Source organism: Meriones unguiculatus, chromosome 12 (assembly GCF_030254825.1).
Source record: "Meriones unguiculatus strain TT.TT164.6M chromosome 12, Bangor_MerUng_6.1, whole genome shotgun sequence".
In the NCBI taxonomy this organism is placed as follows: domain Eukaryota; kingdom Metazoa; phylum Chordata; class Mammalia; order Rodentia; family Muridae; genus Meriones; species Meriones unguiculatus.
The window spans coordinates 23,969,663-24,041,751 of record NC_083360.1 but is presented as its reverse complement, the minus strand read 5'-3'; positions in this window follow the sequence as shown (position 1 = coordinate 24,041,751).

Genomic DNA, 72,089 nt, shown 5'->3' with positions numbered 1-72,089 from the left:
ACAAGGGCTCATATCCAAAATATATAATGATCTCAATAAATCAAGCACCAATAAACAAAATAACCAAATTTAAAAATGGGGCAAATACCGAAAGAGAGAATTCTGAACAGTGAAATTTCAAATGGCCAAGAAGTGCTTAAAAAAATGTTCAATGTCCTAAGTAATCAGGGAAATACAAATGAGTACAGGTTCTTCTTCCAGATGCCAGGTTCATTTCCCATCACCCACGTGGAGGCTCAACATCAACTGTTAATCCAGTCCCTGGAGATCTAACACCCTCTTCTGATCTATTTTGGCACTAAGGAGACACATGCTACAAAACATACATTCAGGAAAACATATAATAAAATAAAATCTTTACAGAAAGAGAAAGCCTCCAAGTAACTTTACCCCATCGAACAACCAACCACGCCTCTTTATCTTGTTTTCTCAAGTCTATTTGGACACAGTTTTACCCTTCCTAGAAACTCTTATTACATTTAAACTCTTTCCATGCCCCACTATTTCCCATACAAAGGAATTATTCCAAAAGTAGAAAAGATAAGCTATGGATGGTGAACTACCATTACTCTAAAGTATGACAATAAACAAACTATTTAAAACCTTATAAAATACTCAAAAACTAATTTATAATGGAATGACAAATCCACGTATGTGTATTCTACAATAATTTAAAACCATCAAAAAAACATAAATGTAAAGATACATTAAAATAATATTTATTCTGAAGGGCAGAGGCTTTCAGAGGCCCTCTGTGGTAGGTTCCTAGGTTGTTTCCTGTTTTCTTCTTCTTCTGATGTCCATCCTCTTTGCCTTTCCGGATGGGGATTGGACATTTTAGTTAGGGTCCTCTCTCTTGCTTAGTTTCTTTAGATGCACAGGTTTTAGTGGGTTTGTCCTATGTTGTATGTCTATATGAGTGAGTATATACCATGTGTGTCTTTTTGCTTCTGGGACAACTCACTCAGGATGATCCTTTCCAGATCCCACCATTTACCTGCAAATTTCATGATTTCCTTATTTTTCATTGCTGAGTAATATTCCATTGTGTAGATGTACCACAATTTCTGCATCCATTCTTCAGTTGAGGGGCATCTGGGTTGTTTCCAGCTTCTGGCTATTACAAATAAAGCTGCTACAAACATGGTTGAGCAAAGCAGATGCTGAGCCTGATGGGCAACTGTTGGGCAGAGTGAATGGAATTTTAGGTAAGAACTGGGAAATAGTAAGAGCTGGAGAGGACAGGGTCTCCACAAGGAGAGCAACAGAACAAGAAAATTTGAACACAGGGGTCTTCCCAGAGACTCATACTCCAACCAAGGACTATTCATGGAAATAACCCAGAACCCCTGCACAGATGTAGCCCAGGGCAGTTCAGAGTCCAATTGGGTTACATAGTAATGTGAAGAGGGACTGCCTCTGACATAATCTGATTGGCCTGCTCTTTGATCAACTCCCCCTGGGGGGGGGGGAGCAGCCTTACCAGGCCATAGTAGAGGACAATGCAGCCATTTTTGATGTGAACTGACAGACTAAGATCAGAAAGGAGAGGAGAACCTCCCCTATTAGTGGACTTGGGGAGTGTCATGCAAGCAGAGGGAGGAGGGAGGGTGGGATTGGGAGGGGAGGAGGGAGGGGCTTATGGGGGGATGCAGAATGAATAAAGTGTAATTGATGAAAAAAAATAATAATATTTATTTTCATAACCAATTTAAGAAAAGTTAAAAGTAAAAATCCAAATGTGCTCTATAGGGCAACTTGACACTCATGTAGTGTTGATAAATGTAAGAATTCAGAAATCTGTTTAGTGATTGTATTATTTTTTTATTGCTGTGAATGATGTCTTGACTAAGGCAGTTACCGGAAGTAAGAGTTAATTTCGGGCCTTTACGTCAAGAAGATAAGGGTTCCAGCTGCCATCTCAGTGGCAAAGCATAGCAGCAGGAAGAGCTGAGAGCTCACAACATGAGGAGGTAGCTGGAAAAAATGGGGGTCTTTGATTTCTTAAAGCTTGCCTCAAGTGACATTCTTCGAAAAGTGCTATGTCTCCTAAGCCTCCCCAAACATTATCACCAGCAGAAAAGCAGACATTAAAATCCCCAGTGCTTACAGTGGACACATTGTTCAAACCACTATGGTAGATTCTTGCAAAGCTTTACCTACATCCTTCTTATGACCCTAAAAGTTTACCATTATGTCATTTCATGAGAATAATGAAAACATGAAACCACAAAAATATTCATCCAAGAATATTTTACAGCTGTGTTATTCATAACAGCTCTGGGTTAGAAATAACATAAACTGTTGTATATTCATGTAATTACATCTTATTCATCAATAAGCAGAAACAACTATTGAAACATGGAATAGCAGAGAGGAATCATAAATACATTGAATATATATATATATATATATATATATATATATATGTGACATGCGTACTAAAAATTCTGGTTCAGCTTAGTTTACACTCATGAATTCTAACCCTAGATTCTGCCTTTGTAGTCTACATCATGTTTGTACCCAGACAAAAGATGCTTCTATCCATGAGCATTGCTCCAAGCCAAGGACTAAGCAAAGGGGTCTTCCAGTGATAGACAAACTTCTGAAGATAGAACTACTTTAGGAAGTAACTTTGCCATAAGACAGACATTTCATCTATCTAAAACGGTGCACTTATAAAACTGCATTAGAGTTCACTTTCTGCCCAATGTTTCTTTTCCTCTTTTCACTAGCATGAGATTCACGTCATGCTGGAAGCTCTCCATACCTGTTCTTCATCTTTCTCCATACATTACCATGACCATTTCATGACCATTCTTAAAAATACAAAACGATGGAAATTATTTCAAATCACTAGTAGGAATGTACATTATTCCTGTAGCACATATAATAAATAATGAAAATGGTTTTCCAAAATTAAAAATAGAACTATCTTATGCTTCAGCAATCCCACTATGGAGTCAGACATCTGGCCTCTCAAAATGATAGCAACATTATTCAAACTAACTAAGATATTGTATCAACTAGTTCACATAAAGATGTTTAATATTGCCCAGTGGAATAACGCATTCTCTAGGAAGAAGAAAATCCTTTCACATTTCAAGAAAGAATAAACTTTAAGGTCATTAACTGAATCTAGCCAAGCTCAAGAGAAAAATACCACACAATTTAAGTTAGAACAATTGAAACAGAGAGTAGAATTACAGATATCATGGACTTTGCATATAGTATAAAATAAACAGGTACATACCTAATTTATTCTTGCTATCCCATCAGATAAATGAAATTTATGAAGATTAATGTTGACTAATTATATTAGCATGAAGTATTAAAGTAAAAATTATGCTTCCTGACTTTAAAAGCTGAAGTTATTAAAACATCATGGTATTGACATGAAAACATACCTGAGATCAATGGAAGAGACTAACAGTCTAGAGAAACATAGTCTATCCAAAGCCAGTTTATTTACTTTGTATCCCCCTGTACCTCCCTCCCTCCTGCCCTCCCAAAACCACCATCCCTCTCTTTTCCTCTCCTGTGCCCCTCCCCCATCCACTGATAATGGAGGTCCTCCTCCTCTTCCCTCTGATCCTAGTCTAACAGGTCTCAACAGGAGTGGCTGCATTGTCTTCCTCTGTGGCCTGATAAAGCTGCTCCCAACTCAGGGGGAGATGATCGGAGAGCAGGCCAATCAGTTCCTGTCAGAGAGAGTCCCTGCCCCCATTACTGTGAACCCACTGGGATACTGAACTGCCACGGGCTACCTCTGGGCAAGTGTTCTAGTCCATCTCCATGAGTGGTCTTTGGCTTGAGTTATCAGTTTCAGAAAAATCCCTGTGCCCAGACTTTTTGGATCTGTTGTTCTCCTGTGGAGCTCCCGTCCTTTCCAGGTCTTACTATCTCCCCCTTCATTCATAAGATTCCCTGAATTATGCCCAAAGCTTGGCTATGAGTCTCAGCATCTGCCTTGATCTGTAGGGTAGAGCCTTTCAGAAGCCCTCTATGGTAGGTTTTTGTCCTGTTCCCTGTTTTCTCCTTCCTCCAATATCCATCCTCTTTGCCTTTCTGAAATGGGATTGAGCATCTTAGCCAGAGTCCTCCTTTTTGAATGGTTTCTTTAAGTGTGCCAATTTTAGTATGTTTATCCTATATTATATGTCTAATATCCACCTATCAGTGAGTATATACCCTGCGTGTCTTTCTGCTTTTGAGATAACTCATTCAGGATGATCTTTTCCAGTTCCTTCCATTTACCTGAAAATTTCATTATTTCCCTGTGTTTTTCATTGCTAAGTAATATTCCATTGCATAGATGTACCACTTTGGAAATCAATCTGGAGCTTTCTCAGACAATTAGGAATAGCACTTCCTCAAGATCCAACTATACCACTCCTAGACATAAGACGTTCAAGTACACAATAAGGACATCTGCAAACCATGTTTGCAGCAGCTTTATTTGTAATAGTCAAAAGCTGGAAACAGCCCATATGTCCCTCAGTTAAGGAACGGATACAGAAATTGTGGTACATCTACACGATGGGATATTACTCAGCCAGTTGATTTTTAGCAAAGGTGCTAGACAGATGCATTCGAAAAATTATAACCTTTTAAATTGTCTTTGAAATTGGAGTACAATAGATTCATTTTCCTCTTTTCTTTCTTCATTTTTTCCTTTCTCATGTATCACTTCCTAAATTTCTCTCAAAATCAAGGTATTAATACATATACATACATATGTATGTGTATATATGTTCTTAACAAATATAAATACAATCAGTTTCGTCTTTATCATGTACTTCTACAACCACTTAGTAATGAATAAACTATTAGGTGATGTATCTCTAGGCAAGACCATTTCTCACATTCTTGTTATTCTTTAGCAGTCTATAGGTTTTGTCTAGGATTGAGATCCAATGGATTAACCCCTTCCATGTTAACAGGTCAATGGTAATCCTTTTGAATTATAGAACATTAGATGTATACATCCATAAAAACACTGTTAAATTCCTCTATTTGTGCAGTAAAAATGAAATCGAAGCATACTGAAGATTTTACTGTAAGACCTGAAAGTATATAAATACTAGAAGATATGAATAAAATGTGTCAAAACATCAAAATGGTCAAGAAAATTTTTATGAGATCATAAAACACAGGACACAAGACAAAAAAAAATCGATGGACTTAAATCTATCTAAAAGGCCTAAGGATCACAAATGAAACCATCACAAAGTGAAGAAAAATCTATAGAAAGAATAACATGCATGAAATATATACATATTTAATAATGAGATAATTTTGAAAACAATTAGATATCTCAATAGCAAAGATCAAAATAATCTGACTTTTAAAAGGCAATATTTCTGCATAGGCATTTCTCAAAAGAAGACACACTATACAAATAAATAACAGGCATTTATGAAAATATTCAACATCACTGATTATTAAAATATTTCAAAACAAAGCCATACTATTATCACATCTATTTGAAAATGGATGACTTCATGGTGCATTTACATAATGGAGTATTACTCAGTGGTTAAAACACACACACACACACACACACAACATCACAAAATTTGCAGGCAAATGGATACAACTAAAATAAGTCATCCTGAATGAGGTAACCAGGGCCAGAAAAAAAAATAAGGGGAGGGGGGACATAGGGAAATAGCATAGATCTCTTTGAGAATGGTTAAAAGAATAGATTATGTCAGTTGCCTGGATGATGAGAGTAGAAAGGATGAGGAAGGGAAAAGATGGAGGGAGTGAGTGCAGGAAGAGACAGCTGAAATTAGAGGGGCATTTGGGGAATGGGAAGTGTGGGAACCTCATGGAGTGGAAACTTCTTGGAATCTGTATGGATGACCGACCCTCGGTAATGGAGAATACAGAATTTGAACTGTTTATCCTTTGGAAGCAGACTTTCGTTCCATTGTATTGAGTTGTTGGCCAACGAGCTCCCTAAACAACCCAAGATGATGATAGAAAAGGAGGACACCCCTTTGAAAACTGACACTGTGCTCCCATTGCAGAGAACAAATTCCACTCTGCTCATTGAACATAGTGAGGTCACACAGGTCTTTTCTTGGAACCTTCACTTCTATGTTCTAGTCTCTCTGGAGCAAGAATGTACTTCACAAGCTTTGAAAAAAGAAACCCAGAATACAATCCAGGAACAAAACCCTCCATCTACAATCAGTCCTGCCTGCAAAATGTTCTGGGACAATGGTGGTCAGTCGATGTCTAATTTAACTTGAGGCTCGCTCCACAAGAGGAAGTTCATGCCCAACACTGCTAGGATGGCCAGAAACTGGAAACTGGATAGCTCAGAAATTTAAGGTAGAACAAAATATGACTTGGTCAAAAAAATTGATGAAATAATTCCTAATAATATTCTGCTGTGCTCATAGACTACTGCCTTATTATGTCATCATTATAGAAGCTTTCTCTGGCAGCAGATGGGAGCAAGTGCAAAGTCAAACTTTTTGCCGACAAAAAGTCTGAATTGGAGTTCTCAATGTGGGCCCCTCCTCTCCGAGATCAAAAAACCCCGTGGAGGCAGGGGAGAAAAGACTGTAGGAATCAAAGGGTATGGAGGACATCTAGAGAACATGGCCCCTGGAATCAGCTAAGCAGGGCTCACACACAGACACTGAAGTAGCAACCATGAGGCCTGCATGGGTCTCTACCAGGTCCTCTGTGTATATGTTACGACTGCTAGCTTAGTGTTTTAGTGAGACGCCAAACAGGGGGAGCAGGTGTGACTCTGACTCTTTTGCCTACTTTTGAGGCTCCTGTCTTCCTATTTTGCTGCCATCAAGCCTTGGTCTGAGGGCTGTCATCTTTTCTTTATTTTATCTTGTTTTGTCCAATTTGGCTGTCCTTTTTCAGGACACTGATATTTTCTGAAGAGGTAATGGTAAAGGAGCAAATCTATGTGACAGGAGAGATGGGGGTCTAGGAGGACTGCAGTGAGAGTTAGCTCTGGTCTCTAATGTCTGCTATGGAATCAATTTTCACTAAAAAGAAAGAAAGAAAAAGAAAAGGAAATGGATGCCTGGACATTGGATGTAGGAGAAAACAAGTAGCAGGACAGGAGCCTACCGCAGAGGGCCTCTGAAAGCCTCTACCTAGCAGTGTATCAAAGCAAACCTTTGAGAGACTCATAAGCAAACCTTTATGAGACTCATAAGCAAACCTTCAGCAGGGTGCAGGGAATCATATGAAAGAAGGAGGAGTAAGTATGACCTGGAGAGGACAGGAGCTCCACAAGGACCAAATATATCTGGGCACAGGGATTTTTGTGAGACTGTATCTCCAACCAAGACCATATATGGATATAACCTATGACCCCTGTTCAGATGTAGCCCATGGTAGCTCAATATCCAAATGGGTGCCCTAGTAAAGGGAACAGGGAGTATTTCTGACATGAACTCAATGGCTGGCTCTTTGACCTCCCCCCTATACATACACCCAAGGGAGGAGCAGCCCTGCTAGGCCACAGAGGAGGACTTTGCAGCCAGGCCTGAAGATAACTGATAAACTAGGGTCAGATGGAAGGGGAGGAGGTCCTTCAGTATCAGTGGACTTGGAAAGGGGTAGGGAGAAGATGAGGGAAAGAGGGAATGAGGGAGTGGGATACAGCTGGGATACAAAGTTAATAAACTTTAACAAATAAAAAAAAAAACTTAATGATAACAAGACTTGGCAAGAATGGGAAAAAAAGGATACTGTTGCACAGTCTTAGAAGATATTTAGGTAATTATGGCCATTATGAAAATTTCCCCCCAAAATATAAATAGAATTGCTTTATAGTCCAGAAGTTTGATTGTTGGTTGCATGTTCAAAAAATGAAATATCTATAAATTGAATAAATTGTAGTAAATGATAAAAATAAAAAAGAAAATGAAGAAACATTAAAAAAATGAAATATCTATGGAGATACACCTATATCTATAAGAGCACTGAAGCACAGATTACAATTCCTAAAAAAAAAGAAACAACCTAAGTCACCATAAACTGATTCTGAAGAAGAGGAGCATATATACAATGGAATACACTTCAGCTCTAAAAGGAATGAGCCTCTATCACTTGTGTAACTGAGAATAGGCAGATGTAACTGAAGATTATGCTATATGAAAAAAATCTCAGATCATAAATACAAATAAATTGTGATATCAGCCACATATGAATACTAAAAATGTTAACATAAAATTAGAGAAGAGAGCAATGGATACTAGAGGCTAAGGTGAGAAGTGTGTGGTGTGAGGAGATGCTGACCTATGCATATGAAATTGCTGTCAAAAGTTGTCACCATAAAGAAGGAAAGAATGTTTGATAGGTACATGTAATCTTCTATGAGTGTTATAAACTGCATCAAAAATCACATCACAAGATTAACATGTGTAACTTTGTCATAATGGCCCTCTTAAAAATGATGGAATATAGCACAGGAAGTGAAGAGAAGGAAATGGTGTGTGGATTTTATCAAATCACATTATTTGCATGCATAAAATTTCAGACAACAAATAATCCTGAAACTTCCTATAATCCAGGATTTTTAAAAAGATATAAATGGAACACACAAATTGTGTCATCATAAAAGAAATATTTTCTTCTCACACGAGAATGAGAGGAATATGGGATCAGAGCATTCTTGAAGGGGAGGATTTAAGCACTGGCCTATTTTTAAAATTAAAATAATTTTTAAAATATATTTCCTTTATGATATAAACATCATAAAATGTTCCTGTTAAAATATTGAACAAATAAAGCAGTTTTGAGATAAAACAAAAAAGAAAATTCATAAATATTACTGATGTTAATAGGGCACCATTGATAATAAAAATGAGAGATTTGTAGGAAATTATACACTTGTAGTGTCTGTTGTGTGCTGACTGTGTGTGCTTACACACAAAAAAAATGAAAACCTTTGAACTAAACACAGAAGAGCTGAGAGAATAAGTGAGCAGGTGAAGTGAAAAGGAAAGGATGAGAAGCAGAAGGCAGTGGGGAAAGGTGCCAACACAGGAAAAGAAAAGGCAGAGAGCAGAGGAGGACTAAAAAGAGAACAAATAGGAACAGAAAAATAATGGAAAAAAATTTAAAGTGAAAAAACTACCTTTACTCATATACTCAAAGTTATGTCCATTGACAGCCCTCAAGAATCTCTTTCTCTGTAAAACATCTTCAAAAGTTAATAAAATAAAACTTTAGGAAATGTCTATTTAAAACATAATTTCACTTTGTTTTACAGTGAAAATCGCAATTGAATGGACACCTTCCACTTTTAGGGTGCAATAATATGGATATACTTAAGGTGCTAGATGTTGCTATACTCTTTTGTTCTTGGGAAAAGACTCAAGTCAGTGATTTATCCAGATAATAATATAGGTATGAATGCATTGCCATCTGCTGTAGGATTTTGTGTTGGATAGTATTTTCTCTGGATGTCTTACTTAATACAGCATGCTATCTCTAGTAGTGGAGAAATGAGTTGCACCAGAGGATAGATTGCGTAGCTCATAGGTAAGTGACAGAATATAGAAAAATAGATAGCAGACAAACAAACAGATAGATGGACAGATTTTTGTTAGATAAATATATTGATGGTAAACAGACAGACAGATAAGTATTTTAATAGATAGAGATATAGATGGGAGAGAGAGAGAGAGAGATGTTAGGTGTTCTGTAAGATAAACGGAAACAGCCATTTTCCCACAAAAATAAAGAATAGATAACAAGGTTGAAATAATTTACCACAGTAAAAACTTCATGAGTAATTGTGATAGTCCTAGACCTGCCACTTATTGACTGCAGAACTGGCAACTGGCCTAGAAGAAAGAATTATAAAACATCAAAAGAAGTATGCATTGCTCTAAGTTCTTATTTCTCAAAGGAACTGTGTGTCTCCACTTACACAGTTGCATGTCAGACAGAATGCAATAGATATTTTAAGGACCAACAATGGCTGTCTGAAGGACATCCCAACAAACACCAAAGGCATCATTAAGACCTTTCTGTTAGAGCCATTCATTTGTAAATCCTAATATTGAATAGAGTCATCACTAAATTCAGTCTACTCTTGATCCAAAGGATGCTGTTACTTATTGATCATTTCCCAATGGGCCATTTCACACATTGATTTCTTAGTCTATAAAGTAAGATATATTATAGGAAGCCCATGAAGCTACTTATTTTCTTCATTGGAAAATAAGTAAACTAAAACATTACCATAACTCATGCTATGTGGGGACAAGGAGATGACACTGTGGTAAACGTGAGAGCCACTGACAGATATTAAGAAAAACCAGTGTGAGCTGGTCACACTTTTTAATTCTGTCCCTTATAGCAACAACAACAAAAAAAAAAGCATTTAAAAAATTTCACTGAAAGAATGGACTCACTTGTAACTGCCATGTTATGAGAATATAGCATTTGGTTATGTGTTGGGAAATTGCATTCTCTTCAATTCACAGATAAATAGTGGGAAAGAGTTTAGAAAGAATTTCTTTTGTGTAGTATGGATGTAACACCTGTCAATTAAAAAATCTATAGCCTACTGCTGAGAAAGGAAATAGGTAAGGCATCCAGCAGACAGAGGGATTCTGAGATAGATCCAGGCATATGAATTTCAGCTGACAATGTGTGAAGAGTATGCACACATGATACCTGAGCTCAGGTAATCAGCCATGTGGCAGAATGAAAGTTAATATAAATGAGTTATTTTAAGTTATGAGCTAGTCAGAGAAGAGTCTAGCTATATATCCTACGTATTGGTAAGTAATAATTTCATGTCATGGGTCGTTATTCAGGGAGGAAAGAAAAACACTTTTTACAAGATAGTAGAGATGCAATAGGCAGCTCAGTCCTGATACGCGTTCCCCAGTAAGGGGAATGGGGGCTGACTCTGACATGGACTCTTGCTTGCTTTTCAATTACTTTCCCTTGGTAGGCCTACCTCCCCAGGCTGCAGGAGAAGATAATGTGCTCAGTCCTGATGAAACATGATATGCCTGGGTAAGTAGATGGGATGGAAGGTGGTGGCTCCCCTCTGAGGAGTAGGAGAAGGAGGATAACAGAAACTGGGAGGGAGGGTGGGAGCAGGAGGAAAGAAGGGAGGGGCCTACAACCTGGTCTTAAATGAGTAAATAAAACTTAAAAGAAAAGAGGCCTGGTATATTTAAAAGAGAATGAAAGCAGAGGAAAGCAGCCCTTCAGGCACACAGTGAAGGTGGAAAGCTTTCTGGAACAGTGGTCTGAAGTGAGCCCAGGAAAAGCCACTGGGAAAGAGGTGTTTCTAGCTAAACAGTAGACACCAAAGAGAGACAGAACAGGACAAGTTCAAAATGTAGATTCCTACAATGGACCATTTTATATCACAGCAGCCATCTTTGACTTTGAATTTCACAAACACTGGAGAAAGAAACCAATAAGAGTCTTGTTCAGATAAAAATTATAGCCTACTCCTGGCATTTTGAACTCTTATTATTGTCAGATAGTCCAGAAGGGTCCATGTGACTGCATAGAAAGCTTGATTAGTAATGGGAACAATACCCATAGGCTTAGAGTCCTTCAGAAATGGGGTTTCAATTAACTCTACTGAATAATCCATGAAAGCAGAAATGGTGAGATTTTAGAGCAAGATACTCTATAAGGGCTATAGAAGAAGTTGATTAGTAACAATTGCAGCCCAGACTCAGTTGTAGAAACTACTGAGTATCACCTGTCTTACTTGCCATGGAGTTCTCCCTTCAGATAGTGGCAAACACTGCAAAAAGGGAGGAGTTTCTTTCCTAACCCAAAGCACAGACACACACTGTTCATGGAGTTGGCTGTGCTTGCACTGCCCAGAGCACCCTTTGAGTCTACTTGCTGATGAGAACAATAAAGGCAGTGAGTGAAAATTGAAGTAGGACCTGCATGCATGTCTTCACTGTGTAGCACCCATTTCTGTCTGCCTCTATTCTGAGGTACCCTTGTGATTAATTACAAAATGATTCCTTTTTTGTTATTCAGTAATACTCCTCAACAACTTTTTTGTTATAACTCTATTTTCATATTATCCTCTCCTCCATAAAAGTCTCAAAGGTCAAATAAATGTGCATGTATATGTATACAGTTTCTAAGAGACAGGGTTCTTTTTCTTTCACTTTCTTTTTATTCAGTGATTGTCTCTGTTCAGATGTATGTAGTTATCCATCTTGATATCTTCTATGAATTTGTCTGTCTATATATATCTATCATCTATCGTGTGTGTGCGTATGTATGTGTGTGGTTGTGAGGGTGTATATCACTATCCTTTTAATACTGTGAATCATAATGGATAGAAAGGTCTACTATTTGTTTCAAAAGACTGTGTATTAGATGGGAACAGGTAAAACAATGTGAGAAAATTCATTAGAAAATGAGCACCTAGGATACACAAGAAATTCCTACAAATCAACAATAATTAAAGTAAGCAGTATAAAACAAAGGGACTAAAATTCCACTGACTTCAATGCATAGGACACATGAAGGTTTATAAAATAGCACATAAAAATGGACCTGAGTGATTCATTTTTTATTTCTATTTATTAAAATTCATTCATTTGTATCCCAGCTGAAGCACCATCCCTCATCCCTTCCCAATCCCACCCTCATTCCTCTTCTCCTCGCATGCCCCTCCACCAGTCCACTCCACTGATAGCTGGGGTCTCCCTTCCATCTGACCCTAGTCTATCAGGTCTCATCAGAACTTGCTGTATTGTCTTCCTCTGTGGCCTGGTAAGGATGCCCACCTCTCAAGGGAAAATGATCAAAGAGCCAGCCACTGAGTTTATGTCAGAAATAGTTCCTGTTCCCTTTACTAGGGAACCCACTTGGAGACTTGCTGCCATGGACTACATCTTTTCAGGGGTTCTAGGTTTTCTCCATCTATGATCCTTGGTTTGAGTATCAGTCTCAGAAATGACCCCTGGGCCCAGATATTTTAGGTTCTGTTGCTCTCCTTGTGGAGTTCCTGTCCCCTACCAGACCTTTTTATCTCCCCCTTCTTTCATACTATTCCCAACACTCTTCTCAAAGTTTGGCTATGGGTCTCAGCATCTTCTTTAATACCCTGTTGGGTAGAGTCTTTCAAATTCCCTTTGTGGTAAGCTCCTGTCCTGTTTCCTGTTTTCTCCCTCTTCAGCATGACAACACATGCTGGAGAGGATGTGGAGAAAGGGGAACACCCTTCCATTGCTGGTGGGAATGTAAACTTGTACAACTACTTTGGAAATCAATCTGAGGCTTTCTCAGACAATTAGGAATAGTGATTCCTCAAGATCCAGCTACAGCGCTCCTAGGCATAGATCCAAAACATGACATTTGCTCAACCCTGTTCATAATAGCCAGAATCTGGCAATAACCCAGATGTCCTTCAATTGAGGAACTGATACAGAAATTGTGGTACATTTACACAATGGAATACTACTCAGCAATTAAAAACAAGGAAATCATGAAATTTACAGGCAAATTGTAGAAACTAGGAAAGATCATCCTGAGTGAGGTATCCCAGAAGCAGAAAGACACACATGGTATACATTCACTTATAAGTGGCTATTAGACATAAAATACAGGATAACCATACAAAAATCTTTAAGCCTAAAGAAGCTAAGCAAAAAGGAGGACCCTGGGTAAGATGCTCAATCCTCATTCAGAGAATGATTCAATTTTAATAAAAGTGCATTTTAAACTAAAATAACGTAACAATGTGTTCACTGAAATGTGAATTTAGAAAACCAGAAGTATTGGTGGGTGGTCCTTAAGTGGATGGACATATATGAAGTAATTGGAACTCTCATATGTAGCCAATAAATGTTAAAATGTTATAACACTTTAGATAATTTTTGATTGTCTTTCATTGTATTATTTATATACCTAACCTGGGATCTAGCACTATCTGTAAAGCTAGTAATCTTACCTTCAAAGGCATGTCTTAGTATTTAAAACAAAATTCTGGTGACAGTACTGCTCATGAACTCCACAAGCTGTAAACAAAAAAAATAACCCCAAATCCATACACAGAATATGTCAAAAATATGCTATGTCCTTAAATAATGTTTTATTAGCTATAAGAATAAAATGCTAAAAATCAATAAATAATCTCAAAATACTTTAAATTTTAAAAATCAGATACAAAATAATATATACTGTGTGATTCTTTACCTACAGTGGATTACAAGTAGTTTTGAAGAATAGACTAAACAAGAACCACAACCTGGCTCAAAGCATAAAGACACCTGATAACTTTTATTCAATGCCTGAGAGTCACCTACTTAAACAAGAGGATCAACTCCTGCAACCATGCCTTCTGACAACATAATAAATAAAAATGCACACAAATAAACATGTAATAAGGTGATAAGCTTTTCGAAATATACTCAACTCATCAGTATTGAGTTAAATAATGTAATACTTGTGTTGTAACACAGAAGCAACTAAAAAACAATGGGAGAAATGGTTTTGGCTTGGTGTACAGATTGTTGTTTGTAGTTAAAATGGTACCTGTATGGATGGATGGATTCACTTATTAGTATTCGTAAGACTGAAGTACTGAGATCTGAACTGGGACTGCCTCTGACCCCAAAACAAATATAGAAAGTAGAAACTGCCTCTGTTGCATAAAATTGCATTAACAGAAGAAAGATGACTTGAAAGAAAGAACAGTGAAGCTTTAATATAAAAGAGTAAAACTGAAACTCAAGTGTCTGAAAAGAAGGTGTAGGAAAATATGAAGTAAGAGTGACATTATAATGGATTTGAAAAGGATATTGAAAATGATAAACGAAAAACACAAAGCATATATGGCAAAGGATAAATGAAATGTTTAATAAGATGTTTTGAAATAATGTTGATTTTATTTAGCATCAAGAGAAGCCATGAATGCTTCTGGAGAATTAATGCCCTGTGGATGGACTGTTTTAGTCTGTGTATTGATCACGGCATGTATATTATTATTGCTCCTGAGACTTTTAAAAACATATTGGTATTCTATTCTAGTCATTGTGTGAGGTCTAAGGTACAACAGGAATGTGCTATAGTATATCAAAATGTGATTCTATGAAACATTCCGAATACAACATTTTTTGTGTCTTGTATAGTTTATAAATCTATTAAAAATAGTCCACCTTTTTTAGAAATGTCGACTAAAAAGGCACTTATGTTTGTAGGAAATTTATACTTCAACTGTAAAATTCTAATAGGTAATTCACACTTGTTCAATCTTTTTGAACATGGAAGTTACTAGAAAGGAAAATGCTCCATTGAACACTCATTGGAGGCTGAAATGAGCTTCTATTGGCTGAGAAGGACAGATCACCAAGACTCAGGCATTTGATAGGGAAGGTTGATGGGTTGAAATTAGATACTAGGGAGTGTTTGTATCACTGGAATCAGCAAACACTACCAAGTAAATTTTTTCTCTTCTTTTCAGGGAGTCGGCTTATTAACTCAGTGCTATTTGCATTCTTCTTCTTTAGAAACAAATTAATTTTGCTAAATTATGTGTCTTGCCTAAGAAATTGCTTCCTATGAGAACTCTAAGCAATATTTATTTTATTTTACTTTGTGCTGTATTTTGAATCCCATTGCTCGACAGTGAAATCATATGAATTCCTGTATCACAGGCGAAAACAATAGTACACTTAGGTTGAATAACAATACAGTTCACCCATCTAGGGAGTAATAGAGCCATCAGAAAGCATACCCCATTCCAAATTTCTACTCTACTCATTGAATGTCCCATTGCTGCTAGAGGGTAATAGTCAACAACTAACTTAAACAGAAATGAAGTAATCAACACTATGCTTTAATGAAAACCTTTGGGGCAAATATGGTGACTGATTTCCTGCCAGTACTAATGACACATTAATGCTTTATCTTGAATATAAAACATGACTATTTTATATGCAAGTTTATAGTTAAAGTACATTCTCATATATATTAACAAATGATACTGGTGTTTCATTTTATTTTTTTAAGCTTGAGGACAATTTTATTAGAGTTTAGAAGAAAAATGCCCAGGGCAGGCAAGATATAAAATCTCAGCAGTTACCCAGAGGAAGAGAATGAAGGAGTAAAGGGAAAAGACCAGGATGTGTGAGCAGGCATAAAGTTGAGACACACAGAAGATGTGCGGTCACATTGTGGGGAAACCCTTCCTTTAGAGAATGAGTAAAGAAACTCAGAACTTTAGGAAAACCACACTTTAAGGGAAATCATGCTTAGAAAAGGTACATCTTCCTGAATAATTAAAAAAGTAGAAAGACATATGAAGCTGTGGGGCTATGGACTGGAAAGCTGCTGCCCAAGGGAAGGGATTTCTGGGAAGAGAACATCATTATCATTTTAAAAAACTAATTATTCTTCCCAACTCTTTAATATGATCTTTGCTGAGCCAACCCACTTAAATGTGGGCTCTTAACCAGGTCATTGACTTCAGCCAAATAGAATGTTAGGTCTCCATCAAGGCCAGGGACTCCATTCTCTTGACCAAGAATGTTCTTCTAATAGGCCTTTATTACTGTTCTAATGTCAGTAGCTCTAAAGAAGTCTCTCTCAAAATCATTTAGTAATATCATGTGAGATTGGTGCTCCCAAACATGACTAGTATCTCTTCACAATGACAAGGGTGAAGCTCCCAAGAAATGCAGTGACATTTTTGGTTTTCAGCCAAAATCAAAACTAGAAACAAAACAAACAAACAAAAAGTGATTGCTTTGGGGTCTTTCTTACCCTAAACTGTCTGGCCAATATCTAACTCTTGTTCTCATCATTAGCATTTCTGAGTAGGTAACCTTAACAGTAACTAGGGAGTTGTGACAATGACCTATCTTGCTTTTTCCATCTTAATGGGAGCATTGGCTAATGCTGAAGAAGTCTTTTAATTTATCTAAGCTTTAGTTTCCTTCCCTGACAAAAGACAAAATAAAGAAATTGCATGAAGTGCTAATAAATTGTGGCAATAATGAAAATAAGTATAACTTTTTGAGTGTCAATTTATGTTAAAGCTATCTGTTTCCACATACTAGAAATAACTTAGCTTTCCCACTTCCCAAGTTAGCAACCTGGTGAATCATCTATGCATAATTTACTCTAAATATTGTCATCCACTAAAAGAGAGATGAACTTGAGAGGGGATTCATTCTGATTAATAGAGCTAGCACTATAAAAAAGGGTAAGTAATTATGTCAGGGATGGAGAGACTGCTCACCAGTTAATAATACTTGCTGCTGTTGGACAGGACCCAAGGTCAGTTTCTAGCATGCATTGGTGCCTCATAAGACATCTGCAACTCCAGTTCCTGGACATCTGACACTTTCTCCTGGCCTTTGTAGGCACTGTACATACATAGCACATATACATGCACTCAGGCACATATTCATACACATAAAATAGAATACATTTTAATACATAATGATAAGAAGAAGATGCAAGGTCTGATCAAGGTTTACATGAAAGTAAAGGTAGGACTTGGAGTTGACCAGGGCTGTACTTTTCTTTATGTTGGATCCACTAAGCCAATTTTATAGGCCTGAAAGCAAGACATTAGGCCATATGAGTATAATATGCATTGGTGGTATAATGCTCTTGTGGAATGTATGCAATTTACCCTTGTTCATTTAAATGATGACTTCTCTATTGAACTATCTGGTTTCAATCTGGACATTGCATTGGGATGCTTATTCTAATTATCACCTGTCTCACGTTTGTGTAAACATGCTGCCGTTTGTTCTCTGTATTTTCAATTAAACAACCAGACAATGCTGTGCAATGGAGAGAATAGGGTGGGACATCCTGATCCAGAAGGAGAGGAGAAAGAAGTGGAAGTAGTAAGAGAGGGGAGATCAGCAGGACAGGACTTAGAACCAAGAGGAAAGATAAGCCGGACCTGGACCTGAGATATAACTAAAAGCAAGTATAATGGGTGAAATATGAATGGGAGGAAACTATGCAGACTTGAAGGTTTAGGATGGAGTAACTATTGCCTAGCATTGTGCTCTAGGTTAATTAAAATAAGTCCTAGTCTCTGTGTGGTGATTTGGTATACAGCTGGTTTAGTAATATCTCCTGCTTAACTAAAAGATAAATCAATATTAAATATTAATATTCAACAACAATGAATCCTAAAGAGTATCTTATAGATGAACCTGAGTGCTCAGGACTTGACAGAATCTCTCAAAGAAACTTCTGTATAACTTTCTATGAATGCACAAAGACTTGAAATGTGAACGTTTCCTTTTCATAAAACCGCTGATCATCCTTGCCTCCTTTATTTATCAAAAGTATAAAAATTCCAGCTTGTCATACTACTAAAAATTTATATGTGATGAAACTGATGTCAATCATAAATGCCTTTACCATTATCAAGAGTCAAACTTGATACAAAAAGATAAGGACTTATCAATTCATAGTGGCTGCTGAGCCTATGTTACCTTCTATCTTTAAAGATGATAGTGACTATTCATTTATGCATTATGACACCCCTCAATTACTCCAGAACTTTAGAGGCAAAGATAAGAAAATCATAAGTTCAAGATGAGCCTTTTCTACTAAACAAAACCTTTATAGCAAAGGCAAGATTTAATCTCAGATGCCTAGTAAATTTTCCAGAGAAGAATACTACAGGAATTAATGAATTAATTCCTGCTTTGATAATGCTATTTAAAATGTCATCTAATTTAAGAAAATAAATACATTTCTTTTATTTTATCATGTTTATTCATTTAAAGTTACATCCTATAAGTACAAAACATTTAATAGTATTGAATAGTTAATGATTACCAACTTTGTTATTTACTATTTCAACAGTGCTTGCTTACTTCAATTGTATCACTTAATTAGTATAATTAATTGTTTCTAAATTGAGCCTTTCCAGGACTAGGAAAATAAATAAAATGATATTTATTAAAGTTTGTACCACAACCAGAGTCCATTAGAGAAACGTTTTCAGACTAAATTAGATGATATTGGTGTTTAGTTGTGGTTCATTTTTAATTGGGGTTGTTTATATTCTTTTTACATGTTAATATATTTAGAAAGAATTACATGAAAACAATATACTGAAACTCTACAAGTGTGAGTTCATTTATTAGATGCCAAATGCACTTTTCATTATTTTCTTACAAAGAATTTACATATTTTAGTCATCAATATCATTTTTTTAAATTAGTTATGTTTATACATTTATTAATTTTTCATACTTCTAACAGATAATAGGAGCTTATATGAGAAGTATAAGGTTGCAAGCATGATCATGATGCTTAACACTAATTAGCTGACTTAACCTTGACATTTGGCCAGGCCTAGCCCCTCCACAAGAATTAATGATGTTGCTTGTCTTACCAACATAATGATCTTATGATAACTAAAAGACTTTAAAATATACAATTATACTCAAAATTGTTGGAATGAGTCTCTTAATCATGAGTTTTTATTTAAATATTTATACATAGAGAACAGGGTAGAGATATGTAATAGAACAGCAACAGTTTTAAGCTTTTATCAATTGACCTACGAAATGGAATTGAAAGGGGAGTCCTACCTCAGGGCCTTCCAGAAGTGTTAGAGAGCCTTGTCACAGAGGCATGCCTAATGCCATCTAAGGAAATCATTAACTTGCTGATAAACACAGTGCTGTGTCAGGGAGTATAGCAATGAATAAAAATGATTCTTCCTGTCAAAGTAAACAGAGTAATGTACTCTCTTTTATGAATTGTTTTTTTTTTTTTTTCCTATTTCTAAAAAGCACTGTCATCTCTCCTGGTTGACATGCCCTGTGTATGCTAATAATTCCCATATCTATTATATATTATCTGTCATGTTCCTTTGAGGTAAAGGCTTTCACTGAAGCTGGTGGCCCTGGTGATCCTGCTGTCCCCATTCTGTATAGTGTTTGGTCTACAGGTGCATCAGCCTCTTTCCTTGGCTTTCTCTATATTTGTTACTTTTAAACACAGGTTCTCATATTTTCACAGCAAGCATTCTTACTCCCTTAGCATCTATGTGGTACTGCTTTAGATGTTTTTTTTTTTTTAATAAAAAAATATTGTTTTGATTTGCCTGACCCATCTGGGTCACAGATACAGAGCCTAGCAGAGCGGAGCTAGGTGTGGGACCCAAGCCCCGTTGTCCTCTATCCTGAGGAGGCCTCTGTGGCACCAGACCAACTTTCAGCTTGGAGTTCTCTCTGCATACTCCCCACATCCTGGCTTGCCAGCATCACAGACACCAAGCCCAGCAGGGACAGCAAACTTAATGGCGGTGAGCTGAGTATGGGATCCAAGACCCACTGAACTCCATCCCAGGGTGGGCTGTGTGGTGTCGGACCAGTTATTGGCTTGGAGATCTTTCTGCCTGATCCTCATCTACCTGGCCCAACTGGGTCACAAACATAGCCAAGCAGAGGTGAGCTGAGTGCAGGACCCAAGACCCCATTGTCCTCCTTCACAAAGAGGCCTATGTGGCACCAGACCAGCTTTCAGCTTGGAGATCTTTCTGTTTGCTCCCCATCTGTGTGACCTACCCAGGTCACAGACACATAGGCTGAGCTGGGCACAGGACCGAGACTCATTATCCCCCATCCTGAGGAGGCCTGTGGGGCACTGGATAAGCTTTCTTATTGGTGATCTTTTTTTCCTGCTCCCCATCTACCTGGCCCAACTGGGACAATGACAGTGAATCCAGGAGAGGGACCACAAGGCCAGCAAAACATCAGAGTCAACCAGATGGCTAAAGGCCAACATAAGAACACAAGCAACAAAACTGAGGGCCACATGTCACCAACACAAACCAGCCATTCTACCACAGTAAGCCCTGGAGGTACTATCATACCTGAAGAAAAAAAAAAGTTGAGGTTATGAAAATGATAGAGGCTGTAAAGAAGGAAAATAAAGCTCTCAAAGCAGCACAAGAAAACATAACCGAACAAGTGAAAGAATTGAACAAATCCTTTAAGTAAATTAAAGAAATACAGGAAATAACAAAAGGAGAAGGAAATGAATAGAACTGTTCAAGACCTAAAAAAGGAATTAGCACACTAAATAAAACACAATCTGAGGCAAACCTGTCGATGGAAAACTCAGGGAAGAGGACAGGAAATTCAGACACAAGAATCACCAACAGAATACAAGAGATGGAAGACAGAATCTCAGGGCTAGAAAATACGATTGAAGAAATTGATACATCAGTCAAAGAAAATGTTAAAACTAAAAAGCTTCTGAAATAGAACATCCAAGAAATCTGGGATGCTGTGAAAACACCGTAGCAGCTTCATTAACAAAAGCCAAAATTTGGAAACAACCTAGATGTTCCTCCACCAAAGAATGGATAAAGAACCTGTGACACATTTACATAACGGAATACTACTCAGCTATCAAAAACAAACAAAAAAAACATGAAATTTGCAGGCAAATGGATGGATCAACCTGACTGAGGTAATAGGGACCCAGAAAGACACACATGATATGTACATACTTATAAGTGGATTTTAGCCATGTGGTACAGGAGAAACATATTTTGAGGCACAGACAAAAAGAAGATAAGTAACTCAGAGGATCCAAGGGAAGATGCATTATTCTTACTCAGAGAGGCAGATACAATACACAGAGGTAGTGGTCAAAGAGAGGAAAAAAGGTAGGAGAAAGGGCACAGAGTTAAGAGGGTGGAGATCAGACCTGGGGAGATCAAGGGCTAGGGGACAGAAAAAGGGGAAAGTAATGATGGAGGTATCTCTGTGACAAGCTGGAAACCTAAGTCAGGGTAGGCTCCTGGGAGGATATGAAGGGGACTCAAGCAGAGACTCCTCGAAGCAGAGGCCATAGAGACTAAAGAGGACACCCACTAACTAGACTAGCCTCCTAGCAGAAGGAGGGGAACACCAACCAATCCACGAAAATATGGACCCAATTTACTCCGTGTAATCTTCTCATGATGCAAAATTTGTAGGAAGAACTGAATGATGTTTTTTAGTGCAATACCCAAAAATAAAATAAAATAAGTGTTTCTTCTTTGTCTCAATTATTTGCTCTTTTTTACCATCTTAATTTATCACCATTCATTTATTTATTCATTTTTATCTTGTTTTTTTAATGTTTATTTTTTTATTTTTTAAATATTATTTACATTTTGTTAACTTTGTATCCCTGCTGTACTACCCCCATCTCCTCCTTGCCCATTTCCAAGTCCACTGATAGGGAAGGATCTCCTCCCCTTTCATTTGACCCTGGTTTATCAGGTATCTTCAGGACAATAGCTTCTTTCTTGATCTCATTTTGAAAGAGATCATTGCACAATAACACGCAAATTTTTCACCAACTGTTAGCTTTTCACTTTTCATAGAATTTTACATTTGATTATGGGAAAGATTTTAAATATGTATCCTAAACTAACTACTTCTAAACCAAATTTAAGTTTCCTCTTCTGATATCTCACTTTTCATATCTAATACCTCTCCTGAGTCCTCTTTCCTAAACATCCACATCAGCAAGTTGTAATTGCCTCAACACCACCAATTTGTCCAATCATCATTTTTCCTGTAACACTTTCAGAAATTGCATCCTAACCTAAGCTCACAGTTCCTCAGATGTCCTAATGTCTTTCCCCACTGCATAAGTTAGGTTGAATTTAGGAAGCATACTGATATTTCCATCACTTTCTTGTTTAAAACCTTCTAATAGCTTCCCATTAAAATTTGAATAGCATCCAATTGCTTGCCATGCTTGATTGGCAGCTGTCTAGTTTTCTTTCTTTCTATGCAGCCAAACACCCACTGCTTAAAGGGACAGCAGCAAAAGACAGTTTTGGGCAATCTGCTTGGGTTTGAAACCCTGCTATGCCACTGACGTAGTAGCTCACTCACAACCTTTCTTCATCATTTTCCTACAATGTAAACTGGGAATAAAAGTAACAGTTCCTGGTTTGGGGAAATTGCTCCCATTACTAGCCATGCAAACATAAAGACCTGAGACCTGAGATTAGATTCCCAGCCACACAAATGCTAGGCTGTTATGGTAGCCTGTTTATAATCCCAGCCCTTGAGAGGTAAAAACAGGGTTTTCCTAAGGTGCTCTTGTGAACTAATCTAGTCAAACCTATGAGCTCTGAGCGAGACAACATGTCTTTCTATAGAAGGTGGAAAGCAATAAAAGGCACTTGACATCAAACCCTGACAACACACGCATGTGTACATGTGTATTCTCATACGTGTACACTTACACAAATGTGAACACACATACCATACTGGTACACCACACACAAAAAATAATATTTCTGTAATGCACAAGGTTATTCCTAAATTTTAAATAGTTAGTGTATATTATACATATGTCAGGAGCTGACACATGGTAAATAACTCACTAGTACTCACTGCTGGTATTTATCAGTGTGATAAGTAATGTTGTCTGCAATACAAAGGAAATTGTGAGAATGGGAAGTGTTTTATTCTCTAATGCTGTTTTTCTGGTGTCTAAACTGTGGTCTGTCACAAAAGAAAGTTTCATAAATATTAGAGAGATAAATGTAAATGAACAACGCATTAAATATGATGTGATGCCTGTGGTACGCATCCAGCACACGCTCACATCTGTATTAAATTATTCTCACCAATGTGAACCTAGGCCAAAAGAAAAGTAATCATTAATGTTAAAGGGCATACATTATGATGTAGAATCTTGATGAAACATCTTAAATGATAGTTGTGCTTCTTTCTCATAGCTGGTCTCTAAAGTTAGCTAAATAGTTTTTGATGCGTTAAGAATCTGAAATTGAAAAATGTTTGAAGACTTTTATTAACCTATAAAATTATTACTGGTACAACTGAGTCTTTTCCACATCAAAGGTATTTCCCCTCTGTTGCCCATGCCTTAATTTCAGTTTTGTCATCCCTGAATTCTCTATTCTGATGATCAAGGTATTTCACCATGTAGTCTTTCATGAGTTAATGATAAAGAAAAGACACATAGACAACACTGAGAAATGTCTTAGGAGAAAGAGGTTGTTTAATAAATGCAACAACATCCCTTCATGTGGTTGATAATTATTCCAAACAATGAAATTACTAAAGCTTTCTGCAGTCATTAAGAGGTTAAGAAACACATGCAGCATGTAGGTTTCACACATTTTTATTCTGGTTACTCTAGACACACATTGTTCCGATTCTATCTTTGTGGACCAATTATTGAAATGGTTGTTGTGAATTCAAGAAAATTCCATTTTAACTGATCAGGGGATTAGTGAATCTCTATTATAGTACCACAATCTTAGTCATTCAAATTCATTTTCTCTGGACAAACATGTTCAATTGCCCAACATGATTAGACCATTGTCAGAGGTACTTCAATTCTGATATACTTTTCCTCTGATTACATCTTTGCAGATAGTCTAACATGAGGCTTTAAGTACCAAAGAATTCTTTTCTTTACTTACTGTAAAAGCTTGCAGAGTGAATGATGAGAGAATGCTTCTGCTTACGTATTGTTAAGAATTTTCAGAGTGAATTATGAGTCTGACATGAATTCAACAAAGTAAACTCTTTTTTAAGAAAGATTCTTTAAATTTGTTAGAATTTACGTTATGTAAGGTATTTTACTCTCAAACATTCAAATCCATGCATTTACTAGGCAATTTACTGTGTAACTAAATAACTATGACCTAAATGGAAAAAAAGTTGTCTCCTCTACCAGAAATTTCACATAATATGATATCTACTTTAACACATGTTCTGTAATTGCTACAATGTATGGGAAAATTGCACTGTAATAATAAGAGAATTCTTAATATTGCTACTGATAAAAATTTCATGGAGCTCAGTCTCCAGGTGAATCTCTGTGTAAGGGGATCAAGGGTTGCCTCTATTATGAACTCAGTTGACTTCTCTCTGATTACTAGACCCTGATGATGCAGCCTTGCCAGGCCACACAGGAAGACGATCCAAGCAGTCCTGATGAGACTTAATAACCTATGGGCAGATGACAATATTAGAGAACTCCCCCTTTCATTGGACTAGCGGAAGGGGATGAAGGGAAGAAGGAGAGTGGGTGAGGCTGGGAGGAGTTGAGGGAGGGGGCTTCAATCAGAATATATAATGAATAAATTGTGAAGAAAAAAATTTAAAAATTCATGCATATTCAAAAAGACAACTTCTATGTGAGCCCTCAAAATAAAAAGCAAAATGTATTTAAACATCAAAATTGAGCAATGGAGTGTTAAATAGGCTTGAGTTATGAGGAAATATATTTCTTTTTTTAATTTTTTATTTAACTTTTATTAATTACACTTTATTCATTTTATATCCCCCATAAGCCCCTCCTTCCTCCCCTCCCGGTCATACCCTCCCTCCCCTTTCTGCATGCATGCCCCTCCCCAAGTCCACTGATAAGGGAGGTCCTCCTCTCCTTCTTTCTTTCTTTCTTTTTCTTTTTTTCTCAGTGCAGTTTATTCAGGAACCTTGAACAATCATCTGACCCTGGGGAAAGCCAGCCCACAGCTTAAAGAGCCTCTGGGTAGCCAACCCCAGCGTGCCACGTGGGCAATGCAGATAGGTCCACATACAGGGAAGCAAGCCAGATCCTCAGCCTTAGACAAATATGGAATTGTTTGTGACAGAGAGCACTCACCATCGGGAAGGTGGAAGGCAGAAATGTATTTCTTAATTTAGTTATAAAAATTCTTTCCCAGTTCAGCATTATCATGTACTTCAACTTTGGAATCTCAGCATTTCCAAACCTCAGTTTCTAAGTGTAGAGGAAATTCCATTCATTATGGTGACTGTCAGGGTTCAGTATGGAACTGTTTCCATGTTTGCTGTGTCCTCTAAGGCTCCTGCTCCCCTGTCAAATGTGTTTCATGCATTCATCCACAGATAATATTTTTTATGTTTTAAAAATTATGAAAATTTCTTCCTTTTTTAAAAAAAACTAAATTGCATGTATATTTCAATGTCACTGACTGCATCCACAGGGATTTAGAGCTATCAGCACCATTTCTAAAACTTTGTAATGTTCATAAATCAGGAAATTTCATATTCCCCTTGATGCCCTTCAATTTATTTCTCAACCACTTAAAATTCAATTAAGTCTTTCCATCATGGCTGTAATACAGAAAAACTGTTTTCTTCTTAAGTAGTCCTTCTTGAAATACTCCACATGATCCAGAGCATGTTCTATACCCATTCACATACAAACAGTGCTAAACAGACTCCATGAGTTTATAAAAGAATACATGGAGTTGGGAGAGAATAGTGGTGAGTGAATTAGAAGGAGCTAGAGAGAAGAAAATAGGAAGTAAATTTGTTCCTAATATTTACAGATGAAATTCTCAAACCAAAACCAACAAATTGTTATTTAAAATGGGAATAAGTGAAGATCCTTTCCCAATCTGTAGACTGTCATTTTGGTCTGATGACAGTGTCCTTTGCTTTACAGAAGCTTTTCAGTTTCATGAGGTCTCATTTATTGATTGTTGCTCTTAGAGCCTGTGCTGTTGGTGTTGTGTTCAGGAAGTTGTCTCCTGTGCCAATGAGTTCAAGGCTCTTCCACACTTTTTCTTCTAACAGGTTTAGTGTGTTTGGTTTTATGTTGAGGTCTTTGATCCACTTGGACTTTAGTTTTGTGCAGGGTGATAATATGGATCTATTTGCATTTTTCTACATGTATATATCTAGTTAGACCAGCATCATTTGTTGAAGATGCTATCTTTTTCCATTGTATGCTTTTGGCATCTTTGTCAAAATTCAGGTGTCCATAGTGTGTGGATTTATTTCTGGGTCTTCTATTTGATTCCATTGATCCACCATCCGGTTTCTATGCCAGTACCATGCAGTTTTTGTTACTGTTGCTGTATAGTACAGCTTGAGATCGGGATGGAGATACCTCCAGAAGAGCTTTTATTGTAGAGTATTGTTTTAGCAATTCTGGGTTTCTTGTTATTCCATATAAAGTTGAAATTTTTTCTTTCAAAAAATTTTTCTTTCTTTACACAATTCTGTAAAAAATTGTGTTGGTAAATTGGTAGGAATTGCAGTGATTCTGTAGATTGCTTTTGGTAAGATGGCCATTTTTAGTATGTTAATCCTGCCAAGCCATGAGCATGGGAGAGCTTTCCATCTTCTGGAAATAATTAACTGTGAATGTTCAGCTGTAGAAGAGATATCGTCTAAGGTTCATGGGACATCACAAAAGTGAGTAGATAGAAGATGAGAGAATAGAAATAGATGGACATGGACATGGATTCATGAGGATTCATTTTGGACATGGCACATGTGGACTCACTGAATCAGTAGTTTCCTGCACAAGACTTATTCAAGACCAATCCAGTTAAAATTTCAAGCATAGATCAGGTGAACTCAATGGCCCTACCTCTAGCTGAGTAAATACTGAGTAAAGCTGGTGGCTACATGAAAAAGGAAAGTTACTTTTGTTTAGAAGTTAATGATAGTGTATCCATGCTTGGGTAGATGACTCTATATCTCTAAACTTAGAAGTAGCACTAACTGAAATCAGATGGATACCTAAATAAATAACCTGGAGTCAGGAGAAAAATGAGGTAGAAGGCTCGGAAGTAGTTAGAGTAGGAGAATAAGGAACAGATTTGATAAAAATTCAGAGTGTACATGAATGAAATTGTTGAATAATAAAGTTAACAAAAGCTACCTAATTCTTTCAAGTCATGGTCACTTTTAACACAGAAACTTCTAGTGATGATTTAACAACAATCAAACACACGCACACACACACACACACACACACACAAAATCCTTCACAATCTATACATCATCATCTAATATTGAGTAGTACTTTCCTGTCTTAACAAAGGAGGTTTTCTACCTTATGGATAGTGTAGTCTTTATTTTGCTGCCTCCTAAAAGACTCTTTGGTTCCATTCAGCCAGATCTGAAATGTGTTTCTCGCTTCCTCCTCCATGATGGTTCTTTATGTCATTTTCCCTGAAGATTTCTTCTCTCTTCTGTGATTTTTTTTTACATCTTTTCTATGACTGTGTGGGTTTACTTTCCTCTTGGACCTCTCCACATTGCATTACAGTAGTCTGTAACAACCTGCACAAATTCTCTGCTTTAGGTTCATCATGTCAATACATGAACTAGATAGGGGGTAAACAGGCTCCACACTGTTGCCTAGCATTCTGTCCAGAAATTGTCCCAAAGACCTGGGCTTCAATTTGTGCTGCTCTGATTGCCTTAATTGCTTTTGCATGCTGTCATTGATTCAAATCCCTGCAGAAAAGATTTGTCCTCTGAGGTCACCACTGGTTATATTATACCTTACCATTTAAATAAAACTTGTATTTTAACATCTTATCCTTTAAATATACTTAAGTAAGCTTCCCTAGGGACAAAAATCCTGTCTCATTCAGTTATGTCCTGGGAAGATACTCAGTTCTATTTATTTTACCCACATGACATGCTGATAATCAACTAAAAACCCATCATTAAGACTGTCAACTGACCAAAATACATTTCTCTCTGTGTGTCTGTGGGACATAGGACACAGATCCTGACCAACCTACATAAGTACAAAAAGCCACAAATTCTCAAGTCCCTTGTATAAAATGTTCAACAAGTTCACATCATCCCAAATACTTTAAGTGATCTCTCTTATTTGAAATAAATGCTGTATGACTAGTCATCATTCAATGTTACTAAGGTAATAATATCAACAAAAAAGGTTATACAAATTCAGTAAAGTCATGTTTTCCCCAAATATGCATATCTATACTTAGAAACATGGATGCATGACTTACATGCATGAAAGTTTTAACTGTATATTTAACCAAATATTAATGAAACACTTCTCTGTGATTCACTCTATTAGTTTCTCCCTCTGTAGAAATCTTGGTTTCACCCCGAAACTACCAAATTCTCTGATAATCCAGTAATTGGGAATTCTATGCTTAGCACAGTAGAAGTCCACAGAACTCCATTCCAACTTATGGTTTTTATTAATTCCATTAAGCTTATCCTCTGACCAGCTACCGGTTATCAGATGCTGTCTATTTCATTCCTATTTATATATGTACAAAGCTTTTTTGCATGTAACTAAATGTACCTATTTATCCAAGTGATGAACATACTTATACACAGCAATCACTAGTTGAAAGTCAGTTTTTATTCTTTTTCATTTGTCCAGTTTCATTATCCTCAATTTTTAAACCTATATAAAAATCTTTCATGGAGATAACCAAGAACCCCTGCACAGAGGTAGCCCATGGCATTTCAGTGTCCAAGTGGGTTCCATAGTAATGGGAACAGGGACTGTCTCTGACATGAACTGATTGGCCTGCTCTTTGATCACCTCCCCCTGAGGGGAAAGCAGCATTACCAGGGCACAGAGAAAGACAATGCAGCCACTCCTGATGAGACCTGATAGACTAGGATCTGAAGGAAGGAGAGGAAGACCTCCCATATCAGTGGACTGGGGTAGGGGCATGGGTGAAAAAGGGGGAGAGAGGGTGAGATTGGGAGGGGAGAAGAGAGGGAGCTACAGGAGGGGATACAAAGTGAATAAACTGAAATTAATAAAAATTAAAAAATCTTTCAATAATATCTGCATTTGTGCATTGAAAGAACTTTTAAAAGGTTGTAAGAGCTACAAATGTCAGAATACAGGGGCATAATATTGCAATATAAAACATCCTGCCAGTCATGCTCCAAGGTATATCTCTCATCATAGGGAACACCTTGTAAGTTTTAATTTAAAGAAATTGATGTCAATGAAAATATGCTGGACTTTGAGTCACTAGCATATAACATGAAAATTTTTCCTGTGCTGCAAATCTGTCTAAACAATTGTCTAGCTATATTTTAGGTAATTGGACTGGAGAATTCGATACTACGATGGAGCAGCTGAGAGTGGCCATTGTCACAGTAAATTCTACCAGAGTGGACGCAGGACTAGCCACAGGATTATCATCATGGATTGCTGCAGCCATAAATCATCTGAAGGAATGGGCGGGCATGGGAGCGTTAGCAGGCCTTCTGGTGTTGGTCTCCTTGGTTTGCCTGTGGTATATATGCAAGATTAGAGTCTCACAACAGTGTGATGCAGCCTTGATCATTCAGGCCTTTACAGCCATTGAAGCAGGACATTCTCCCCAAGCATGGTTGGATACCATAAAAAGCTAAAATGTTATGCTCAGGATGCGAGGCTAAGCACTGCACTCAGGGTCAGCCGCTTTGGACCCAGAGAAGAGCATGTCTGGTTGCATGCGGGTTGATGCCCCAGGTCCCGCCTCTGAGAAAAAGGTATCGGACAGGTCTGATGCTCTTTGGGTGGATGACACCTAAATGAACATCGGTACAAAGTCCCATTTTATTTCTAATATCAGAAATCAGACCTCTACTCTTGCCTGATGCATCTAAAACAAAAAGGGGGAACTGTAGAGAGCTGCAGAATGCTATGCCTTAAAGATGGAGCTGGTTTCTGCCTTCCACCTTCCCGATGGTGAGTGCTCTCTGTCACGAACAATTCCACATTTGGCTAAGGCTGAGGATCTGGCTTGCTTCCATGTATGTGGACCTATCTGCATTGCCCACGTGGCATGCCTGGGTTGGCTACCCAGAGGCTATTTAAGCTGTGGGCTGGCTTTCCCCAGGGTCCGAGGATTGTTCAAGGTTTCTGAATAAACTGCATTGAAAAAAAATAAAAAATAAAAAACAATAAAAAAATAAAAATAAAAAAAAAGAAATTGATGGTTAGAAAAATTATATTACCACAATGGTTTGATATTTAGTTCCATGATTTGGCACCTGCTCAATAGTTTCAAGCCATACAAAACAAACAGTATAAATAAATAATCTTGCCACAATGTTTATGACTTTCAGATTGTAGCTCTTTGTCCAAAGTTACATACCAATCTGTGGTACTTTGGAGAGTGGAGTTATCTTTAATATGCAAGGTCTTTTGGGATACCAGAGTTTAATAGGAAAATGCTTTATAAGGACCTAGAGTCCCTTCTAATATCTCCTTTCTTCCTACCACTGTGGAATGAGCAGTGTCTTTGACTATATGTTCTCCAATATGTTGCAATGCCTCCCATCAGATCTCAAAAAACAAAGGCCAAGAAGCCATGGAGTAAAATGTGAAATTGAGAGCAGAGAAATCTTCTCCTATATGTATATTATGTCGACTATTTGTCACAGTGATGGGAAACGGCATCATACCATTCTGTGACTAAGACAAATACTGTCAGATTGAACTTGAAGAAGCTGAGGGTTCGAGGAATTCAAGCTACTTACTTGAATTTACAATTCCAAGGCCAGTGCATTGTTTACTCAGTTTGCAAATTTTCAATAAGAAAATTTGTCAGAAATATCAATTCACTTCACCACCACCATCCTTATCATAATTGTATGTGGATATGCCCAAACTCATAGATTTTTGTATCATTAGTTCAATTTAGAAGAAAGCAACATTTTAATTATACACGAGTATTTTTCTTTAATGCCCTCACCTTAGTAAGTGATGAGGACCGTGTGTCTTCCCTTCACTCATATTCCCTAAATATGTGTGAATGCTATTCAAGCCTTTCTTGTTGTTCTTGTTTGTATGTGTGAGTAAAAAAGATAAAATAAAATTTTTACAGCCCCAGTAACTTTCATAAGCATTTATATTATTCATTTTCCATTGATTTTAAGTGGTTTTTGGGACCCTTCTCAACTTTGTTCTAAAGATATTTGTATTAGAATATCTAAACTGGAAGGTTAGAGAAACACATTTTCTCATGAATGCAATTAGTTTTCAATTAGACCATATTGTATTGGACTATAAGCCTCTGGCTGCCGTCACATTTTTTTAATAAGCATAACTCTTCTTACAGTTAGTTCTCTAAGGCAAGAAGAAAATTATTCTTTTTTTTTTGCATACATGAATTCAAAGCTGAAAATAAGATTACCCTAAGAATTTGAAGGCAAAACTGAAAAATGTGGTGTTAATACCTATTATGAGTGCTTAATTCTATGTAGGTCACAGTAAACCCCTGGAAAAAACCGGCCTATTTATAGGAACATAAGCTTTGAAGATCTAAAGTGATAAGAAAAGAAATTAGAAACTAAAATTATCTGGTATGAAATTACTGAGAAAGAAAACTAGATTAAAAATTCAAATAGAAGGATAAGCAACTAAAAATGGGTAGGTAGTTTGAATGGACACTTGTCCAAAGATATACAAGTAGTCAATACACATGAAAAGTTCTCAAAATAATCAAAGAACAATGAGTCACAGTTAAGACAGCAAATTTATTATAGGCTGGTACGACGTATTTAGCAAAAAAGAGATTTGAAGTGGATAGTTACATGTGCTGTTGTTTTGCAAAATGTTAAAGTGTAAGATTATGTGAGCCGGAAGTTTCAGTCTTAGTCTTATATTCAGAGTAATATAAATGGATGGTAAAAATACATAATTCTTAGTGATCCTGACATGAAAATAATGCAAATGTTTATCAACTGATGAAAGGTAAGTAAAAGTGTGAGAAACATATAATGAACTAAAAGTTTTCCACAATAAAGTGACTTTTACTTAAAAGACATATTTATGAAAGAACAAGATGTATCTTGCAAACAAATATTTAGTAAAATAATTTAAGTACAAAAGACATGTGATTCACTTTATATAAAATGCCCACAACAGATATGTCTTTTTAGATAGCAAGTATACCAATGGTTGCATGGTCTTGATGATTGGAGAGCTGTTGTTATATGACCATTCCAAATTTATACACTGTGAGAAGTTGCACACCTACCTGAAGATAATTTAAAAATCAAATGTTAAAATTTAATGGTAAGTTTTATTCCACCTCAATTACATCTCTATTAAAATTAGTGTCTGGAGTCACAGTGATAAACAGCTGATTTTTTTTAAAAGCTAAAGTCTCCTAGAATAAAGTATAAAATATGCAAAGATGTAAGAAATATTCTATGTCAAGTACACAAAAGCAATTCCGTGGTAAGTGAAGAGTTACTATATTTTCATAGCAAAAGTATGGTCACTTGATCTGTGCTAAACAATTTAATAAGTTATTTTCTTACTTTGTATATTAAAAATGCATTAGTGGTTGCCAAGGAAAGAATGGTAGTACCAAGAAGGTAGCAATTGGAAAACTACATTAACAAATATGTATTACAGTGAGTGGTTTAAATAATATAACATTATATAAAAATTACACAAAGATTACTTGACTCAATAGTTTTTTAGATCATACTATACAGCATGAATGTCATCTTATAAAAATAAAAACTATGAAATTTTGGTAAAAAAAAGTTTTATCTAGATTTAAGAAAATTCAGATTCTCTGCAGTTGTAGAAGATGTGAATGCTACTTTGAGGGGTTCATTATACCTAGCCATCCGATGATCACATAAGGCAGATGCTGGTGTTAAAATCCTTATTGGTAGGTGGATGAGAAAACAATGACATTTGGCTCATATCATTCATGAGGATCAATAGCTTTAAAATGCTGCTACCAACTCCATATCCTAGCTCTTGAAGTCTGGAATTTAGTCCCTGTCAAGCTTGGACTCTCTAAACCACATCTGTTCATTAAAAGTGTCTTGCTTTTGGTAGTATAATGTCATCTTAATATATTTGTTTTACAGTGCTATGACAAGCTGGTTAGTATTTCTCTGCAATGTCCACCTACCTTTCCTTGCCCTCAGCACAAAATAATAACAGCCTTCCTGGGAACTCAATTATTGAGTCCATTTCCTATGCTTTTTCAAGAAGTCTAGTTTTCCATGAAGCCATGAAGCATGGCTTTATAGGTTGGCCTTTCCTATGATAGAAATCTGTAGACAGAATGATAGAGAAGCCATTTGAATGAGTTCAGGGAAATGGATACCAAATTTTCGGCACTTCTCAAGGGTGAAACTCTTTTATGAATCCTTATTTGATACTATATTTGTTGTTAGTGGTGGGGGTAATGGTGATAGGGTTGAATCTAGGGCCTCACATGTGGTAAGCAAGAGCTCTAGTCCTGACACACATGTATGTCCAGCTTTCTAGTCACGAGAATGTAAGTCATTTGTCTGGGCTGCAGAGAAAATTCCTCTCTTGTTCTGCTTGTTCACCTGTAGGCACACAAAGCAAGTGACATTTTTGACTGCCTTTTTCAGATCAGTCATTTATTTCCAGCTGAATTATCTGATTCATTACTTGAAACTAGATTTTAGTGGTGTTAATTTTGAAGGAGCATCCCAATTCCACTCAGTGCTCCTTGGGGAAGAGAAATATTAAGAGGACCAATTATCAGACTGAAGTAAAAAATAAAAAGCCCTTTGATTTGTATAATGGTTGTGAAATGGAAAAGTGAAGATCCTTGAAATATGAAGCACTAAAAATAAGTCCATAATTCAACTGAGACAATTGCTTTTCCCTTCAGAAGTTACATAACATTTTACTGCAATTTTAGAAGGGGAAAAGTATGCCTTTGAAGCTAGTTGAAGTGTGGAAATTAAGTTGTGGTGCTTCCCTTTTTTTCTTACACACTCAAGTCTGACACTGTGAGATTCTGTATGCTAATCTTTGAGGTCAGCATATGACTTTTTAACTCACTTTAATACCAGTACTGCATTTTTCAAGCAGTCACTGTATTCATGGAATATTGCTGAATATATTAAAGGTTCTTTACCTACGTTGAACTGATTCGATTCCTAATGTGTGAAAATGAAACTGGTCTCACTTATTCCAGGCCATTCTCTTCTCAGCCACAGTGAGTGAACACCTGCCACTCCTAGTCATACCATGAGGGGAATGTTTAAAGACATCTCTGGGCTCAAAATGAAAGCCAGCTTTTCAAGTTAAACAAGAAAGACCTCCATTATCATTCCTTGCTTGTTCTGTGTTATCATCCATCAATAACCGTGTGATGCTACCTTACTCTTGCTCATTGGCCACAGAGGAATGCACTATAGTATCTTGTTGAGTAGTCCCTTTTATGCTAGAGATCTTGTCCCTTAACATATCCATAGATTACTATACCCAGAACAAATATTTCCTTTTATACTTTTCTATCACTAAAACTTACTAACTCTCCCTCCTCCATACCAATACCAACACGAAAGCTCAGATGCTGCCAAAAGCCCTTGCGGTGACTTACTAGCTGTGCCTAGCCTTACTAGCATATTGCCTAGCCTCCTTGAGGTTCTGTTGTGCTAGCTATGACTCAAGAAGGATAATAAAAATCATTGCCTTCATTCAGTGTCAGGAGGACTGAGTGATGTCATACAGACCAATCGCTTTATCACTCCCTGTGCCAAGAGGCTAAGGAAGCCAATAAAGCTGATGTCATCATTACACTCATCACTGTTGTTTTATTATGTTTCTTCCACCCTCCCCTAAGAATTGCTTGACATGTTTGGTCAAGGGAACAGCCAAACTAAAGGTCACTAGCTTTCCGTGGCTCCATGCTACAAAAATAATTAAGGAAATGAGCCTTTAGTGTAATTTGGTTCCAGACAGTTCTCAGGAAACTGAGGCATTCAATACCTGCTGCCTGCTTAGCAGGTGTGTGACTTCATGTTTACATAGACCTTGCTTAAAATCAGGGAAAGGTATAACATATGATAATGTTCACCTAAAGATAAAATCCACAGAAATAAGAGATAGGGTGCTGAGCGAGCTGAGGAACTCTTCCTCAGGTAAGCAGTAAAGGGTTTGAGGGAGGCACGTGTACGATTCATATCATGTGGATGTGTAAAACAGCAAGAACAACAATAAAAATCACAGACTGAGAAGTTCATATAGAAATTTATTATTGAACAAATTCACAGAGATCGAATTTCAGAATGAAAACATTGACAAATTAATTTTTTTAAACTTCTACTCTGGACCCTTTTAGTTGAGACTCCTGTTTGTATATAGGAACACTAGTGCTTCTTAAAAAATCTCTTTATTGATTCTTTGTGAATTTCGTATCATGCACTCCAATCCCACTCATCTCCCAAACCCTTCATACTCACCTTCTACCCCTGTAACTTACCTGCCTTCAGAAAAGAAAATGATAAATAGAAAAATACATGATAGGCAGATAACATTGTGGAAGCTCTAGAGTATGGCAGTAGGTTCAGCTCTAGTGTATGACAGTATGTCCTTTTCTCCACACTTCTTTGCTTGCAAATGTTCATTGCAGTGACTTCTTGGACTGGTTTGGGTTCTCTGGCTCCTGCTACACTGCCAATACTACATCCTCCAGAGACTCTTCTCATATATTCTGCTATTGCCCTTTGTCATGGCGATTCCACAGCTTTGGATCCGTAGGACCAGTTCCTTTGTGTGTTCCAACAGTCCATGGATGGAGTAGATGTTGTGGTGGGCACACTCAGAGCCCTGGATTTGGGCTTGGGAGCTAGATAGCTGAGTTGGTCAACCCACCCGCTCTCCTGCACCTAAACCACAAGGTTAAGCACTGCAGCATTGCCAAGGCTAACTCAAAGTTGCACAAAGCAAGTGGCAGAGCCAGTTGTCCTGCCCTCACACCCTTGGAGCATGTTCACCACTGCCCACTCCAGGAAGACCATCTCTACAGTGTTGCCCTGGCAAGGTACATGCCTTGGTCTTCCACTCTCATGATCTTGGGCCAGCTCTCCTGCCTGCTGCAGGTTGCAATGGGAGAGGGGAAGAAGGGCATCTCTCCCTGGCCCACACCACCACTAGACAGACAGAAGAGGTGGGGTGGGGCAGCGTACCATGCTCATGACTTGGGGCTGGCTCATCCATAACCCTGCCACCAGGGTTTACTCTAAAATGCTGCCCAGGCAAGGCATAGGGCCTGCTCTCTGGAATGCTACAGCTAGTGAGGTACAGGGCCTCCTCACTCACTCTTATGACCCTGGAGACAGCTCTCCTACCTGTCACAGGTGATAAGGGGTAAGGGGGGTATGAGGGCTGCTTTCTCTTTTGCCCAAAACACCACATGGAACACAGTGGCAGAGCCAGCTCTCACGACTCTGGTATTTTTTTATTATGTACTCATTTCCCCAGTGTATAAAGACACCATTCACATTTTACCAAAGTCATGCCCTATTGACTTCTTTAACAAAAGAATACCTACAAAGACTCTGTTATAATCATATATATAGTATATATATATATATATATACTATATATAGCAGAATATATGAGAAGAGTCTCTGGAGGATGTAGTATTGGCAGTGTAGCAGGAGCCAGTTATAATCATGTTATATAGTACATGAGATTTGGACTTCAATATATGACTTTATTTTTTTTATTTATTTATTTTTTTCAATTTTTTCAATGCAGTTTATTCAGGAACATTGTTGAACAATCCTCGGACCCCGGGGAAAGCCAGCCCACAGCTTAAATAGCCTCTGGGTAGCCAACCCAGGCGTGCCACGGGGGCAATGCAGATAGGTCCACATACATGGAAGCAAGCCAGATCCTCGGCCTTAGCCAAATGTGGAGTTGTTCGTGACAGAGAGCACTCACCAACGGGAAGGTGGAAGGCGGAAACCAGCTCCATCTTTAAGGCATAGCATTCCGCAGCTCTCTACAGTTCCCCCTTTTTGTTTTAGATGCATCAGGCAAGAGTAGAGGTCTGATCTCTGATATTAGAAATAAATTGGGACTTTGTACAGATGTTCATTTAGGTGTCATCCACCCAAAGATGACTTTAAATGGACACAGTTAGACTCTAATGTGGCATAATAATGTCCTGACAATAAAAAAAAAAAAACAGAGCAGTTTTGCTGATGCTACATGTAAATCACCCCACACCTCCTTCCAACAAATGATTAAGTAGCATCACAGAAGAAAGGGTAGAAAGAGTAAAGAGCCAGAGATGGTGGATGACTATACAGAAGCTATGTCTTCTGAATTCAGCAGGGAATCTGCACATATGAACTCACAGCACTTATAAGTTACGCACAAAACTTGTGCAAGCCTAATCCAGACCAAATATTATCATAGAGATTGGATCTGGGCATGAGGTTGTAAACCTAACCAAGGAACTACTGGCAATTCTTCTCTGCTGAAAGAGACAAAGTCTGTTTTGTCCAAGAATTTCACCCCTGCTAATTCAACAACATTCTAGTTGAAGACCACAGGTGCAAGAATATTTTGGCATCACAAATTGACTTTGGTGGGAAATAACAAGGATGTAAAGTTGGATAGAAAAGGAAGGAGGTGGCTCTGAGAAGAGGGAAGATTCAATATGATCAAGACACATTGTATGAGATTCTCAAAGAACTAATAAAAACATTTTTTAAAAAAAGCAATTGGCCTGCTCTTTGATCACCTCCCCCTGAGGGGGGAGCAGCCTTTCCACAGAAGAAGACAATGCAGCCACTCCTGATGAGATCTGATAGGCTAAGATCAGAAGGAAGGAGAGGAGAACCTCCCTTATCAGTGGACTTAGGGAGGGGCATTCGTGAAGAAGGGGGAGGGAAGTAAAATTGGGAGGGGAGGAGGGAGAGGCTTATGGGGGGGATACAAAGTGAATAAAGTGTAATTAATATAAAAATGAAAATTAAAAAAAAAACAATGCATCTCCTACTTGTCCAATTGTTGGGGTGTTTTGGTTTGGTTTTGCTTTTGAGACAGGGTTTCTCTGTGCAACCTGGGCTGTCTTGGACTTGTTTGTTGACCAGGATGGCCTTGAACTCACAGAGATACACCTGCCTCTGCTTCCCTGAGTGCTGGGATTAACAGGCCTGCACCACCACGCCCAGCTCAGTATTCTTATCTGAAAGTAAATCATAGAAATCAGAAGACAAGTCTCAGTGGAAGATGTTTTCTCTGGGCATTTTCAGTTGCTTGACAACAGAGATTGTCACATGCTTTCTTCCACTATAATTAGATGTCTGATAAACTCAAAATAAGTTTTGGCATTTGTAGTGATTCTAAGGCAGTAAAAGTAAGATATTTTTTAACCTTATATTAAATTATACATCCACTGTTCATCAATAAGATTTTATTGGACAGATTCACACATTCATGCAATGACTAGGGTTAAATTGCTTTTTTAATTACAGCTATACTGTTGATCCCATGAATCACAAAACTTAAAATGCTTTGTCAGAATAAATAAATAAGTTAAATCTATCAAATGTCCCTTTAGGAAGTTTGAAGCTGAACTTTCTATCTACTGATAAATGTCTGCTTTGGTACCACCAAAAGAGAAGTTCCATTTTTCATTTGTTCTATTGTCAAGACAGCTTCAAGAGCTCAATTTAAGACTGGTAAATTTTGTCTTACTTCCTCCTTAAAATTTCTACTCTGGTGGACACAAGATATCCTCTAGAAGCCTCAGGTTTACAGACTGGTCACCATAACTAAGTTTTTTCTTCTCATTGAGGAAATCTAATGCATTGTTCATACTTTATGGTACATCTTGGCTCATGTGTTTATTGCCAGTTCAATTACACTTAGATGTGTAAGACTATCTTATTAAATATCTATTTGACACACACTCCCTTCAACTTGGAGGGATTTTATTTCTATTGCTGAAAACAAGAAAGCAAGAAATAACAAGAAGAATGTGGTTTTAATATAGTACACATTATGAAAATAATCTGATATACACTGAGAATAAAGAACAATTTAAAAGACCATCTAAGAGCAAGACTTCAATGTTTAAATGCTCTCAGTTTAAAAAGAAATAAAATTAAAATGATGAAATGAATTATTTTGCAACAAAAATAAACTTAAATTTTTCTTTTTCCCTTTCAATCTAAATTAGAAGATTTGGAAACAGATGTCAGCATAAAAGGCTGTCACATCACATTCATCAGAAAGAAAGTGCTCAAGTTCTCAAAAGCACAAAGGTAACTTGAATGGGTGACTGTTAGGTAGATAGAGTACAAACTGAAGGAAATGCAGCACTCATAAAGACAAGAGTGATGGGCTAAATCTATGTTGAAATCAATTGATGCTCAAGTAAACAGTTATATAGAAAGTAAGTAAAGCTTTTCTGCAGACTGATCATCAACAGAAATAGACTAAATTATGAAACAGAATAATACCACTAGCCAAACTCTACTGTAACACCATAGTCTAAAAGTATTATTAATTGATGATAAAATTATGTGTTGACCCTCTGTGCTACAGACTATCAAAGCAGATGCTGATCCTGATGGGCAACTGTTGGGCAGAGTGAATGGAATTTTAGGTAAGAAATGGGAAATAGTAAGAGCTGGAGAGGACAGGGTCTCCACAAGGAGAGCAACAGAACAAGAAAATTTGAACACAGGGAACCTCCCAGAGACTCATACTCCAACCAAGGGCTATTCTTGGAGATAACCCAGAACCCCTGCACAGATGTAGCCCAGGGCAGTTCAGAGTCCAATTGGGTTACATAGTAATGTGAAGAGGGACTGCCTCTGACATAATCTGATTGGCCTGCTCTTTGATCACCTCCCTCTGGGGGGGGGGGGGAGCAGCCTTACCAGGCCATAGTAGAGGACAATGCAGCCACTTTTGATGTGAACTGATGGACTAAGATCAGAAAGGAGAGGAGAACCTCCCCTATCAGTGGACTTGGGGAGTGTCATGACTACTTGGCAAGATATGGAATAATTACAGAAAATAAAAGTCTCTCTTAAAAGATACTTTTTAATTTTTTTATTTTTTATATTGATTACAGTTTATCCACTTTGAATCCCAGCTGGAGACCCCTCTCTCAGTCCCTCCCAATCCCATCCTCCCTCCTTCATCTCCTCCCATGCCCCTCTCCAAGTCCACTGATATGGGAGGTCCTCTTCCCTCTCCATCTGACCCTAGCTTATCAGGTCTCATCAGGACTGGCTGCATTGTCTTCCTCTGTGGCCTGGTATGGCTGCTCCCCAATCAGGGGGAGGTGATCAAAGAGCCAGCCACAGAGTTCATGTCAGAGAAGGTCCTTGTTCCCCTTACTAGGTACCCGTTTGGATACTGAGCTGCCATGAGCTACATCTGAGCAGCGATTCTAGGTTATAACCATGAATGGTCCTTCTGAGACCATCAGTCTCAGAAAAGACCCCTGTGCCCAGATATTTTGGTTCTGTTGCTCTCTTTGTGGAGCTACTATCCCCTCCAAATCTTTCTAACTCTCCCTTCTTTCATAAGATTCCATGTACTCTGTCCAAAGTTTGGTTATGAGTCTCAGCATTTGCTTTGATACATTGCTGGGACATTGGGAAGAAGAAAACAAGAAATGGGACAGGAGCCTACCACAGAGGGCCTTTGAAAGACTCTACCCAACAGTGTATCAAAACAGATGCTGAGATTTTCTCTTTTTTAAGCGTTAGCATTTGAAAATTTTGGGTGCTTGTTCCTGAGAGCAATGGTTATAAACTGTGGTTTTAAGTAAAATAAACTCTTTCTGTCCTAAATTACTTTTGCTCAGAGTATATGTCATAGCAACATTACTAAAACCTGGACAGCATATAAGAAGGAGTGTCAGCCTCAGAGTCATTTAAGAGTGGACATCACACTCTGTTGTGGGGGAATGCTGTGCATAGTAAGTTATCTGAATGTTGTTGCTAGCATCGACACAGTACAAGTATTTTTTTAAATTTTTTTGTTTTTTGCTTTTTGTTTTTTGTTTTTTTCAATGCAGTTTATTCAGGAACCTTGAACAATCATCTGACCCTGGGGAAAGCCAGCCCACAGCTTAAAGAGCCTCTGGGTAGCCAACCCCAGCGTGCCATGTAGGCAATGCAGATAGGTCCACATACATGGAAGCAAGCCAGATCCTTGGCCTTAGCCAAATGTGGAGTTGTTCGTGACAGAGAGCACTCACCATCGGGAACGTGGAAGGCGGATATTAGTTACAGTTTATTAACTGTGTATCCCAGCTGTATCTTGCTCCTTAATTCCCTCCCAATCCCACCCTCCCTCCCTCATCAACTCCTTGCCCCTTTTCAAGTCCACTGATAGGGGAGAACCTCTTCCCCTTCTATCTGACCCTGAATTATCAGGTATCTTCAGGACTGGCTGCAAAGTCCTCTTCTGTGGCCTAGCAGGGATGCTCCTCCCTTGTGGGGTGGGGTGGGGGGAAGAGGTCAAAGTACTAGCACATGCCTTCTTTGGTGTGCCAGCCAATTTTGAGGAAAGAAACAAAATTACCCTTGGCTAAGAACCACTAGCATATGAGAAGTCTGTGTATTGTTTTACAACTTACTTTAAAAAACTGAAAGTATCGTAAAGCAAAATTTTTCAAAAATTTATGAAAATGCCTCTAATGACTTCTGTAACATATTGCACAATAAATATGTATGTTTTCTTTAAAATTTAGTGAACAGAATCTACAGAAATTTATATGTTCTTAGACCTCATGACTCACTGAGAACTTCAATAGTTCTATTAAACTGAATTGCAAGTTTTCTGAGATTTTTTTAAAATGCAGAATTAAAATAAAACTACTTGGTTTTAACACCTTCAATTCTGTATTCATCCTCTCTGCATCCAAACAATGTCTGTGTGTATGTAAGATCAATTCTGCCTTTCAATTTAATGCTCCTTATTTCTCCAGGCTTCTTCAGAATGCCAGCTTTTTCTATTTGGGTTAATTTCACACTTATAATCTCATAGAAATGTCATTATTCTTTTTTATTTTTAGAATCAGCTCTTCTAAAGGTTGGGTTATGATAACAAGAGACTTTATAATGCTCTTTCACATAAGTATAAAACCCAACATGATTCTGAGAAAAAGAGTAACTGAAAGAATATATATATATATGTATGTATATATATATATATATATATATATATACATTTGTAAACATACATGAAAGAGAATATTTTCCTCTTAAATTTGATTTGTGATATGTTAGTATTCTGACCTGCTTATTAATATTATTCACAACTGCCAGTCATAGAATGAACTGTATAATCCAGAGGTTAAAGAAAAGCCAAGTGATTACTGATACATAAGTGATTCACAAAGGAATATCAACATTAGAAAGATTAAAAGAAAAGTGAGAGTCAGAAAGCAGGACAGAGTACTGAAAAGATCACCAGAAGAATAGAAGGTTGTTTATATGTTTATACAAGTCATGATAAAGACAGAAAAGCAGAGAAACCTGTCAGACATAAAACTCAAGACTAGGACACATAAAAGGAGCAGGAGCAAGACACAGAAGAAGGGATAGGGATAGAGAAAGACAGTGAAAAGGGAACAGAATAAGAAAATGATGTGAAGTGAGAACGGAAGAGAAGATGAAAAGAAGAGCTACATGAGATGAGACAATACAAAATGAAACAAGACAAAATGAAGAGGACAAATCTACCTTGAAATATTAAACTTTAATCTCCAATTTAGGGCCTATTATAAGGGATGTGTCTAGCATAAGGAACAATCAATCCATTTCAAGCCATGGAACATTGACCTCCTCTTTGTATTGATACTGTCCTAGGCAATAATGGCTGTTGGTAGGACAGACAGATGAGGCACTTTAGGATTTTCTAATACAAACTATCCAGTGGCACATGTATCCTTGCTGTCTCTTACTGGGTAATCCAACATTCTTTAGTCTTCACAGGATGTTTCCCCTTACATAATGGACCGTTGAACCATTACAACATAAGATGTATTATTCACATGAATAAATCATTAAGAAACATTTGTTAGGGGTGTGAAGATGGTTTAGTGGGTTGTGCACTTGCTTCTCAAGCATGGCACCTCAATTTGGATCCCAACCCTTATGTAAAACCCAAATGTGATGGCAATCACCTGTGGAAAACTATGGATTGTGGGTATAGAAGCAGTTGGGTTACCCAACACCCAACCAAAACCTGATGCAACAAGCATGAGAGGATAGCCCTGAGGGGTGTGTGGCTGCGACACCTGAATGCCAAGAGATCGTTAGGCAGCCAAACTAGAAGAAACGGCAAGCTCTGAGTTCAACGAGAAATCCTCTCAAACCGTAGCTAAGGAGCAATAGAGCGAGGCAAGTGGTAGCCATCTCTGATGATCACAGACTGCCACATTGACTCTACACATATTGACACACAGGCATACACAAACACACACAAATAAACACACACACACACACAAAACAAAAACACTTTTCTAGTAAAACTAAATGAACTTCTTTCTTAGATTTTTTTTTCCAATCATTCTGATGGCACAACTGTCAATCGTTTAATAATTACTAAGATGCATTTACTGCAATAATTTTTAGATTATCTATTTGATTTTTTATTTTAAGTTTATCCATTCAGTAATGAAATGACAGTTGAATTTTCTTTATTTTCCAGACTTTTCACTGAATACTAAGGAGTTTGGTGAAAATTAGAGAGGAGATTCTTGTTATATTAAAGCTTATATTTAATGAAAATAAAATGGTGATTAATAACCAGGCTCTGACAGAATCAGTGATCTTCTTTGTATAGATCATTAGTTTTATGCTATCTAGTAAAATACTCAATTGAAACCAATTTTCCCAGAACTTATTAATCCTTTAATATTCTTTAGTGTTTCTGTTATAACCTCCAATAGCTGATTTTAACTAAATCCATACTCAGGACTTTAAAAGTAAAAATAAATGTTATATTCATTTCAAAGAGAAGTTGTTTTGTTAGGATAAAATATTTCTTAATAACTCAAAGTGAGGTAGCTCAGTGGTTTTGGTTTTGCAAGTGAGTTATCTTGGATGAGCATGTACAAGGTCCTGGATTCAAATCTCTGCATTTTGTAAGTTAGGACTAAAATGAGAGAGGAAGAGGGAGAGAACAAATGATATTCTCAGAATTAGTAATATAAATTATGAAGGCTTTCATAAATAATGATTCCCATTTTGTTGCATTGTTTTTTTCTATTAAATTACAATTAGGTTATAATTAATATATATAAAAATAATGAGTGTACATTAAAATAATTTAGTATACATGGCCTGTGCTTAACAAGCTCTTAGATGAAATATAATAGCCATTAGCATATTCTCATCATTTTTTAAAAATACATTTCTATATAGCTGTGAAACATACTGAATTCCTATTTAGGTAAACACATATCTGCAACAGATTATAGCATACATGTGCAGGTTATATGTTAACCATTTATAGCATCTCCTAAGCAGAACAATTTTAGAAAAAGTATTTATATCTCTAAAAATTCATGAATGCCCCCGTCAATTTTTGGTTAAATTGAATAACATAAAGGAAGGAGAATTATTGACACTTTCTGTGTGTGCGTGTGTGTGTGTGTGTGTGTGTGTGTGTGTGTGTGTGTGTGTACTTACGCTTCCTTGTTCTTAATTTGTCAACCATCTGTCCACCCTGTCCCCATCTGTGATCTTGGCTTAACTGTCAATTCTCTTCCTCTCTCCACCAGTCTCTTCTTAAGCAGTCCCAAAATGGAATCAACTTTCTCTTCTCATCTCCTAGTTCTTTCTCTTGCTGAGTTCAGCTTGTTCTTATTTGCACTGATTGCTTAATGCCTGCCTGATTGGTTTATGACTTTACAAAAATCAAGACACAATTACAATCTGATGATCTCCTTAACTTGCCTGCCATTTCCAATGAGCTCTCAGTAATGAGAAAGGAGGATCTACAATATTCCTATGCAAGGCCATTCCTTCTCTGCCTTCTGCCTGCTACAATGGTACAAACCTCTCCAGCTCCATTCGCCCTCTAAATTCAAAACTGAAAGTTTCCAAACTCCCACTGATGCTTGTTTTTGAAACTAATACTTTGTCATGGAATAGTTACTCCCCTGTGTTTATAGTGCTCTGTGTGTTCTTTCCTGCTCTAGCTCCACTAGTTCCAGAAGAGCTAAAGGCTGCAAACCCTTAAATATTTACCATCTGGCCTTTTACAGAAGAATTGCCTGTTCCTGCTCTTGCCACACTAAATAATTTGTGATGCTATTATATTTATCAATTCTCCCTCACAGTTCAAAATGAGCAATTCTTTTCCTCAAATCCTTCTCCTCCTGAAAAGATGTTGTATACTTTGACGTAAATGCCCCTGCCATCAGAAAAAGAAATTCTATATCACAACTGGCATTTAACACCCCTATCTCTGAGTTTCATCCATAGTCCTTTGCTTTAATCATTATGTGTTTCTGTTTTTCAAAATTCTACTTTCAATACCATTATATCCGTTTTGCTCTTGTACCTCCATATAGGTTTTGTGTTCATTGTAGATTTTAGGATCAATTATGATTAATGAATTAGCATGACTTCACACTCAAGTGCCAGAACCTCAGTATAGTGATTCACATTCTTCTAAGGGTCATCAGCCTTCGGGTATTAATAAGCTTAGATTAGGAATTGAAATTTATATATAAAATGTGTTCAATTTTGTTACTTTAACTTAAAAGTCAGTGTTTGAAGATAAGAATTTTTGTTATTAGGCTAGAGTAACTCTCTGTGTAGTTAATACCCAGGATTAAGAGTAAAAGAAAGAGTAATAAAGTATATGAACTAAAGACACCACATTCATTCAATAGAGCATTCAATGTCAATCAAAGGATTAAAGGAACACTTCCTGGCTGCATAGGAGAAATTGTTAGCATTGGGAATGATTTTCTGCCCTTTATGTTGGTATTATTCTGTTTATATTAATAGCTACTATTTTGTAATGCTTTTGTTTATGTTTTGGTTTTGCAATTGACACTCTCCTTGATGTTATATAAGCTTGACAGTGATTTGTATGAGTTTATATATTGAGATACACATTTTATATATTGATTCTTTTGCAAATACTGAATGTTATATTATTGAAAGACTCCAAAAAAAAAAAAAAAAAAACTTTTTTTATGAGGGAAGATCAAGGGCAAAATTCTCACTAAAACAGCAGCTATAAAAATTATTGCATTACTAGTAAACATTTAAGTATACTTAAAATTGTAAATTCAGTTCAATGTAAAAATTAAACGATACTTTTAGTGTTAAAATTAACTAAAAAATGCCATGTATGGAGGCACACACCTTTAATCCCAGTACTTTGGAGGTAGAGGCAGATGGACCTCTGTGAGTTCGAGGCCTTCCTGGTCTACAAAGGGAGCTCAGGACCGACAGGGCTCTGTTACACAGAGAAACACTGATATATATCTATCAACTAAAAAATACAGATGGGAGATGATAGAACAAAAACAGTTATTATTATGTATAGGCAATATACACATTTTTAAATGATTACTGTAAGAATTTATAATAAGTGATCCATATATATATGTTTATATATATTCATTTATATGTGTGTTTCCATAACTTCAAGGTTAGAGATAAGCACTGAATTATAGCAACTGTATTTATCTACAGAATATATTATATGATCATGTCTATTAATATTCTCTACCATGAGGCTTTTCTATGATACAGCTTTCTCTGGGTCCCCCATGTTTTGCCTGGGCCTACTCAATAGTGTAGTTCTTGGAGAGTCTGTAAGGAACTTGTTCTGTAAGGAACCCCAAGAAACTCAGCAACTCATCAAATAGGACTTAGACAGAATCCTTCTTTTAGTCTGTCCATCTTCCCATGCTGGGTGACTAGTGACCTCACACTTTACTTCAGGTTCCTGATTTCTTGGGGATATGCAAAACACTTGCGCTTTACTTAAATCAAATATATGTTAATTTCATGCCATCCTCTAAAGAATCTGGGCAGTGGGCAATACTGGGTGAGTATGGTAACATGATGTTGTAAGTTAGATATCCCCACTACTTTAGGAAACCATACTAGGTATGAATAAACTTTTGGGACACACCTTGCACACTCAATAGTTCAGAGTATGAACTATTGAGGCATTGACGTATAGCTGGTAAAATTAGATCCCATAAAGTTATACTTTATGACCTAGCCTAAACCCCTTTAGTTACCAGATGTGGCTGTTAGAGAAACCAGAAAGTTTAATCAGAATAACTGCCAAAAATAGAGAACTAGATATGGTGGTTCCCTCCTCATCTGGCCACTGTTCCTGTTGTTGCTTTTTGACAAAACAATTAATACAAGAGTTAGAATCTTATAATGGTGTTTTGTACTTTGTAACGCTTTTGTTTTCCTCTTAGCTTCTGAGTGTCAAAACAAGTTTTAACTTATTTTCAACAAATGGCAGCAGGTCTTCTTTGATCCTGATTATCCTCTATTAAGCAGTTATATTCCAAAGATGACGTAACGCTAAGCCCTGTGTGCCTTACAGGTTCAAAATAGTATCTGGTAGCAGGAAAGCAGCATTGAAAGAGGTTAAAGGTAATCTGTGTAGAAAAGGCTTGCTTGAAATTCATAGGGCTACTGAATGGAAATTCAAGTGTCAGTATAGGGCACATCCCTATGAATTCTTGGCCATTCTCTGACAATGTTTATAAACTCTCCCATGTTTACTTGGAGGATAGACTTTCCCACATTGGATAAAATATTTAATAATAAGCTTTCACAGTTGGGTTGAAAGCTGAACTCAGATCTTTATCATGTCTTCGACAGAAAAGTCATTTTCATAGTATAACAAAACAGATCTATGAAATCCCAGACAGTTAGATTGGATAGATGTGCTTGAGAAACTTGATATTGTCTCCACTTGAACAGTGTGATACCCATAAATGCTCTAGGCTATCAGAATGGCTCATGCTATTTACTAAAGAGGAATCTTGTCTCACTACATGAAGATTATGCAAAGACTTTGCCTAAGGCAAATGCCAACCAATGTGTCATTTTCCCATCCATCTCAAGATCTTCTCCAACTTCTTTCTAAAATAATATTTTGCATTGACTTGGTTTAAGTATGTGGAGGTATATCTTGGAAGAATAAATAACACATTTCACTAGCAGATAGTGCAATCTAGCACATCGGGGAACGGAACTGGTGAGTTTAGAAATACGTCTGGCTTGATATGTGAGAATATATTCCTGTGGGATGCTCCATAGTGATTTAGAATTTAAAACCTCTTACATTGATTCCAGTATGTTTTAGATGGTGTAGATATTTAGCAGTAGTTGTCTAGAAGTTCATGAAGTAAAAAACAGAACTGTCTTAATATGGATGGGGGGTATTCAGACTACAGAGGCAAATGGCACTCAATTATTAAAAATAAACCACTCACCAATACAATAGGCAGAAAATAAGCCAGGCATTTGATGATGACATTTCAAGAGGAGAAAAGGATAAACAATGATAATCATGTTTCATATATGACTTTTAACAAAAGATTAAGAACAGCCATGCAGAGCCCTAATGTCAGCTGCGTCACTGAAAAACCATTGTCTATAGCATGGTTTCCAGATGTAAGTAAGTTTGCTCAATTGAGTCTGATGATTAAAAAATTGTGCCTGTGTAAGGAATGGTCCCATAAAGCCATTTCTGCTCATCAGAAAAGAACAAGAGATGCATCTTCCAAAGCAATACACAGATGTTTGCAAAACTATATCTTCATTGGGATAAAAAGAAAGAACATCTGTGTGTTTGGAAGATTTTGGACTCAGAGTTTGAACTGCAACTTATATCAAAAGAATTAATGTAATATCCTTCAAATCTATGCATGTAAAAAGACTGCATGAATAGTAATTGATCATGACCCAAATATGCCTCACCTCAGTGTCTAAGTGAATAAGGCTGGGTCATTCCAGCATCCTGTGGGCATATAATTGTCACGGATATATTTAGCGGCTGACAGGACCATCACCTTGTTCCCTCATCTGTGGATGAAGAGTTATTATGCTATAAAGGGCAAAGCGGAAGCCAGTGAAACTGTTCCCTTCTCCATTTATAGTAAATCACATGACTTCTACATCCTAGCTAAAGTGGCAGAGATTAATGTCACCATCAAAAACATCAAGGACATGACAGTGATATTTCTTATTGAATTCTTGATTAATCTACTGATGTGTTTTAAGAGATAGATCTTGCCAAATGAAAGTAACCTGTTATACATGTAGCAATGACTTAATGAAGTGGTATGTAAATAATATTTGTGTGTGCTTTAAAGTTACATAGAATAAATTCTTGCATCCTGCTCGCTCTCAGTAACTTTATACTGATCTAGAAAAGTTAGATTTTTCATTTTTCACAATGAAGAGTGATGACACATCCTAGTGTTAGTACCTACATGTAAATATTGTAATGTACATGAGCAATCCTGATGTGGGGAGGGAATTGGTAATCTGTTCTCCATCACAATGTAGATGAAGAGGACCCATTTAAATATGTTTCTACTTATTATATGACTTCACTGTACCAAAGCTCATTAATAGATTATTGTAAGGAACCAAATGGTCTTTCTAGACCATAAAGTATTTGCGAAAATTACTAATCTATGCCATTGAGTAGAATTAGTACCTAATATGAGTGGGTTCCAATAAAATTTCATATACTAAAAAGGTATGGATCAATCTTGATTTGAGGATCAAATATTTACTGGTCTGCAGTATGAAAATGGCACTATGTCATTTTGCCTTGGTTAAAGGCAGAGATACCTTAGAGAGAAAATATTATATAATGTCTACTACTGATAACCTAACAAGTTTATAACATGGTTATGGTCCCAAGTGTTTGAGAAATACTCAGAGACTTCATTTAAGGTAAAGTCAGGATGATTCAGCATATACTCCTTTCTGATAAAAAAACAAAAGAGGGTCAGAAGGTGGATGGCTCTGTGGATCTTGAAAATAATATGTGCCAATATTAGCAATATAGTGGACTCATATAATAGATGGTTTTAAAGGCCAGTTTTGAATAAGATTCAAGCAACAGAGCCAGCCCTCTGCAGTGAATTCAGATAGTAGTAGAAATGAGTATCTTGTTTTATCCATGGAAACACATAGCATGCTAATTCTAAAAAGGCACACAACACACACACACACACACACACACACACGTGATGGAGTTAAACTCTCAGAGCTCTCAAGCCAGGCTATGTGTTCTTTGCAACAGAGTGTGATTCACGTTACTGAAACAGCTCTCAGCAAACTACTAACTCATTTCTTTTTGACAAATGAAATTTAAAATAAAACCAGCTTTTAAAAAATGTAACATCCATAAATGTACATCTATGCTCTTAAACATAACCTTCTCAGTCTGTGTAATGTTACTAGTATGTATAGTCTAAGAAGTTAGGAATTTGAAGGAGAACAATGACAAGAATATGAGAAGGTTGAGAGGGAAGGAGGAAATTATGTAATTACATTTTAAAGTATAAAATAAAAGAAAAAATAAAATGGAATCAGCTTCTAATATATTGTTTACAAGATTTTTATTTATTAAAATATATTTTCAAACAGCATCCACTACCTTAGTTTTTATTGTGACTATGAGCTATAATTGAGACACATAACTTTATATCAAATCAGCTCTTTACATTTGGTTTCCATACACTGACATCAAACATAATGGGAAGATAGAAATTAACTGTGTTCATCTTATTAGAATAACTATGTCTCATATTTGTACTAGAAGTGCTTCATATCTAATAGAACGAGTTTACATCTCAATAGCTCTGATAGGTAGTTAGAAAGCTTGTATAATATGTATTTTACTGGAAAGGAAAGGGAAGTTATGAAGAAATAGATGAACATAAGTATAGACAAGAAGGTATTTAGAGTGATAATCTTATCTGAGTCATTAGGGTCATATCCTAGATGCTGGAGCTCCAACAGCCTAAGTGGAGCTATCTGGCCTCCAACAAAAAAAAAAAAAAAAAAAAAAAAAAAAAAAAAAAAAAAAAAAACAAGATTGAAAATCAGATGAAGGAGAATCAGTCTCAGAAAAGACCCATGTGTCCATATATATTTGGTCCTTGTGGCACTTCTGTCCTCCCCAGGTCTTACTAACTCCCTTTTCTTTCATATGATTCCCTGCACTCTGCCCAAGGTTTGGTTATGAGTCTCAGCATCTGCTTTGATACTCTGCTAGGTAGAGTCTTTCAGAGGCCCTCTGTGGTAGTCTCCTATCCTGTTTCTTGTTTTCTCCTACTTCCAATGTCCATCCCGTTTGTCCTTCTAAGTGAAGATTGATCATCTTACCCAGAATCCTCCTTCTTGTTCCCTGATCAGACATAGCCCATGGCAGCTCAGTATCCAAGTGGATTCCCCAATAAGGGGAACAGGGACTGTCTTTGACATGAACTCAGTGGCTGCCTCTTTGACCTTCTCCTCTCCTGAGGAAGGAGCAGCCTTGGTAGGACACAGAGGAGGACATTGCAGCCAGTCCTGATGAGACCTGATAAGCTAGAGTCAGATGGAAGGGGAGGAGGACCTCCCCTATCAGTGGACTTAGAGAGGGGCAGGGAGAAGATGAGGGAGTAAGGGTGGGATTGGGAGGGACTTAGGAAGGGGATACAGTTGAAATACAAAGTAAATAAACTGTAATTAATATAAAAAATAAAAATGAAATTAAAAAAAGAAAATATGAGGAAGGAAATGGAAGGTGTAGGTTCTTTTCTGAGGGAAACATGGAAAGAGAAAGAGAAAAGAAAAAATAAGGAAAGATGTAAATACAGGATTTGCTTACTAAATTCTGGACAAAAATTTTTAAAATATTTAAAAATCAGAAAAAGAAGATGTACTCAATAAGACCATAATAAAGAGGTCCAACAATGGTGGAAGCCCAAGAACGTGGCAACCGGTATGCACCTTATCTGAGGGACACAGGATCCGAATTACAAAAGTGGTGAGTGGAGGGGCAGGTGAAGCCAGAATATCAACATTGAGGCTTTCTGGGCAAGAGGGAACAACCCATGAACTGGGACAGTTGGGATCTAGGTCATCCATGTCTATCTCTGGGAATGAGAATGGTGGATATTCAACACCCCTGCACTTTCTCTTGCCCCAGATACGGGCCTTCCTGCTTAGCAGAGGCAGTACTGGTTACCCCAAGCACGAGCCTCCATGCTCAGTGACAGACTCTGAAGAGGTGGACCTCCCAGGTCTGCAGCTACACCAGGTCAGCTGCTAGCCTAAGCAGGAGCCTATGTGCTTGCTGATTGAGATGGCAGAGAAGGCTACCCCAAGTATGGGTCTCATTACCCTGCCACCAAACAGTGGATACCACTGAGCTGATAGATCTCCTACACACTCATTTACCCCAGCAGACCCAAATCTGAAAGTAGAGAACAGGGGAACCCCTGTGCTTACCTATTAGGCCTGCGAGCCAGTGAGCATTCCTTCAAATGAGTGCATGCAGAATCCCAGATCCAGGGTTTTTACTCCAACAGCCAGACATCTGATCTCTCCCATCCACACACCCACTGTGGGAAACATAGGTATCCTTGGGACAGCTTTCTCAATATTGAAGACCCTGTGGGTCTACCAGTGGTGTCCAGGCAAACAGTTCCTGGAGCCCTGAGAGATCTGAATACCAGGAGGACAGAATGACCACTGAGGCATTCAGTGAACCTACACATGCACATTGTGCCCACAAACAGCTCCAGCACCCCTGATGCAATAGGATCCACCCTTCCAGGAATCTAGACACTCTAGCACCCAGGAATTGAAGGCACACTTCCAAGCATATACCCTTGCTTTGTGCACATGAACTTGCATCCTTACTCCCTTAGCTACAGCTGAAACACCAACACCCACTCTTGAATCAGTGGACCCCTCTCACTTTCCTGAAAAATACTCCAGACATTAGAGATAGATGGACCCAGTCTGAGGTACAGACTCAGGAACAAACAACAAGGGTTACTGATTAGAGATCAGCATAAGAATACATGCAACCAAAATCAATACATCATGGCTTCACCAGCAACCCCCCAAAATCAATGGATATTGGTAATTCATCAGAAACATAAGAAAATGATGTCAAATCTGTGCTTATCCAGTTACTGGAGGCATGTAAAGAGGAAACAAAAAAAGCTCTCAGGGGAACACAGGGAAATATAGCCAAACAAATAAAGGCACATGTAAAGGCACAAGTAGGGTCATATAGAGAGGCAATAGACAAAACTCTCAAAGAAATAGAGGCAAATACAGACAAACAAATAGAGGTACAAGTAGAGGTACAAGTAGTGGCATATAGAGAAAACAAACAAAAAAACTGAGGCCATCATAAAAAGACAGGAATCCACATTCAAACAGATGAAGGAAATTGTGCAAGACATGAAAACAGAATTAGAATCAATGAAGAAAACATAAACAAAGAAAGCCCTGGAGGTGGAGAATTTAGAGAAAAGATCAGGAACCACAAAGGTAAGCATCACCAAAAGAATATAAGAGTTGGAAGATACAATTGCAGAAGTTGATATATCTCTCAAAGAAAAAGTAAAATTGGAAAAATTCCAAACACAAAACATCCAAGAAATCGGGGATTCTATGCAAAGACACATTTAAGAATAATAGGAATAGATGTAAAAGAAGATTTAAAGCTCCAAGGTCCAGAAAATATTTTCAGTAAAATCATAGAAGAGAATTTTCACAGCTTAAAGAAAGAGATGTCCATAAACACACAAGAGGCCTACAGAACACAATATATACTAGACTAGAGAAGAAACTCCTCATGTCACATACTAACAAAACACACACTAAATCTACAGAACATATGTATATATATATAGTGTGTGTGTGTTTGTGTGTTTGTGTGTGTGAATGTGTGTGTGTTTGTGTGTGTGTGTGTGTATTAAAAGCAGCCAGGGATAAAGGCCAAGTATCTTATAAAGGTAGACCTATCATAATCACACCAGACTTCTCAGCAGAAACTTTGAAAGCCAGAAAGGCCTGGGCAGATGTCATGCACATTCTAAGAAACCACAGATGCCAACACTGACTACTATACCCAGCAAAGCTTTCAGTTAACATGGGAGAAAACAAAATATCACATGACAAAACTAAACTTACACAATATCTATCTAACAACCCAGCCCTGCAGAAGATATGAGAAGAAAAACTCCAATCAAAGGAAATCAACCACACCCAAGAAAACAGAGGATATAGATAACTTTACAATGAAAATTTAAAAGAAAACAAACATTCAAACACACTTCACCACCAACTCCACAACAAAAGCAAGTAAACTTCATTTGTCACTTTTATCTATCAACATCAACACACTCAACTCTCCAATAAAAAGACATAGACTAACAATGTTTGTGGAAACAAGAACCAACATTCTTAAACATGTATAAATTGAAATTGCACATTGATCCCAATACCTTAATAGTGGGAAACTTCAACAGTCCACTCTCACCAAGGGACAGATAATCTAGAAAGAAGCTAAACAGGGAAATACTGACACTTACAGAGGTCCTAGATCAGATGGACTTAATAGAGGTCTACAGATCTTTTCTCCCAAACTCAAAAGAGGATACCCTTTTCCAGCACCTCACAGAACCTTCTTAAAAACTGACCATATAGTTGGGCACAAAACAAGCCTCAACAGATATAAGAAAATCGAAATAATCTATTGAATCCTATCAGAGCACCATGGCCTAAAACTAGACCTCAACAGCAGCAGAAATAAAATAAAAATAAAAAAGCCTACATAGACATGGAAACTAAAACAAACAAACAAACAAACAAACAAAACACCTCTCTACTCAATGACAGAGATCAGGGAAGAAGTGAAAAAAAAAAAAGAATTTAGAGACTTCCTAAAATTCAATGAAAATGAAGGCACAACTTACCCAACTTATGGGAAACAATAAAATCAGTGCTAAGAGGAAAATTCATAGTAGTAAGTACCACCAGAAAGAAGTTTAAGACATCTCATACAAACAAAAAATGGCACACCTAAAAGCCCTAGGAGAACAAGAAACAGACACACCCAAAAGGAGTAGATGATTGGAAATAATCAAACTGAAGGCTGAAATCAATGAAATAGAAACAAAGAAAACAATTCAAAGAATCAATGAGACCAAAAGCTGGTTCTTTAAGAAAATCAACAAGATAGAAAAACCCTTAGCCAAACTAACCAAAAGGTAGAGAGCAACTATCCAAATGAGCAAAATCAGAAATGAAAAGGGGGTCATAATGACAAACACTGAGGAAAACCAAACAATCATTAGATTACTACAAAAGTGTATATGCTATAAAATTTGAAAATCTAAATGAAATGGACAGTTTTCTTGATAGATTCCATTTACAAAAATAAACCAAGATCAGGTAAACAGATTAAATAGTCCAATATCCCCAAAAGAAATAGAAGCAGTCATCAAAAGTCTCCCTTCCAAAAAAAAAAAAAAAAAAAAAAAAAAAAAAAAAGGCCAGGGCCAGATGGTATCAGCAAAGAATTCTACCAGACCTTCAAAGAAGAGCTAACTCCAATTCTTTTTAAACTATTCTTTAAAAAAGAAGGAACATTACCAAACTCATTCTATGAGGCCAAAATCACATTGACACCTAAACCATAAAAACATCCAACCAAAGGGAAACAAACAAACAAACAAAAAAACTGCGAGAAATCCAGATCTATCTCTCTTAAAAGCATTGATGCCTTGTCACTTCAGTTCTTGATCATAGCCATTCTGAGGGATGTAAGGTAAAATCTCAGGGTCATTTTGATTTGCAGGTCACTGATGGCTAAGGAAGCTGAGCATTTCTTTAGGTGATTCTCTGCCATTTGGGAGGAGATGCAGCTTGGATACAAAGTGAATAAACTGTAAATAATAAAAATAAATTAACTAAAAAAAATTGTTCCAATGAGCCCTGAGCCCATCTTCAGTACAATGACATAAAGTTTATTTGTTTATTAATTTATTTGTTATTTATTTATTTGTCTATTTATTTTAGTTTTTTTTTTTTTAAGACAGGGTTAGCCCTGGCTATCATAGAACTTTTTCACAGGCTGGCCATGAACTGAGATAGCTGCCCTTCTCTGTTTCCCAAGTGCTTGGATTAATGGCCTGTGCCACTACACCCAGCAATGGCATCAAGTGTAAAGACTGGATCTTACTGGAAACTCAAGTACACCATGAGGTATACAGTTAATGTAAAATGAAGTTTACCTATTGTGAGCTGAGTACTGCCAGGAAAGCACTGAATCAATCCACCTCTCTATGGATATGGTACTTAGAGCACTGGACAGACTGGGGTAAGTGGCTTTTGTAGAAGTGTACTCAGGGTACTTATGCTGCTCCTATTTTTTTTCTTTTTTTATTTTTTTTTCAATATAACATTTTAAATTCTTTATTCATTACATTTCATTCACTTTGTATCTCCCTGCATTTCCCTCCTTCCTCCCATCCCAATCCCTCCCCTCCTCCACCCTCTGCATACATGCTCCTTCTTCTTATGCCAGTGTTTCTTCTTAGCTTATTCTTGGTGCATTACCCAGTACTAGATTAGCTATCATTGGAGTAGTAATCTGAGGTTGCATTGTTGCATTATAATTACATTAATGTTATATGATGATGTGAGAGTAAAAGAAGGATTTTGGGAAGAACAACTCTAAATATGGACATATTCTAGATACAGATGTGGTATTTTGACTATATCTCCCTAGTGAGCAGAACTTAGAGAATAAATGGTTAAAAAAAATCCTAACACAAACCATCCAAGAAATCCAAGACAATATGAAAAGACAAAACCTAAGAATAATAGGGATAGAGGAAAAAAGAAGATTCCCTCCTCCAAGGCCCAGAAAATATGTTCAACAAAATCATTGAAGAAAATTTCCCCAAGTTAAAGGAGAGGCCAATAAGAATGCAAGAGGCCTACAAAATTCCCAATAAATTAGACCAGAAAAGAAAATCCTCCCGCCACATAATAATCAAAACTGTAAGTATACAGAACAAAGAAAAAGTACTAAGAGCTGCAAAGGAAAAAGGCCAAGTAACATATAATGGCAAACCCATTAGAATCACACCTGACTTTTCAACAGAGACTATGAAAGCCAGGAGGGCCTGGACAGATATCAAGCAGACCCTAAGAGAACACAGATGTCAACCCAGGCTACTCTACCCCGCAAAACTCTTAGTCCTCATAGATGGAGAAAACAAGATATTCAATGGCAAAAACAAATTTCAACAACACCTACACACAAATCCAGCATTACAGAAGATACTAGAAGGGAAAATACAACCCAAGAAAACTAGCTACTTTCAAGAAAACACAGGAAATAATTAACTTCACTACAGTAAAACAAAAAGCAACCAAGCACACAACCTTATGATCACACCCAACATCAAAACCAAAGGATATAACAGCCACTGGTCATTAATCTCTCTCACATTCAATGGACTCAACTCTCCAATAAAAAGAGAGAAAGAAATTAGGGAAACAATACCCTTCACAATAGCCACAAATGACATAAAGTACCTTGGAGTAACTCTAACCAAGGAAGTCAAAGAACTGTATGAAAAAAAAAATAAGTCTCTGAAGAAAGGAATAGAGGGAGATATCAGAAGATGGAAAGATCTCCCATGCTCATGGCTGGGCAGGATTAAAATAGTAAAAATAGCCATCTTACCAAAAGCAATATGTAGATTCAATGCAGTTTCCATCAAATTACCAACACAATTCTTTACAGACATGGAAAGAAAAACTATCAACTTCATATGGAATAACAAGAAACCCAGAATTGCTAAAACATTCCTCTACAATAAAAGATCTTCTGGAGGTATCTCCATCCCTGATCTTAAGCTGTACTATAGAGCAATAGTTATAAAAACTGCATGGTACTGGCATAGAAACAGAATGGTGGATCAATGGAACCGAACAGAGGACCCAGAAATAAACCCACACACTTATGGACACCTGATCTTTGACAAAGATGCCAAAATGATACAATGGAGAAAAGATAGCATCTTCAACAAATGGTGCTGGTCTAACTGGATGTCTACATGTAGAAAAATGAAAATAGATCCATACTTATCACCATGCACAAAGCTGAAATCCAAGTGGATCAAAGACCTCAACATAAAACTGGACACACTAAATCAGTTAGAAGAAAGAGTGGGGAATACCCTTGAATTCATTGGCACAGGAGACAACTTCCTGAACAGAACACCAACAGCACAGGCTCTGAGAGCAACAATCAATAAATGGACCTCATGAAACTGAAAAGCTTCTGTAAAGCAAAGAACACCATCATCAAAACAAAATGACTGCCTACAGACTGGGAAAGAATCTTCACTAACCGTTTTTCTGACAGAGGGCTAATATCCAGTATATATAAAGAAATAAGAAGCTGAAAAGCAGCAACCCAAGTAATCCACTTAAAAAATGGGGAACAGAGCTAAACAGAGAATACTCTGTAGAGGAATATCAAATGGCAGAGAAACACTTAAAGAAATGCTCAACGTCATTAGCCATTAGAGAAATGCAAATCAAAACCACCCTGAGATTTCACCTTACACCCATCAAAATGGCCAAGATGAAAAACTCAAGTGACAACACATACTGGAGAGGTTGTGGAGAAAAGGGAACCCTCCTCCACTGCTGGTGGGAATGTAAACTGGTACAACCACTCTGGAAATCAATCTGGCGCTTTCTCAGACAACTAGGAATAGAAGTTCCTCAAGATCCGGCCATACCACTCCTAGGCATATATCCAAAAGGGGCTCAAGTACACATTTGCTCAACCATGTTTGTAGCAGCTTTATTTGTAATAGTCAGAAGTGGGAAACAGCCCAGATGCCCCTCCACTGAAGAATGGATGCAGAAATTGTGGTACATCTACACAATGGAGTATTACTCTGCAATGAAAAATAAGGAAATCATGAAATTTGCAGGTAAATGGTGGGACTTGGAAAGGATCATCCTGAGTGAGATGTTCCAGAAGCAGAAAGACACACAGGATATATACTCACTCATATATACATATAACATAGGATAAACCTACTAAAACCCTGAACATCTAAAAAACTAATCAAGAGAGAGGACCCTGACTAAAACGCTCAATCCCCATCCCAAAAGGCAAAGAAGATAGACATCAGAAGAAGAAAATAGGAAACAACTTAGGAACCTGCCACAGAGGGCCTCTGAAAGGCTCTGTCCTACAGACTATCAAAGCAGACACTGAGACTTAAGGCCAACTGATGGGCAAAGTGCATGAAATCTTAAGTAAGAAGTGGGAAATATAAGATCTGGAGAGGACAGGAACCCCACAAGGAGAGCAACAGAACCAGAAAATTTGAACACAAGGGTCTCCCCAGGGACTCATATTCCAACCAAGGAACATGCATGGAGATAACCTAGAACCCCTGCAAAGATGTAGTCCATGACAGCATAGTATCCAAGTGGGTTACATAGTAATGGGAAGAGGGACTGCCTCTGACATAATCTGATTGGCCTGCTCTTTGATCACCTCTCCCTGAGGGGGGAGCAGCCCTACCAGGCCACAGAAGATGACAATGCAGCCATTCCTGATGGGATCTGATAGACTAAGATCAGAAGGAAGGAGAGGAGAACCTCCCCTATCAGTGGACTTGGGAGGAGCAAGGGAGAAGAAGGGGAAGTGAGGGTAGGGCTGGGAGGGGAGGAGGGAGAGGCTAATGGGGGGATACAAAGTGAATAAACTGTAATTAATAAAAAATAAAAAAAGATTAAAAAACAACAACAACAAAAACAAAAAACAAAAAATAGGGCAGGTGTAGATACAAGCCTGGAAACAACTGGAAATTGAAAAAACATTATATAAGAAAATAGTTAGGACTGTGTGTGGAGGTAGATATTAAATTGGGTGACAATGTAGACACTTTCTCTGTATATCCACCTATATCAGCAAGAACATCCCTTGAAGCAGAACCCTAAGTAGCTGTAAAAACTGAATAACCCTCACCAGCCTGCATCCTCATCAACTCATGTATATGCACAGAAGCTCATAACTTGAATATCCATGGTAATTCTGGAGGCCTTAGCTAGGGTAAAGTCTTGTGGGCCTCCTCCTGTATCCATGTTGGAATTTTGCTGGGTTTGATCTAGTGAAGGTCTTACAGTTACCAGATCTGCTGTGAGTTCTGGAGTGCAACACTCATGTAATGTCCAGAAGACAATATTTCCCATCACATCTCTCCATTCTCCATTTCTGATATTACTGTTACTCCCAATTCATTAATATTCTTTGAGCCTAGAAGGAGGCTAGTTGATATACATGCCCTTTTTGGGGCTGAACACTCACAGTTACTTATTCAGCACTTTGATTACCTATGCAGATTTTTATTAACAGCTTCTCTCCCCCCCAAAAAAAAAACACTGATCAAGGTTAATAGTGACACACGTAGGGGTATGCAACTTATCAGGTAGGCCATGTAACGCTCCCCCCCCCCACACACAAATAGTATACAATATCACCCTTGCAGCCAATCACATCTAGGTGACATGACTATATTTCTGATAACACCACATAGTTTGGACAAAAATAAATCAATATTGAACTGACTGAGTACCTTACTGTTTTCTGGCCAGCTTACATGGTAACATAATGTGTTATGTGAAACCACATGAATAGTTCTCCATAGCACTGGGACGTATGCTACAAAATCAGCCTGCCAAGGAAAATGTGCACAGTAATGTCCCTTATGGGAAATACCCCTTATGGGGGTAATCAACCACTTTATGAATGGAGTAGAGGCATACTACTAAAGAGAAAATCTGACTAATACTTTACACTATTATTTTGGTAGTCACACAAATACTTGGTCAGGTTTTCACAGTGCACATGAGAGCACTCTAGAACTGAAAGCATCCATGGAGAGTATGCGATCATTGCCTCACCATTCAGGCCTAGAGAATTTACATTGTTGTCTCAAATTGTAGATTTAAGAAAAAAAATAGCAGCAGACCACCAGCTTATTGGCATTCATCCCAAGATTCATCTTTACATAATGAGACTTCTCATTAAATGTGCCTTCAGTAAGGAAATAAAAGTGGAAAATTATATCAACAAAATGTGGTCTCATTTGAAGACTGCCAGACTGTAAACACACCCGACCTTAGGGGACAGAGAACCCTCACAACCACTCCATATTGGATTTTCCAGTATTTTATGTCAGAAGCAACTCTTATAGCTACAGGATTGTGTCTGGTGTTGACAAAGTCAAGTGATATGAACTTCCAAGAAGGGGTAAGAAAATAGACTGTTTCATCACAAATGACTGTACAGGGAGGGAAAAATCAGAACAACTCATGTCAGTCACATGGTAGCTACTGTTGTGGAGTTTCAGGGATGGCTTCCTACAAGCTGAGAGGAGTAAACAGTGTAATCTCTCCAGAGGGTCTGAGATGGCTCTGCAGAACACTTAGGAGTTATTGACTGTGAGGGGGCTTTAGGCAGAATCAAACTGTAGACCTAGAGCGGGACAGATAAAGGGTTGTGTGTATAGATAAAACCCTTACACCTTGTTGCTCATGGACTGAGAGAAAGATGGTTATGGGTATTGACACACATGAACATGATCCTAGGCAGGTTGATTCTTTTTTTTTTATTTTTTTGTTAATTAATTCAATTTACATCTCTGTTGTGGGCTCCTCACTCTTCTCCTCCCAGGCCCACCTTCCCTCCTTAATCCCATCTCCCCTATTTCTCAGAATAGGGAAACCCCGCTCTACCCAGACACCCCAGCTCATCTGAGTTGTCTTCCTCCCCTATGGCCTGGTAGGGAATTCCCATCAGGGAGAAGTGATGAAAAAGCAGGCAGTGTAGTCCATGTCAGAGATATTCCCCACTCCCTAACTCGTGGGCTGGCATGAAGTCTAAGATGTCCATCGGGTTTATCTTCTTGGGGTCTGCGCATTGTAGTATGTCTATCATGTGCTGTATGACTAAAACCCTCTTATAAGTGAGTATATACCATGTGAGTTTTTTTGGGTCTGTGTTACCTCACTCAGGATGAGCTTTACTAGTTCTACCATGTATTTTCCTGCAAATTTCATGATCTTTTTGTTATTAATGGCTGAGTAGTTTTTGAAAGCCACTAACAGATCCAAAGGTGAAGCTGAAACATTATAAAAATAAGATACCTTTTTCAAACTTTTTAAATTTATTCCCTTTACATCCCAATAGTAACCTCCTCCTTCTTGTCTCATCCCAGTCTCAACCTCTCTCCCTCCATGCTCTTCCCCAACCCCCTCCTCTAGTTCTCAGAAAGGAGAAGCTCTCCTCCCTACCAACTGACCCTACCCTATCAAATCCCATCAAGACTGGTTGCATCCCCTTGTTCTGTGGCTTGGCAAGGCCACCCACCAGGAAGAAATGAACAAGGAATAGGCAACATAGTCCATATGAGATACACCCCCTGATCCCCTTACTAGAGGACCCACCTAGAGACCTAGAGACCAAGCTGCCTCTAGGCAACATGTGAGCAAGGGGTCTATGTGTGGTCATTGGTTGGTACATCAGTCACAACAGGCCTTGCTTGGCCCAGATTTGTTGGCTCTCTTGGTATTCTTGTGGAGATCCAATATGGATCAAATGGCTGAGAAGCACTTAAAGAAATGCTCAACATCCTTAGTCAACAGGGAAATGAAAATCAAAATGGCTCCAAGATTCCATCTTATACCCATCAGAATAGCTAAGATCAAAAACTCAAGTGACAGCATATGCTGGCTAGATTGTGGGGAAAGCTGAACACTCCTCCATTGCTGGAGGGAGTATAAACTTGTACAAGGTCTTTGGAAATATATCTAGCACTCTCAGAAATTTTGGAACGGCTCTACCTCAAGATCCAAAAAAAAAAGAAGATCCAGGTATACCACTCCTGGAAATATACTCAAAAGATTCTCCACCATCCAAAAGGACACTTGCTCAACTATGTTCATAGAGGCTTTATTTGTAATAGCCAGAAACTGGAAACAACACAGATATCCCTCAAATGAAAAATGGATAAAGAAAGTGTAATACATCTACAGAATGGAATACTATTCAGCATTTAAAACCAAACATCATGAAATTTTCAGGCAAATGAGTGGATCTAGAAAAGATCATCCTCGGTGAGGTAACACAGATACAGAGAGACAAGGATGGTATGTACTCACTTATAAGCAGATATTAGCTATATAAAACAGGATAACCATACTACAATCCACAGACCTAAAGAAGCTAAGTAACAAGGAACACCCTGGGGAAAACGCTTAATTCACATTCAGAAGGGCAAATAGAATAGGCACCAGAAGAGGTTGAAGAGAAGAAACAAGATGGGAGCCCAATATAACTGTCCTCTTAAGGACTCCTCCTACCAGGGTATCAAAGCAGGTGCTGAGACTCAAAGCCAAATTTTGGATAGAGCCCAGGACATCTTATGGGGGGACAGAAGGACCAGGAAGGGACAGGAGTTCCACAAGAAAATCAGGATACCTTCTTGAGACACAAATTTGATAGTGCCATGGCTAGACTTTAAATTGAAACAGTTCCTCCCTCTCCTATGTGCAGATGCCAGTCCAGATTTAAGTTTACACCTTGTCAGACAGCATAAAAATTTTAAATGAAAGAAAGTTCTAGTTCTATCAGGTAAATTTTATTTCCCCATTCAATAGACTTCCCCCAGACATCCATTGCAGCTCCTTGATAACTACTGCTCCTCTCTCTGTCTTTTTTCCCTTTTCCACTAGGTGCAATACTGTTTATCTTTACCACAAATCATAAAGATTTATTTTTGTTTTATGTGTTTGACTATTGTGCCTGCATGTATGCAAATGCACCACATACCTACTGATGCCTGCAGAGGACGACAGAGGATGCCAAAACACCCAGAAATGAAGTTACAGGTGGTTGAGAGTCTCCATGTTGGTGGTGGGAACTGAACCCAGATCCTCTGTGGGAACAATAAATACTCTTATCATCTGGATCATTTATCCAGTGCCTACTGCAAAATATAAATGCCACATTATTTGAGAGCTCGTTCCATGACACATTCTGTTTTCTCTTTAGCATTCTTATAACATCAAATTCTAACCTTGCTTCAGGTAACTGCATATGAGAGTGTACCATGTGTGCATGTCTCTGTAAGTGTTTTTGAATGAAGGGGGGTAAGTTGTTTCTCCCTCCGGACTCTTCACTCCTTGAAGGAAGGCTTTATGGAGCAATCTCCTTGTATCCTGCGTTAAGGCTAAGAGACAAATTGGCAAAGACTCTTTACTCATGAATTATGACTTTTATTCCCCTGAGCAGTAAAGTTGAGTAGTTTAAGTGCAGTTCATTAGGGGAAAGTCCCATATTAAGTGAAGTGTTTGGGATGGTAAGTATGTTGACTTCTAATTTTCCTGGAAATAGATGAAAGATACAAATAAAAATCCATTTGGTTTTTTGTAATTGTGATTTTAATATCTAACCTGTTAAAACACCCACTTTCCAATCTTAAAAGTTGTACGCATGATCTTATTTGGCTCTCAACAGTAATCCTCATAAATAACTGTAATTGTTATAATTTCAGAGTTAGAAATACTACCTACAGTGCTAAATGACTTATTCACAAGGAGATTCATTAAAAACAAAAATCAGGATTCACAAACCAACTAAATCCAAAACACCAAACAAGCTGGCCCCATCCCAAATATCATATTCTTTTTTTTTGGACAGATACTAAAAACCACTAGGTAAGCTCAGAATCACATATAAAAATATATGTATAATACACATACTTTCCCATTGCACAATAGAAAAAGCTTTGTTTGGGAAGAACCAAGAGACTTTAATGCTGGTGGATTCCCAAGAGACCTTACACTAGATGATTTCTGTTTGCCTTACTTCATGTCATAGATAAACCAATTGACACAAAGAAGACCAGGAACCCTTTCAACTCCACAGCTAACAGACCCCAAATACTATACTTGAATCAAGTTCTGTGATTCTAAACCCAAGGTAGCTCTTCATATTCAAACTGTTAGAAACAGGTAGTAAAACACAGGGCGGGGAGAGGAATTTATGAGGGAGGTAGGAAGGAAGGAGAAAAATGTTAAACACTAAGCAGCAAGCAGGACAAACCCTCAAGCTTTCCTCTGTAGGTAACATGATAAGAAATCCTTATCACCATGCTCAGGCCACAGGATGGATATTTGATATGATGATTCATAGACAGACCACGTATGATTTTCTTTAGAGACTAGACATGCTTCAGGAAACACCAACCAAAACATTGATGCCAACACTTAGCACATAAATCCTTCTTTCATATATGCTTGTATTATTTTGTTTCATTCTTTTCTTAGGACATACAAGGATATGCACAAATACCTTTCAATAACAAACTAAGCAGTTATACAAATACTCAGCAAATGTCTTTCTAGATCATGTAATTCCTTTAGGGGTTACATGGGAAAACCCCTGTCTATTTGATTTACAAAATGCAGATGGTTAGTAATTCTTGAATTGTTATTGATGTCTCCTAACATCTTTCTCAGCACCCTTAAAGAGAGATGCATAATTCTTTAAGACATAATATTACACTTAGGAATTGCTCTAAAAGATCATCAATCTTTTGTGTGCGACTTTGAGCACTCAGCTAGTGTTAAATAAACCATGGCAAGAAATGAAATTCAAAATACTTTGAGTGATTTCTGCAAAATGCTCTCCATTTGCCAATTATGTCCTACCATAATTCATTTTATCAGTAACTCATTATTCTCGGCTAAAAATACAGTTCTGACAAATAGTGTATCTCAGAGGAAATTTCATGATCAATATGTTTCAGCCAAAACATTGCTTATATTCTGCACTTGGTGAAAATAATATTGTGAGTGATGGTAGTGACTTTATTTGCAGTTGCTGATGAATTTGACTTTCAAGAATATAAATATAACGAAGAGGGCTATCAACGCCAAGCACCATGCATCAAATAACAAGCCACAGCGGCTAAATATAGAACGGACTTTCACTGAGAAGAAAGGCATTCAACGAAGTAAGTCCCTATTTTTATGCAACTTATAGTAAAGAAAGCAAACACAAAATCAGAGCAGCATGATAAGACACTGCACTCACTGCCTCACACTTCCCAAAAGCATCTGACAAACCTTCAAAGGTTTACCGTTGAAATCATGCACTCTGTATTGCTTAGTTTTCTATGCAATGTGAGAAACAGATAAAATTATTTTTAGTTAGGTCTTGTTTCTTAGATTTTATGTATTTTGGAAAATCACAATCTTGCCTTAAATGTCTCATTTATGGAAATTTTCTTTGCAATGCCTCATATGTCAAAAAGATACCTTTTTAAAATAATCATATGAGAAAATATTCAAATATAAAATTATTATCACACATTCTCCATAAAATAGTCTTTTCATAACACTGAAATAATATTAGAATTAAAACAATGTATTATTCATGTCTGTAAGTTATAAAATGTGAATGATTAATAAAGTTTATGTAGTATAACATGTGAAATAATAGATTTGCAAAATTAATTAACAGCAATTTACATATCATATATCATTCTTTTAAGCAACATGCAGTAAGTAAGAACTGCTGTTTGAGATATTAAAAAATACAACACAATTCATCTGTGTATCCCTCATTCTGCTGTGCTTCTGGATGCTTGTTGTCCTGGCATAGAAGTTTAACAGCTGCTGAGGAAGGTGATTCTCTCTCCTCACCTCAGGATTTATGGGATCCTAGTTCTGTTATTTTGCAGGAGAATTAGCAGGGACATTTTGATCAAAATATAAACCTTCTAAACTTGTTACAGGGAATTTTGTGTGCAAAGGGTTATGATTGTGGAGGAGGATTCCAGAAGTAAAAAGCTTTGTAAAAAGGAGCAATCAACCATGGCTTAGTGCACAAGCAAGGGGGGCTGGCAGAGGCAGTCAGGACACAATTCCCTGTGTGAATCATTTGTGTAATAAAGGGATGACTGTGCAGCTAGAACACAGTAACAGAACAGTACACTACTCCAAGGAACCCTCTTCACTTGTGTCTGAAGAAGGAGGAAACTGGGCTGGCAAGAACTTTGATTAGACAGATTCATGCAAGCCCCACAGTTCAGGTTAAAAGTGTCAAATAAAGACTTAATGGGAATCAAGGAGGAGAGATATATAACGTATATGTTTTTCAATCCTCATCTCTGTTAAAAATATGGCCTTTTCCCCCATAGCCTTTAGTTGACAAGTACGACTGACTTCTTATCCTATGGACCTGTGGTGGAGTTCATAGATTCTTATGGCCTATGTGAAATCAGAAGTCTAAAATCATTAACCATGATGGCAAAATTGTTTTAGGGGGTTTCAAAGTCCCTTAAGAAAAAAGTATTCTCTTCTGGTCAAGAGAATGATCTCTGGCCTCATTTTTGGTTTGGCAGGGCAATGACCTGCTTAAAGGCTGTAAGCAAACACATGACTCTCCTTAAAGGGAATAAAATTGTTTATTGTGGAGTCAAATATGAACAGTAATCATGAGTAGGAAGACAGAATTAGCTTACCCTGAATTCCATGTTCTAATATGAAAGGAGTTTCATAGTATTAGAACACAGTCATGAATGAAGACTTCTTTCAAATACATTGATAGAAACATTAAGTAGTGAGCTGTAGCAAGCCTGAGAAATTAGCTATACACCTCATATGCTAGCTGATGACATTCTTAGTCATTTGGTTAGTAGAAAGTAGGGCTTTATGAAGTTAATACATTCCAAAGGTTTTTAATCAGTTAGTCACAAAAACTTGTCTTCCACAGAGGTAGGACTTAGGAAGTTGAGGACAGCCCAAGGTAAAATATAACAGGGCTCTACATATGTAATGTTCCAACCCTTCACAAAACTAAAGCTCTGATCAATCAATTAATCTTTGCATAACACCTTCTATCCAGGAATTTCTGTTCAGAAAACCATCCTTGAATAACATGTAGAGGCAGAGTCACCTTAAGCTGAACTAAAGGGATAGTTGGATAATTACCCCTTTAATGAGTTCATATACTTTTCTTTCATGGATTTTGTTACCTCCGAGATGAGACCTGACTCAGAAATGGATCTAGGAAGGCATAGCCATTGTTTTAGTCTTCTCATACATTTTCCTTTCAGATGCTCGCCAGACCTAAGATGTTGACCTGGCCCCCTGAGCTTATTCTTGCTCCAGAGCATTCATTCACATTTTGCAGCTGCTTATTTACCTATGGTTGACCTCTGTCCCAGCTTAAATCAAAGGGCACAGTGTGTATATCTGTTGTCTCCATCTCCATCTCCACCTACAAGCAACTGATGAGACTCACAACATGCCTGAGAATGATCTCTGGCCTTAGTTGAGACCTAACATTGCCCTTGAGCTTCTTGTCAAAGCAGTTCCTAAAGTTGTTTTAATGAAATGAAGAGCCCTAAGGAGGAACCCCAATTTCTCTTTATTACATGATGAGTCTACTGAGATTTCCCCCAATTTTTACTAGCATAATGATATGGTTTCTTTTTGGTAGAAGGAGTAAGTTTAAGAGATATACTACCTTTTTTCCATTGTATGATTTTGGCTTCTTTGTCAAAAATTCAGTTTCCCTAGGTGTGTAAGTTTATTTCTGGATCTTCAATTCGATTCCATTGATCCGCCAGTCTGTTTCTATGCCAGTACCATGCCTTTTTATTACTGTTGTTCTACAGTACAGCTTGAGATCATGTGTTTTGTTTTGTTTTTCTTTCAGTTTGTTTATATGGTGGATTACCTCCAGATAGGTACCTCCAGAAGATTTTTACTGTATAGGATTATTGTAGCTATTGTGTTTTTTGTTTGTTTGTTTGTTTGTTTTTGTTTGATTTTATGAAATTGAGAATTGTTCTTTCAAAGAATTGTGTTGGTATTTTGATGGGAATTGCATTAAATCTGTATATTGCTTTTAGTAAGATAGCTATTTTTACTATGTTAATCATACCAATTTATGAGCATGGGGACATCTTTACATCTTCTCATATCTTCTTCTATTTCTTTCTTCAGAGAGTTGAAGATTTTTTCATACAAGTCTTTGACTTGCTTGGGTAGAGTCACACCAAGGTACTTTGTGGCTATTGTGAAGGGTGTTGTTTCCCTAATGTCTTCTGTATACAGGAGAGCTTCAGATTTTTTAGGGGGGGGTAATTTTGTATCCAGCTACTTTTATGAAAGTGTTATCTGCTGCAGGAGTTCTCTGGTAGAATTTTCGGGGTCACCTATGTACACTATCATGTCATTTGTGAATAATGATACTTTCACTTCTTCCTTTCTGATTTTTATCTTCTTTAGTTATCTTATTGTTCTAGCTAGGACTTCAAGAACTATGGTGAAGAAATATGGAGAGAAAGGGCAGCCTTGCATTGTCCCTGTTTTCAGTAGAATTGAGTTAAGTTTCTCTCTAATTAGTTTGATGTTGGCTATAGGCTTGCTGTGTATTGCCTTTACTATGTGCCTTAGGTATGTGTCTTGTATCACTGATCTCTCCAAAACTTTAAACATGAACAGGTGTTGGATTTTGTCAAATGCTTTTACTACATCTAAGGAGATGATCATGGTTTGTTTGTTTTTTTTTTTTCTTTCAGTTTATTTATATGGTATATTACATTTGATGGATTTCTGTATATTAAGCCATCCCTGAATGCCTGGGATGAAGCCTACTTGCTTATGTTGGATGATTTCTTTAATGTGCTCTTGGATCTGGTTTGTGAATATATATTGAGTATTTTTGTGTCAATTATCATAAGCAAGATTGGACTGAAGTTCTCTTTCTTTGTTGAGTCTTTGTACGGTTTAGGTATCAAGGTGATGGTGGACAGGAGCTATCCACAGGGGACCTCTGGAAGACTCAACCCATCAGCATATTGAAGCAGATGCTCAGACTCATAGCCAAACTTTGGGCAAATTACAGGGAATCTTATGAAAGAAGGGGAAGATAGAAAGATCTGGAGGGAACAGGAGCTACACAAGGAATACAACGGAGCCAAAAAAAATCTGGGTTCAGTGAGTACTGCAGAGACTGATGAATCAACCAAGGACCTAGACCCCTGCTCAGATGCAGGCCATGGGTTCTCTAGTAAGGGGAGCAGGTTCAGTTTCTAACATGGACTCAGTAGCTGGCTCTTTGATCACCTTCCCTTGGCTAGGTGGCCTAAGTTAGGCCACAGAGAAAGAGGATCCAAGTTCTGATGAGAACTGATAGGCTAGGGTCAGATAGCTTGGGAGGAGGACCTTCCCTATCAGTGGACTTGGGGAGGGGTGTATGGGGAATAAGTGAGGGAAGATGAGAGAGGAGGCTACAGCTGGCATGCAAAGTAAATAAATAGTAATAATAAAGAAAAAAAATTTAAAAAGAACCTCAGGCAATTAAGAAAGTGGAACTCCTGGCTCTACTGAGTCATTAGCTCTTTCTGACTGTCTCAGTGTGCTGCTCCCCCATGCTGATATGCAAATCCCCCTTGGCCACAGGGCAGAGATTCCCTTTAGAGGTTCGGCCAACAGGGATCCATGCATCATCATTTGTCCTAACCTGCCATCAGCTTGTGCCTCCCAAGTTAACTTGGATTAGGTAGGACCTTTCTGAGCTACATCAACCAAACACCACACATAGAGAGGACATAGGCCCCTTGCTCAGATATAGCTCACAGACAGCTCATTCTCCATGTGGTCTTCCTAGTAAGAGGAGAAGAGACAGTCTCTGACATGAACTAGGTTGCCTACTCCTTGATCACTTCTCCCTGGTGGGGTGATCTAGCTAGCCCACAGAGGAAGAAGATCCCGGCAGTCCTGTTGGAATCTGATAGGCTAGGGTCAGATACTAGGGAAGGACTTCCCCTGTCATTGAACTAGGGAAGAGGGATAGGGGAGGAAGAGGGAGAAAGGATGGAACCGGGAGGAGATGAGGGAGTGAGCTACAACTAGGATAAAAAAAAGTTGAAATTAATAATAATAATAACCATCCCATAACATATTAAGCTTTAAAACAAAGCTACATTTGCATATTATTTGATGGTATTTATAAGCTTACTTTTTGACTTATTTTTATCATGAATATTCTTCATTCTAATGTTATTCACTTGGGTTTTCATTTGTTATTTGTTTTATAAATAGCATTTGTGATTGTCAGCTCTGGCAATAAACATTCATTGGGAATAGGAAGCTTCCCTTAACTTTGATCTCTTTAAGTGATGCTGTGAGTTTCCAAAGTCCATTGTGTTTATTTGTACTCAATATTGAGTACTTCCAGGGATTTGAATACATATAAAACACTCACTGCATATGCTCAAGCATGGTATTAGTTCAAACTACTGTTCTTACAAATTTAAACAAGATATATATATATATATATATATATATATATATAGAGAGAGAGAGAGAGAGAGAGAGAGCGAGAGAGAGAGAGAGAGATAGTCTTCAGAGAAGTTAA